Raw genomic sequence first — 60,948 nt, forward strand, 5'->3', positions numbered from 1 at the left:
TGAAATTTGTCATAGATCTCAGTTAAGGACTCATTGTCTCTTGAGTCAAAGTGCTCATATTTTTTAGTAAGTATTGTCCTCCTGTTCTTCTTGATAGCAGTTGTACCTTCATACTTTACCTCTAAAGCATCTCATATCTCTTTTTTTGTTTTACATCCAATAACTCTATTGGATATAATACTATCAAGACTGTTGTGCAAGATGTGTTTGACCTTAGCATCCTTCATAATAGTTGAAAGATCTTCATAAGTGTAGTCCTTCCTGTCTTTGTCAACCATCTTCTTTGGTTCTCCTGCAACAGAAACAACTACCTTCATTGGTTTATGAGGAACGTCATAAATCCTATTTAGATATTCAGGATATGTGGCTTCCAAACACATGGTCATCCTGACTTTCCAGATTGGATATTCATGTATCTTCAGGATTGGCACCTTGATTGATTCATACCTACACATGTTCCTGTTAATCTGTGATGTGGCTTGGGGTGGTGGTTTTGGATTCTGTGTTTCTTCTTCTTTGTTTGATATTGTTAATTGATTTTCAGATCATAAATTGTTTGTATGTTAACAGCAAGCTTTAATACCAATTGTTAGGGTTAATTATCAAGTAGGTCACTTACTACGTTGATAGGGATAAATAAATCCTGACATTACATTAATTATACAAGATTGGGCTGTGAAGCCCAATAAGAAGATGTATGATATTCAGACCTGAAAGGTTAACACGTTGATCAGGCCTGATGGACCAGATCAGGCCTGATGGAACAAAAAAGGCCCAAAGCCCTGATTATTTATTAATTTCGTAATTAATAAATAAGGGAGAAAAACAGCTATTAAGATAAGTCCTAGTGGGGATATTAATCCTTGTAGATTGGCCTCCAAGGAACCTCATGGGGTAAGGAATCAGCTTCCTACTTCCTAGGACTCCCAAGTCTATCCTAAGTCAGAGACTTGATCACCAAGTCTCCTATACCAAGTCCAATTCAAGGACTCCCACATCTATATAAGGGGCCTCACCCCACAAATCAGAACTACGTTTTTTGACTTGATCCTTGGTAATCAGCAAGGTACGTAGGCGTCTTGTTTAAGACAGATTAAGTCACGAAACACAAGAGCAGTCAAATCGAGTCTTGAAGCTCACGTTCCTTAGTACTAAATACAGCAATTATATATATTAAGTTTTTAATCCATAACATTTGGCGCCGTCTGTGGGAAAGCACAACAACAACTATGGCGAGAATACGGAGAACAATTAGAGCTCTGGAGAAAGGAACACCATCGGGGACAACCCTGGTGATTTCGTCAACCGTGGAGATTCCTCCCCACTCAACTTATGCATCTACTCAAGGGGAAGCCCAGATAGGGGCAACTCAACCTCAGCCACAAGGGACGACTCCCTCGACTATTCAAGGTACGAATCCTCAAGTTCAACAAGTACATATACCTGTGAATTCTCGACCCGTTGGGTATGAATATTCAACTGTTGTTACTATTAACCCCCCTTATGGGATGCCCCTTTACCCCGAGGTTGGAGGAAGTGGACATGCTAGGCGAAGTGAAGCACGAGGGCAATCGCCCCCTATATACGAGGTTTGGCTCCTATCCCCGAGGATCGGGAATTTTCTGGTCCTTACACTGAAAGAGACTCCGAATCTTCGGACGATGAAGTAGCCCCAAAAAGGAGGCGTGCTGGTAAAGAACCGATGGCAGATGGAGGCCAACGTCATCAAAGTACCCAAGGGGCGAATCCCCAAGAAGTGCAGGAAAGAATCAGGGCTCACGAGGCTGAGATCTAAAGGCTGAAGCGTGACTTGGAGGCGCACCAGACCACCAGACCTCAGATACCTTCTAGGGGGAGAAATCCTCCTCCTGTCATAGACCAGGATGGTCCTGTAAGGAGAAGGGCTATTGTCCCAAGAACTGATCCAAGCAATCTTCTTCCCCTTGGAGATCCTGATGATCCTACTCCGCCCTTCACTAAAGAGATAATGAATGCCCATATCTCAAGGAAGTTCAAGATGCCAACTATCAAAGCCTATGATGGCACGGGAGATCCCGCTAATCATGTTAGGACATTCTCTAATGCACTGCTGCTGCAACCCGTGAATGGCGCTATTAAGTGTCGGGCCTTCCCTCAAACCCTGTCGGGTATGGCTCAAAGGTGGTACAGTCGCTTGCCGCCAAACTCCATTGGGTCGTTCAAAGAGTTAAGTCAGGCTTTTATTAAGCAGTTCATCAGTGGGAGAGTCCATGAGAAAAGTTCAGCATCTCTTATGAGTATTGTGAAGGGAGCAAAGGAATCCTTGAGAGATTACCTAAATCGTTTCACAAAGGAGGCTTTAAAAGTCCCAGATCTTGATGATAAGGTAGCCATGATAGCACTGCAACAAGGAACTAGGGATTAGTTTTTCAAGATGTCCTTGGCCAAACGTCCCCCTGAAAGCATGTTGCAGCTCCAGGAGAGGGCAGGGAAGTATATTAAAGTTGAAGAAAGCATGAGGAAGACCGTAGTAAGTAATGAGCCCACTGGAGGCAAGAAGCGAAAAACTGATCAGGAGTATATCTCTAAGGACAAGTATCCTAGAACCGAGCAAAACCCTGATTCAACCCCCAAGAAGGGAGGACATGGGCAAAAGTTCACTGAATACACTAAGCTGAATGCTCCTAGAAGCCAGATCTTGATGGAAATCGAGAAAGATCGAGATATTCGTTAGCCTAAGCCCCTGAAGGCTGATCCTGCCAAGCTAAACAAGAGTAAGTATTGCAGATTTCACAAAGATGTTGGTCACGACACCGATGAGTGTAGGCAGCTGAAAGATGAAATTGAGTTCCTCATCCGAAAAGGAAGATTGAACAAATACACTGGAGAAGGAGGGGACAGGAATAATAATGGAAGGAAGAACTTTGAAGATCGTAGGAGGGACCAAGACGATCAAGGGCGAAACCCCCAGCCTAGAGGACCAGTTAAAAACATAATTTATGGAGGGTCGCGACCTCGAGGGCCTGTGATAAACACGATCTTTGGAGGTCCGACTGCTGCTGGATTGTCCAAAAATTCCAGAAAGGCATATACTAGAGAGGTTATGCATATTGTTGGAGAAGCCCCGAAGAGGGCCAGGACAGGAGTAACATTGGCTTTTGATGATTCTGACCTAGAGGGTGTGAAGTTTCCTCATGACGACCCGCTGGTCATAACACCGGTAATAGGAAATAGCCCGGTCAAGAGGGTCCTTATGGATAAAGGTGCTTCAGTGGATATCTTGCTCCATGACGCCTTTCTAAGGATGGGGTATAACGACTCCCAGTTGACACCAACCGATATGCCGATATATGGATTTGCAGGAGTGGAATGTCCTGTGGAAGGGATAATCAAGTTGCCAACCACCATAGGTCAGGAACCGAGGCAAGCAACGCAGATGTTGGACTTTGTAGTGGTAAAGGCTAGTTCAACTTATAATGTTATCATGGGGAGAACAGGGATACATGCCTTCAAGGCAGTCCCTTCTTCCTACCATTCAGTTATGAAGTTTCCCACCCGGAATGGGATTGGAGAGGAGAGAGGAGATCAAAAAATGGCTAGAAGCTGTTACGTGGCCTCTTTGAGGGCAGATGGAGTCGGGGGGCAGGTTCTTCCTATTGAAGATATGGATGTCCGAGAAAATGATGAGAAGAGAGGAAAGCCGGCAGAATACTTGGTTTCAATTCCTTTAGACCCCGAGAATCCTGAGAGGATGACTTTCATTGGAGCCACATTAAGGGAGCCCCTTAGAGGGAAGTTGGTGAAATTTTTGCAAGAAAATGTTGATGTGTTCGCATGGTCAGCAGCTGATATGCCAGGCATAGACCCGGAGCTGTTTACTCACAAGTTAAACGTGGATCCAAGCAGGAAGACAGTGAAACAAAAGAAAAGAAACTTTGCCCCAGAAAGACAAGAGGCTATAAAACAGGAAGTAGAAAAGCTCTTAGAGGCTGGTTTCATTGAGGAGATTCAATTTCCGGAATGGTTAGAAAACCCTGTAATGGTGAAGAAGGCTAATGGAAAGTGGAGGATGTGTATAGACTTCACTGATCTGAATGACGCATGCCCTAAAGACTGTTTTCCGTTGCCAAGGATTGATACTTTGATTGATGCCACTGTTGGGCATGAGATGCTGAGTTTCATGGATGGATTTAGCGGATACAATCAGATTAAGATGCACAAGGATGACATTCCAAAGGTATCATTCATCACTGACTTTGGTGTTTATTGTTATCTTGTTATGGTTATTGGTCTTAAGAATGCAGGAGCCACCTATCAAATGTTGGTAAATAAAATTTTTAAGGACCTTATTGGTAAGACTATGGAAGTCTATGTTGATGACATATTAGTCAAGAGTCTAGCAAAGACTGATCATATAACCCATTTGAGGAAAGCTTTTGAGGTCCTGAGGTACCACAAGATGATGTTAAATCCTACAAAATGTGCTTTCGGAATAGGATCTGGAAAATATTTGGGATTGATGGTCTCCAAGAGAGGGATAGAGGCTAACCCCGACAAAATAAAGGCAATTCTGGACAAGGAACCACCAAAAATTGTCAAGGATGTTCAGAAGCAGACAGGAAGGGTTATTGCGCTAGGACGATTCATCTCCAAGTCAGGAGACAAGTGCTTGTCATTCTTCAAGTCACTAAAGAACATCAAGGACTTTGTATGGAATGAGGAAAACCAGAAGGCATTCGAAGAGTTAAAGAAGTATATGGCCCAGGCCCCGTTGTTGGCCAATCCAGCTTTTAATGAAGTTTTATTCTTATACTTAGCCGTTTCAGAAAGTGCTTTGAGCGCTGTGTTGGTTAAGGAAGAATTGAAAATCCAGAAACCCGTATACTATGTAAGCAAAATTCTACATAACGCTGAGTTGAATTACTTAACTATTGAGAAATTTGCTCTAGCCTTGGTAATGGCTTCAAGAAAGCTGTGTCCCTACTTTCAGGCTCATCAAATTGAGGTGCTAACAAATCAGCCACTGAAAAATATCATTCACAGTCCCAAGGCAAGTGGGAGATTGATTAAGTGGGCAATAGAGCTGGGAGAGTTCGATCTCAAGTATAAGCCACAAACGGCGATAAAAGCCCAGGCGCTAGCTGACTTCGTGGTAGAGTGTACCATACCCAACCAAGAAGTCGGGGGCAGGAAGATACCATACCTCAAGACAAGGGAGTCGATAATGGGGACAAAGAGAAGGATGATAAGGAGAAAGAATATTGGGTTCTCTATTTTGATGGAGCATCAAAAACAAACTTTAGTGGAGCAGGATTGGTTTTACAAAGCCCTGATGGGTTCTTAATTGAGTATGCTATGAAGCTAGACTTCCTAACCACAAACAATGAGGCAGAATATGAAGCCCTGATAGTTGGCCTTGGCCTAGCTGGAACACTTAGAGTCAAAAACTTAAAGGTCCGTGGAGACTCGAAGCTGATCATATCCCAGGTAAAGGGAGAATTTGAGGCAAGGGATGATATGATGGCTAAGTATGTCCGCCTAGTAAGGGCTGTGATGACCCAATTTAATGAATGCCATGTTGAGCACATTCCAAGGGAAGAAAATTCTAAGGCAGATGCATTATCAAAGTTTGTTTCATCCGAGATAGAAGAAAGTTCAGGAAGTGTGTACTTCCGTGTTTTGAAGACACGAAGCATAGATGTTAAGCTTGTGGCTCCTATAGGCCTGGGGATGTCATGGATTGATCCCATTAAGGCTCACATTCAAACCGGTTGGTTGCCAAGCGATGCAACTGAAGCACGGAAGTTAGTTGTTTGGGCACTAAGGTACTCTTTGATAGATGGGATTCTGTACAAAAGATCTTTCGTGGTTCCTTATTTAAGGTGTCTCAGGCCCGATGAGGCATGCTTGGCTCTTGAAGAAGTGCATGAAGGTATTTGTGGACAACACTTGGAGGCAGGGCCTTGGCTCATAAGATAACCCGTTTAGGCTTCTATTGGCCAGAAATGATGGCTGATGCCAAAGAATATGTGAAGAAGTGTGATCGCTGTCAGAAGCATGCACCTGTTGTTAGACAACCCCCGAGATGCTGACCTCTATCAACTCTCCCATTCCCTTTGCTATGTGGGGAATGGATATTTTGGGGCCTTTCCCCATGTCCACGGCACAAAGGAAGTTTCTGATTGTAGCCATTGATTATTTCACCAAGTGGATTGAAGCCAAACCCTTGGCCAAAATCACAACTAAGCAGGTTGCACAATTCCTGTGGGAAAATATTATGTGCCGGTATGGAATTCCCCGTATCCTAGTCACCAACAACGGAAAATAATTCAACAACGAGGAACTCAAGAAGTACGGTGAAGAAAATGAAATTGAGTTACGGTTCACCTCTGTGGCTCACCCACAAGCCAATGGGCAAGCGGAGGTAGCAAATCGAATAATCCTGGATGGAATAAAGAAGAGGATCGAGAAGTCAAGAAATAATTGGGTGGATGAGATACTTCCAATATTATGGGCCTATAGGACTACCTGTAGAGTCACGACCGGAGCAACTCCCTTCATGTTGGCATATGGGGCAGAAGCAGTAGTTCCCGTGGAGATATCACATTCCTCTCCAAGGATTCAGGCTTTCAATGCTGAGGAAAGTGAGGAAGGACAAAGGTTGGCTCTGGACTTAATCGATGAAGTGCGAGATGGGGCACATGCAAAGATAGTAGAGTATCAGAAGAAGGATTCATTCTACTATAACCTAAGGGTTAAAGAAAGATTTTTCAAACAAGGTGACCTAGTCTTGAGGAAGATAGAAGCTTCTGGTGTAGGACAGAAAGGGAAGCTTGCCCCGAATTGGGAAGGGCCGTACAAAGTCAAGAGTGTTCAAGGTAGAGGAACCTACAAGCTGGAGACGATGGATGGTTTTGAAGTCCCGAGAACTTGGCATGCACAAAACCTGAAGGTTTACTATGTGTAGGGCAGTTGGATACGATTCTCACTTGTCAAGATGGCGAGTAGGTTGAAAAGCACCTTTCTGGTGTAGGACAGAAAGGGAAGCTTGCCCCGAATTGGGAAGGGTCGTACAAAGTCAAGAGTGTTCAAGGTAGAGGAACCTACAACCTGGAGACGATGGATGGTTTTGAAGTCCCGAGAACTTGGCATGCACAAAACCTGAAGGTTTACTATGTGTAGGGCAGTTGGATACGATTCTCACTTGTCAAGATGGCGAGTAGGTTGAAAAGCACCTTGAAGCTTTACTTTCTTAGGATTTATATGTTCTAGTTTTATTTTGAAGTTTATTAAGACTTGTGTAAGGGATGAATCCCAAACAATTTATGGAAATTCATGAAGTTTTCAAAATATGTTTGAATGCAAGGAAAACCAAATGTGTGAAATGCAAGCATAGAATGTGATAAATAAAGTAGATCGGATAAATATTACAAGAGTTCGATAAATAAAGTCTCGAAAATAAGATAAAGAAAATAAGCCACGCAAGGCTGAAAAAGCTCTAAGGAGCTGAGGTGCCCTCGGCATCCATATCATCATTTCCTCCGCTCTCGCTAGAAGTCTCTGTCGTCTCGGAGGAGGAGGAAGAACTGTCATCCTCAGCAGGCCTGGAAGAAGACTCGGGAGGAGGAAGGAGCGGATCCTGAGGAACATGATCCGAGACAACTACTCGGGTACGAAACCTCTGTAGCAAAGCCTCGTCATCAGGGCAGACATAATCCGCCGGGTTAGTATCAGGACAAGCTTCGTTCACGGTCCCAAGGGTCGTGTCCCAACCAGTCCTGAAAAACCCGGGAAAAACTGAGTCATCCCTAATCCTCATGGACTGGGCAAACTCCTCCGAGTCCAGGTAGTTATCTATAGCTTTGTCCTTCTCCGCCCGAAGTACCACCAGCTCGGCGTTAGACTCCCCGAGTTCTTCCTCCTTGCGTTTGAACTTCTTCTCCAGAGTAGCATACTTCTTCTATTGCCTCCTGAGGGCATTGTCGGCCTTATCGGAAGCCCGCTTCCATGACTCTGCTTGCCTCACAGCGCCTTGAAAATAGGCGTTAGACTGAAATAAAGCAATTAATATAGTATAAGGCAAGAGAATGCTACAAGAAAGAAAGATAGTGTAACACCCCAAATCGGGGGTCAAGATTTGGTGTCACTTAAACAATCATTACATAAAATAAAGAAATAAGTAAATAACCCCTTGAATCCGGATCGTTTACAGGTTATGGTATGAAACAAGAATCTAACCCTATACAACTCACAATAACTAAAATACAAGTATAGATACCTTTGAACTAATGCTCTTGTCACATTCTTCTAACACCTTCAACCTCTCGCAACGGAAACTTCTCTAACTTCTGTTGTCTATCAAAGCTATTCACTTTAATCCTTATCTGTTTCTGGCAGAAATAAGAATTTACAAAGCAAGAGTGAGCCAAAAATGCCCAGCAAGTATATATTTTGAGTTTCAACATTAATATTAAAGAAAAACTTCCGAACAAAATCTCTGAAATATTTTGAAGAGCGAAACACGAAATCATTTAAAGGATATACTTCATCTATTTAAAATCAATTTGATTTGCATTGCTATAAATCACATAGGGAATAACGACATTTTTATAAGAGCTTCAGAGATAGCGTATTTTTAAAATAGCTCCTGGTAACACTTCATACTTGAGCAACGAAGGCAATAACTAATTATAAAACGACGTTCAAGAAATTCCTAACCATTCAGTATCCATCATTATCGACTAAGTTTTCATAACTTAGCCTGCTAAGCCAGCCTGATAAGGACGGGTTGAATAATTAAGAAGATCTCAATTCATTCAAGATTCTAATTGTCACTGCGCAACTAATACTGCAGCAACAATCTGAACCTCGAATTTATTTAGAAACATTGTAATTTCCCGAAACTGAGTGTTAAGAAAGAATAACTTTAACCCATAATCATATTTTATTTCAAGAAGGAAGGCCATTGATGGCGATCAACAATAAATTAGACTGGACACTAGTTCACACTTATACCCTGCTGATCAGTCAGGATACAGTGCAGATCGATATCTACCTCTATAGATCCAGTCGGGTCCCCAGGCACTACAGCCCATCTCAAGGCACCGATTATGTTTCGGTCCTTAGGATTAAGTAAAACTTAATCCCCAAAGTATCACTATCCAACCCGTAGAGTGTTTTGATGTTAAACCATTTTGAAGTCAAAACGTCCCAATTCAGGGTTCGCAAATAACCCGAAAGAATGGGTATTTGCTCACGAGAGCAATCGAATTATAGGAACAATAATGAAAAGGAACGTGCATAATCAGAGTAATTGCAGCGAAATATAAAACAGTTAACTATTTTGAACTTAGAATAGGAGCGAATAATATTTGCAGTATTTAAAAGAAATTCAGAATACTTGCAGTATGTAAAAGAATGTTCTGGAATACTTGTCGTATTTAAAAGAAAAATCAAGAATACTTGCAGTATTTAAAAAGGAAAGTTCGGGAATACTTGCCTCAATAAGCTTTAACTGTTATTACTGGTTGATTTTGGTTCGACTTTGATCGTTCGGCTTTATTGTCCACCTACTATCCTATTCTCGATACGATCCCAACATTCAGACCCTTTGGTTGGAACTTTGTTGATCTCGACGTTTAACCACTAGATCGTTCCTAGTCCGATGTCACGTCTCGGGTCTTCCATCTAAACCTACAGGGTTAAAATACCCTAATTCAGATAACCGTTTAAGCTTAACATCAAATCGCCACCCCATTCTACCCATACGATTTCATAACCAAATTCATATTTATATGTATTATCGAAATACACATAGCAATTATGGTTCACATCTTCGAAACTCGGTTCGGTATTTATTTCAGAAAATACGTATATTTGTTACCTCGAAAATAGGGTAATCGATTATTTATAAATTATTTTGTGTCACTCGCAATTAAGTTTATACAATATAATCGTATATGGTTATTCGACGTCTCCGATAATTATAGGTTACGTTCCTGTATTTTCGGAATTATTTTCCCGAAAATCGGGCAGCGTCTCCTTTATTTATCGGCCTACCCGTCGAAACAATTCGACGTCAATCCAATCAAAACAACACATCCAGTCCACAATCCAATTACAAATCCCATTCACCAACACAATTCACTATATTAATTATTATTATTCATCTTCATTGTGCAATTTATTTTACAAACTAATTTTGTTTAATTAATAAACGTAGGACTCAGATTAAAATCATCACGGTCCACCGTCGGCTCGCCGAAGCTCATCGCCGACGGCGATAAAATTTGCGGGTTTCCGTTTATTACGGACGTCCAACACGAATTTCATAGATTAATTAATTTCGGAATAATCAGATATTTAATTTCGAAAATCAAGAATGTTTCATTCGAAATTTTCCACAATGTTACGCAATAATTTGCATCTTCAAAGAAAAAGGGTCGAATTAATCACAATAACACAGCAATAATTTGACCCAACAACACAGCCACAACAAACAGATAGCAAGCCGGAAGACCGAGCACACAAGCCGGAAACCGAACACACCCAAATCGGAAGTTGAAGCAACAAAAATCAGTAATACACATATATATACGCACACACCTGTATCTGTGTGTATATACATATACATCCCCAACATCAACTGCAAGAACAACCAGTACAGGGGTGAGTTCGCCGGAAAGCGGCGGCTTACCAGAAAATATCAGGCGGCCGGAACCGTACCGGAAAAGAAGCACAGCCAACCAGAAAAGAAGCGAACGGGAATAGGGCAAGAGGAAAGGGGAGAAAGCAAGAGAGAAAGAGGGAGATACAGTAAAGAGAGAGAGAGAGAGAGAGAGAGAGAGAGACACGAGAGATTGATTAGAGCGAGAGAGAAGAATGAGAGAGAGGGCGTGAAATCGATAGGTACAGGGGAGAAAAGAGAGACGCAAAGAGGCGGTGCCACAGGGGAGGGGAGCTCATGTGGTTTATTTATGGTTTTATTATCGTTTTCCTTTCTTATTTCATTCCCGCTAATGTCCTTGTCCGTACCAAATTTAATGATTTCAACGAGTAATTTACGGGTAACCACAACCCGAAAATTTTGCCAACATATTTGAAGATTCTCGAGATAAAATTTCCATAATTTTTTTTGAAATGTTTTGAAATTAAATAATGATTTTACGATTTACTGAAATCAGAAAATCTTTTAAAATTGAATAATTAATAAAATATTGATTTCTAAATTTTATGAACTCCTAAAAAAATAATAAATAAAATTATAAAACAACAAAAATAATTTTAAGAGCAATTTTAGCATTTATGAGAATAAATATTCAATAAAATCATTTTAAAATGAATTAAATTCATACATCTCAATAATTAATTATACAATTACCCTTTGCTTCCAACAATTCACAAACAATTAATAAAACAGCAACACATAACTGGCTGAACCATCACATATTTTTATTTATTTAATATTTCGATAATTATATTTACATATCGGATCCGAAAATAGGTTACTTAGCCGCTAAGTAACTAAAAAGACGATATGATTTTAATACCAGAATTGGATAATTATCAAAACAGAGCTTCCTATAAAATTCTTTATACGAAATTAAGGTAATAATGTCTCGCCTTTTGAGAATATGGGTTCTTATCGATATATAAAATGGTTTGCGTATCGAAAATTTCACACCGGGACTCGTACAGGTCAAACCGTACCCCGGATCGAAAAAGTCAAAACATGAAAAGTGTTCAGAATTATCAGATTAGGTTATGAAGGAGTTTTCGGAAGAGTTTCGGGTTGTAAAAATGCAAAAACGGTTGAAGTGGAACGATTTCTGATTCTAAAAATTAATTTTATAATTATGTAAAATAATCATTATAAATTCTATAAATCATTATAAAATCATATGGTAATCCAAAAATTACCAGAAAAATACCAAAATTATCTATATTTAATTCTGGATAATTAAAACTTAAAATATCTATATTTTTTATCAAAAATAAGCATCCAAATATTAATATCAATTATCAAATAATTCACCGAAATTCACATAATAATTATTTATTGATAAAGACAAGTACATAATATTTCCCAGGCGTTACAGATAGGTTCAAAAAAGAAGAGGTATACCGAAGCCAGAGACTGAGCTCCCATGAGCTTTATCCTCTCAAGATCAGGGGTGGCCACCACGTCAGTAAAATCCTTGGGAGTCACGCCATGGTAGGACTAATCCCAAGCATGCTTCGTGGATCCAACCACGGTATCCCCTCGGCGGAATCCCCATAGAGGCTGAAAGGCGCCTGTAGCAGCAGCAGGAACAGAAGCAGTGATGGGAGCGTTATGGCCCTCAGCTCCCTCAGTTGAAGCCTCTCCCATAGGCTCCTTGTGTTTTATCAAGAAGCTAGGCTCCGTGGCCTTCCCTCGGGTGTCTAGGCCTGCAAGGCGAGCTTTTTTCATCTTAGCAGTCTCTTCAACGGGAGGAACATTGTCCTCGTTGATCTCCTTAGCAGCTGCAAAACAAAGTAAAAAAACAAAATAAGTGGTGTTAATAATGCATGAAATGAAATAAAGTTGAGAAGGGAAGAAAAATACCCTGTTGAGAAACAGAGGATAGTCCCACGTGAATGAGGGAGAACTCCTCTAAGAGAGTCCAGCTGGTAGTAGTGTCGTCGTCCTGAGTAAGCCCATTATAAATAATAGTTTCCTCAGGAGTTAAGTGAATGGATTTGAGGCTACCATCACTGACCTTCCCGAAGGAAGATCGGAAGAGTGTGCCCCAGTCACCATTCTCCCAACGTAGCCCAACGAAACTATTCCTCCAATTTTGGTTGTTGTCGGGAATGGAGGCGCTGTTAAAGATATGTTTACTTTTGGGCCTTTGCTTAACATAGACCCAACCACAAATACTGGAAGAGCTATTATAGCACTGAAAGACCTTCCTAAAAACAGCTACGGAAAGGGGAAAACCTTCCCTAAGGCAGCAAACCATAAAACATAAAATGTTCCTCCAAGCGTTTGGAGGAAGCTGACACAGGTTGATTTGTAAATCAGCTAAAAGATGAGGAATAAAAGGGTGGAAAGGAAACCTAAGCCCAGCATTAAAGGCATCTGTATAAATAAAGAGAGTGTCGGGTCTCCAGTGGCAAGTACGGTCACCACCAGAGACTGGAACTAATCTAAGAGGAGGAAGGACATTATAACGTGCATTTAGTTTATCGAAATCAATATTGTGCCAAGTGTTACGATGATTAAAAGAATCGAGATGTGCAGTAGAGGGATATTCATCCCCCCTAGTGTTAATCATATCGATTAAAGACATATACGAAGAACGGATCTCGATATCCTTACCTCGTTTTGAAGCAGAGGCTATCTTGGCCGCCTTCACGGAACTCTTGTCAGCCATTAGTAAAGCTGGAAAAGCCTGGAAACTTTGAAAGGAAGAAGGCTGGAAGCTAAGGGAGGAAAGTTGAGAGAGGAGAAAGTTGGAGAATTTTAGAAATGTATGAAATAAGGAGTGAAGAGTGTGAGTGAGAACACTCCCCCCCCCCACCTTTATATAGGAGGAAAGAGGGGAAAGTGGGCCTAGAAAAGCCCATTTGGGCCCAAGTTCAGGAATCTTCTAGTTAGATCTACAGAATGTTGGAAGAATTTAGAAGATTTTCTCGAAAAATCCAGAAAATTTTGGGAAAATACCTCAAAATTCCAGAAGCTTCTTAGCTTAGAAAATAAAAGCCCAGCTCAGAAAAACCAAGGCCCAATACCAAGGCCCAAAAACAAAAAACCCCTGTATGAGGCCCACTTGATTTTTAATAAAAAAGGGGTGAAAAGAAGCCCAGCTAAAAACAATGGGCCTAAGTTCAAACCCAAAATGTTGGCCCAAATTGAAAGCCCAGAACTAGGGGCCCAATTGAAAGGCCTGTGGAAAATGGGCCCAATAAGAAAATAGGCCCGAGTTATAATCCATTAAAAGGTTGGCCCAGACGAGTCCAATTCATTGGCCCAATTTCAGGTGAAAGGAGTTTAGCCCAGATATAAGGGCCCAAATCCAAGTATATGCAAAAAAAATAATAATAATAAATTCCTGACCCATTCGACCAGAAAACATAAAGAAATCCTGGTCGAATAACTTGAGGTCGAAACCCTGTCGATCAGGGGTAAAAAAAGGCCTTAATTCAACCAGGACCAGGACCAATTCGACCAGAAAGTGTGAAGAATTCCTGGTCGAAATCCTCGAGCTCGAAATATCGTCGACCTGGGCAACCAAAAAGGGGTTAATTCGGTCAAAAATGGAAATCCTGACCGAAACGGAAGTTTCCTACCCGAAAAATTCCTGGTCGAAAAATAAAAAAAAGGGAGAGAAATCCTGGCCGAAATTCGACCAGGATTCTTGCTCGAATGGATCTCCTCGAAAAGCCTTCGACTAGGGCTGAATGAAGGTTAATTCGACCAGGATCCTGGTCGAATAGGATTCCTGGTCGAATCTGTATAAAAAAAAGAAAGAAAAAAAGGAAAAAAAAGGAAAAAAAAGGAAGAAAAAAAAAAGAAAATTCCTAGAAAATTACAGAAAAATAAGGAAATTCCTTGGAATATTTTCTGAAAAATATTAAGATTTTCAGAAATAAGGAATAAATCCAGAAAATTAAGGAAAAATCCCAGAAATTAAGGGGAAAATCCAGAAAATTAAGGATAAATCCCAGAAATTAAGGGAAAATCCAGAAAATTAAGGATAATCCCAGAAATTAAGGGAAAATCCAGGAAATTAAGGAAAAATCCCAGAATAAAGGGAAAAAATTCCTGGAAATTAAGGAAAAATCCCAGAATAAAGGGAAAAATTCCTGGAAATTAAGGAAAAATCCTAGAATTAAGGGAAAAATACCTGAAAATTAAGATAATTCCTGAATAAAAGGAATAAAAGTAAATCGTAGTAAACGTGTAGGTCGTTCCACACTTTACGCAAAAACGAAACCCTGTAAGGGAACGAATGGACTTAACTTCTGCGAAACCTAGTCAATGTTTCCCAAAAGTTGGGGGGCAAATGATAGGGATAAATAAATCCTGATATTACATTAATTATACAAGATTGGGCTGTGAAGCCCAATAAGAAGATGTATTATATTCAGACCTGAAAGGTTAACACGTTGATCAGGCCTGATGGACCAGATCAGACCTGATGGAACAAAAAAGGCCCAAAGCCCTGATTATTTATTAATTTCGTAATTAATAAATAAGGGAGAAAAACAACTATTAAGATAAGTCCTAGTGGGGATATAAATCCTTGTAGATTGGCCTCCAAGGAACCTCATGGGGTAAGGAATCAGCTTCCTACTTCCTAGGACTCCCAAGTCTATCCTAAGTCAGAGACTTGATTACCAAGTCTCCTATACCAAGTCCAATTCAAGGACTCCCACATCTATATAAGGGGCCTCACCCCACAAATCAGAACTACGTTTTTTGACTTGATCATTGGCAATCAGCAAGGTACGTAGGCATCTTGTTTAAGGCAGATTAAGTCACGAAACACAAGAGCAGTCAAATCGAGCCTTGAAGCTCACGTTCCTTAGTACTAAATACAGCAATTATATATATTAGTTTTTAATCCATAACATACGTCCAAATATATCAAGTGAGTCACTGATTACAAAACTGACTCAAATGAGTCACTCATTTGAAAATTTGTATCAAAAATATCACAATATCGTTAGTCGAAATTTTTAAAAGTATTATATATTGAGTTTCGTACATTTTTTATGTATGATTTTACATCCAAATAAAATATTATAAGTTCTAGTATTTTAGATAATATTTTTAGATTTTTAAAAATTTATCTACTATTTATTTTTATTTAAATCAAATATAACAATCAAAAAATTAAATATAAATAGTTGGTAAAATTTTAAAAATCTAACAATATTATCTAATATAGTAGAACTCCGAACCTTTTATTTGGATGTAATATTTGATAATTAACCCCAATTGTTAGGCCTGTAATTAACTGTAGAGGGAGTTGAATACAGTTGATGCAATAAATTTGACAAAGCTTCAACAGAATCAACAGTTTTTATATTAACATATAAAAACTGATTACAAATGTACTCTCTCAAAAGAATGAACAAATATCATTGAGAGCTTATAGGTTATGCGAAAGATATTACAATGTTCGCAGTGCTTATAGCATGAACCTAATATGTGCTTTATATAGAGCACAGTTACACAATGTATAAGGAATCATATTCTATCAATAACAAGGAAACCTATTAAGATGCTTCTGAGATAAAGTCATTCACCGCCTTGAATTCATGCTTTCTTTTTCCTCCTCGAATATCTACTACTAAAGTGACAAATTCTGATGACATCATCTGCTGATCATCAAGTACTGATATAAGTACTGATGACGTCACTCTTCAGTAAATACTGATATGAACTTCTGATAGTTTCTGCTGATATCATCAATTATATCTAACACCAATGTAACACTTATTTTGTGACTGATGTCAACTTCTGTTATAACTCCAATTTTTGGAAATATTTGAAACCCTGATAAATAGTAACTTTTTGCTGATGATGCTAATTAAGGGAAAATTATCAAACCACACTATATAGGAGTACTGTTATGGAAATTCTGAGATCGTATTAATATTCCATAAAGTAAATGAGTGTTTTTAAAAGGTCGTCAGAATTTGGATTCAAACACTTTGGTTTTTCCCGAAAATCCACCAGATACCGAAATGATTAAGTATAAGGTAACATAATTAAAAGGATTTTTATTTAAGGATTTAGAAGAGGATCATTTAAGGAATATAAGATATTAATAAAGGTTCAGGGAAGCCCAAGTAATAAGATCCCGGATATGATCCCTCAAACTATTAACGAGAACGAGAGTTAAGTGAACCGTAAAACAAATAAGCAACCAAGAGACAAGCTTGTACAAGAAGCCAAGAATTATGACATCATCAAACCACAAGGGATTGACACATGGCAATAAAGTGATGCATGATGGATGATGTCATAAAGGAGGAAGATATTTGTTCAAGATTAATTCCCATCCAAATGTTTTTAACACCTAAATTACCTATGCTAATTTGCAACCAAGCAATTCATTTCATTTTCAAAGACAAACAAGAAGCATTCTTCATTTCTTCAATTCTTCCCTTGCTCTCGGCCAAAACCAGAACAGTAACTTCAAACTGCCATATCTCCTTCAATACTCACTCAAATATTATGTTCTATAGCTCTTTGGAAAGGTATTGATATGGCCTACAAATCTTGTTCAAAAGTCTCGTCCAAATAAGCATGGTAAGACACTTATTGTTATGGTTCTTTCAATCATACTTTTAGAAACTTCAAAATCTAACCTTGTATTTTCTTGATTGTTTGTGAGATCCAAGTTTGTATAAGGATTAATCAAGGTTTTAAGGATTCCTAGCAACTTTCCCCTCACAAATAAAGGTATAAAACTTATGGACCTTTAAGTACTAAGTTTGTTTGCTTAAATTTTGGGATGGTTTGGATGGATGAGTAGTTGTTTGAATGATTAAGCTTGAATTGAACTTTAATTGTTAAGTAGATTAGTTGATTATGGAGATGGTATAATATTGAATTGGATCGAGGATCTTGAGCTTCTTTTGGCTAATATCAGTAGCCTAGGTTTGAATCTTGAAGTTTTGGATGGATTGTAGTTGGAAGGGATTGATTTGGAGTGGTAAAAATATTGGAAATCGCCAAGTTCTAGCCGTCATAATGCCCGAATTTCCTTAACTGTTTGTGTGCTTAACTTTAGGACCCGTGAACTCACTGTAAGATTCTGACCTTTGATATTTTTAGATAGTTAATGTTATGAGCTTCGTTTTGATATGTCGTTCTCCTAAATCCGAGTTACGAGCGATGAGAAACGACCGTTTTAAGTAACGGCGTTTCGCGAGCAAACCCCGAAACCCCGAGTAACTTTGAGACCATAATTGAGACCCTTAAATGATTAATTGAAATACAAAACAATTATTTAAGGTGGATTAGGCAGTTGTTAAAGTACTCGCAAAAGAGTCGCCTTAAAATATTTAATGGTTAATTTTATAAAAATGGTGGAGCCGAGGATACTCGAGCGACTTAAGTAAATCGTTAATTGCAAAAGCGAACGTTAGGGTCTAAGTGGATAAAGTTTAGTTTCTTAAGTGACCGTGGTTTAATTCCGGATTATGTTATTGTTCATAGGTTACCGGACCCACTCTAATCTTAAGTCTACCCCGAAACACTCAGGCAGGTTTTCTACCCGTTATACTGTTGTTGTGATGTAAATATATTGATGCATTATCTTGAGATAAGTGCATGGTTATTAATAGAAAGTATTGCGATATATTGGAGCATGTTGATATGATATATATACATGCCTGTTTCATAATCTTGATATTTCATTGTCGATTCAATTGTTACAAATTGCATAATACCTATGTTAGATATAGGCATTACTTGCGTATACCCTTAATAGAGGGGACCCAGAGTTGAACATTTTTCTAAACCGGGAGGCGATGTTTCTATATATATATATATATATATATATATATATATATATATATATATAGTTTTCAAAACTATTAATCGAATAATGTTTATTCGATAGTTTTATATTATAAGTGAATATTATTTTTTTTGAATATTCATTCGAGGACTTATGACTCCGCTTATTTTATTAAATGAATATTAGTCTGAATATTCATTCGATTACTTATGACTCCGCTTATTTTATTAAATAATATTCTTTATTTTCTTAAAGAATAATGTTTCGATATTCGCCAAGTATTCGAGAAATGATTGATTTCGTCAATCACTCTTACCTTAAATATTTTCAGAAAGTTATTTTCAAAACTTTTATTTCATTTACTCTCATAAAAGCTATTCGTTATTGAAATATTAATTATAGCGTAATATTCAAATACTCTTTGATTATCTTGGAATTGATTTATTCTATCAAATCATCCTTATTCCAAACACTTTCTCAAATATTTTTGAGTCTTCAAAATGATTTTAAAGGCTAGAGTGGATCCCAAAACTTGTTTTCAAATTTAAGATTTTCCTTTCGAAGGGGATTTAAATACTTGCTTAAAAATATGAGGGATCCGGCTCCGTGATGTATTTTTTTTATATTTACAACAAGGTTGTTGTGTTGATAAAAGAGTTTTTGATTACTTACCCAACAGTCAGGAAGTAAAATTCTTGGAATGAGTTTAATCCATTAACAGGCATCGCCTGGGAAATATCGGTGAGTTTTCCATTTCAACTAGATACGACTTCTTGGTGGAGCCGTATCAACAAGTTTCTACTTGGGAAAATGGGAAACGAGCTTTACGTTTCAGAGTCATGGATTTCATCTGAACTAGGAGTGGCATAAGTGGTCGAGTGGCGCCGGCCCAGCCTTATTATATTGGCACAAATGGCCCGGAAGTTCCGCTAAGACGGTCCATTTCTTGGGAGTCCAGCGTTCGGTCGACAAGTAAATCCGACTGTTCTCCTCTACATGTAGAAAATTGTGGGGTTGCACTACTACGACTGATCATCGTGAGTGGTCTTCCTGGCGCGACAAACTCCCGTAATGAGTTCATCATCCAGTTTGGATATTTCTGCAACACTACCCAGAGCACTTCGATAGAAAGAATACGGCTGGGCGACTGTTGAGTGTTGGCAGGGTCGAGTTTTCAAAATGATGTTTCCATCAATTAAAGTATCTCGTTACTTCATATTTTATTAATGATCAAAGATTTGAGTTTCCTTGAGCGGATAAAAGCCCTCAAGAGCATTTGCGGAAATGAGTTATATACAAGTCTTACCTTGTAAATTCATCGATATATGATGAACTTTTGAAACTGGTTATACCTTGAACGGTGGTAGTTCAAGCAGTAATCGGAAAAGATATAAGTATATTGGAGTATCTTGTAACTTCATCTTTTCAACTTATATCTAGTAAATGATTATCTTATGCATGATAAAGATTTTTAGAAAAATGTTGAGATAAGGTTAGATATATGAGATCACCTTGCAACGATATTTTTATACAGTTATAAACTGGAACTCTATGTATATTATGCATGACAGAGGATTTCAAAGATTTTGAAAAGTATATACATATATACTGAATATTTTGCGACTTCGTTGCATTAAGTTATTAAACTTGGTTCATTTATGCTTGACCAAGATGTTCATGAGTACTATGAAAATGCTCATATATTGTTAATTATTATACATGTTATTTTGGTGGGCTTGTTGCTCACCCTTGCTTAGGGCTGTCAAACGGATAATTCGGATACGGATATAGGCATATCCGTATCCGGATCCGAATCCGAAAATTCGTATCCGTATCCGAATCCGAAAATATTTAAAGAATAATATCCGAATCCGGATCTGCCGGATATTATCCGGATACGGATAATATCCGAATCCGAATCCGATTTTCCATCAGATTTTTTATTTTTATATTAAAAATTCAAAAAAATTGAAAAAATTACAGTAAAAGTTAAAATTTCATTTTTAAAAATTTAAATAAGAGTTAAAGAGATTTAATCCTATTTAATTTATTTAAAAATTAATTTTTATTTATCTTTTCAATATATTTGTTATCTTTAAATTGTTGAAATCAACTGATTTTTTTATATATGTCAATACTGTTTTTACAATTATATAAAATTTGTATAAAAATAATATTTAAATATATATGTGTGTGTGTGTGTATATTTATATACACATACACACACTATAAATTTAATATAATAAATTTTAAATTATATAAATATTTAAATATAATATATTTATTCGGATTCAGATATTATCGAATACGAATATGCCTATATCCGTATCCGTATCCGCAATCGCCGGATTCGAATACGGATAATATCCGCTTTATTTCGGATACGAATGCGAATTTTTCGGACGAATATCGGATTTTTCGAATTTTTTTGACAGCCCTACCCTTGCTTTATTCTTTCATCACACAACATCAGCTAGACAAGATGAACAGGACCAAGCTCCCAATTTGCGAGCGGATAGGAAACGTTCCGGCAGTTTCCTGTAGGCGTTGATGCCGTTGTAGCTGAGGTAGGAATTACCAATAGGCTAGGCTTTCAACTTTTTATGTACTAGACTTATGTATATTTATGAATTGTAATAATGGCAAAGAATTTGTAAATCTATTTAGAAACCCTTTTGAGGTGTAATGACTTATAATTGTGGAATAAAATGACTTGTGTTATTTTTGGTATTCATCTCTGAGACTATAACTTGTGGTGTGTGTGTATATTGTGGGGTCACAGTACGCAATAGTTGGTTGCTTATTAAGATTAAGTATTATTAAGGGAAATGGAACTCGTGACAACCCGGATCCCCGACCCCAGATTTGGGGGTGTTACAGAAATGGTATCAGAGCCAAGCGTTATAAACCTTAGAGATGATGTGTCGTTAAAATAATAAGTTCACTAAGATAATAAGAACTTTTGCCAAGTTCATAGTCGTACTACCTAACGTAGTACTGACAGTTAAAACCCTTACGGGAAACATTATGAATACCGTGATAGTAACATAGATCGTTATCGTATAAGGTAGCGGGGCTCCGAACCCTTAAGTTCAAGAGTAATAACACGATGATGTTTTACTACACATTGGGGATCAAATTGTGGATCCGATGGAGCACCCTAATGAGGGACCGGATGATGTTCATATTAAGAATGTAGTGGTTGAGGATGTTATCCCATAAGGGATTGTTGCTGAAGAGGATTCTGTGGAGGATCCTGACAAGAATGAAGAAAGGACCGATGAGGAATTGATGATCGTGGTCAGGGAAACTACTAGTGGTAGGATTTGCCGGTTATTACCGTAGGTTCATTCAAGTTTGCAAAGATAGCAGCCCCTTTAACGCGACTTACTCGTAAGACTGGGAAGTTCGAACAGACAGAGAAATGCGAGAACAACTTCCAAGAATAGCTTCCATGAGGTCTGTTGTATAATGTGTTATCAGGGACTGTAATGGAGACTGGATTAGGGCATGTAAAAGCATGATTGATTTGGTTGTGCCAATCACATCAGCTATATGGAACATTTTTATGGTCTCAAAATGGCCTTGGAGAATGAAGAGAAGTTTGTGATTGTGGAGTGTGACTATCATGAGGTCGTGCCTTTAATCTTTGATGATAATCCCACTTTTGACATGTTTGAGCTGGTGTGCATGATCAGGAACTACCATGTCAGAGGAATGGGAGCTCTATGACCTAGTTCACATTGCATCGTCTACAAATATTGTAGCAACTGCTCTTGCTAACAGTATCATCTCTGATGATGGTGGCCTTGTGGAGCTCAGTGTGCCACCATCCTACATGTTAACCCTCTTGGTTGCTGACAAGATGGTTTGAAAGCCTAGTTTGTACACTGGGTTATTTTGTGTTTTGGCCATGTATCATCTTATTAATGACTACTAAATAAATGGCCATTTTTATGTGTTGTGCTTACTTTTTAATCAGTTACATAAATCATAAAATGAAGAACAAGAACAATAAGTGCTAAAACTATTAAACATCATACATTGATATCATTAGAAATTACACATAAAGATTAAAAATTAGTACAACATTAAATTTCGATTACACAATCAAACTCTTAATATTACAAGGACCATACACAATGCTTCTCATTACAATTGGAACTACTTTCTTTGTTTACAAACATACCCAACACAAAAGGCAATAACAACATACAACCAAGTCAAACGCCTCGAAGAATCATGCTTCTTCACAATAACTTTTGAAATTCTCTCAATTTCTCCTTCAAGAACACTAATTTTTCCTAGCCACCTACAGATCACGGCTCTGCCACTCTCACAATCAGGTTGTTCAATCAATCTAAAATAGTTGCATCCAAGTCGACCTTCAACACAGATCACAAATTCCATCATTATCATTAGTACATTTCGTCCTTACAACCACCAACCGTCCACAATTACAAAATTCAGACATTTTAATTCTACCGTTAAATTTTTTAATTTGGTTAAGTTTTCAGCTTCTATGTCTATTGGGTGTGTTTTTATGCATTTATTTATAGCCATTGCAGAGGCTTTTTGCAGATAAGCCACTCAATTTTGCCCCATTTGTATCACTACTTAACGTCCTTAACGTTGCACATAACAAAAGCACACATTCTGCACTTTTCTTCTAAAATCAGGTACACATTTTTCTATTATGAAAGATCAGGTACACATCTTGCACCATTTATAAAGTTGAGGTACACAGCCTGCATTTTACTCTTATAATAATAATATATATAATGATTATAAAGATAGTTTTACTTTGTAAGGATTTTTATTGGATCAAACAATGGATTTTGAAGAGAAGTATTGAAATGTGATGCGTTAATTATTATGTAGTATCACATATCGATTAAAATAATAGTATTCATATCACTTATAAGAACGAGCTTACGCGGTCATTTGTTAAATTTGAATTATTAAAATCTGGATGGCTAAAATTTCTTAATCATTAAAATCTGAACTCTGAATGAATAAGATCATTTGATAATAAATATAAAAGATTTTGAAAGACTTTATCTTACTAATTTTTTCTTGTCATGTAATTGAAAATTTTAAATAATCAGTTGTATGTCATATCCAAAATATTTTTTATTTCTAGACACGTGATAAAATTTTACTATAAATAAAAAATCAAATATATCAACATCAAAACTAAAAATTCTGATAATGTTATTTGATGCACTATAATTTAATAATTCTTTTTAGCATTTAATTCATAATTAATATAATTAAATAACTAAATGATAAAAAAAATTAAAATAAGAACTAACGAATAATTAAAAAAAATATATGACAAGTACAAAAACAAGGCAGTAGTGCTAACAAAGCAACACCTTGCATCCTTTCTTAACCCTTGAGTCAGTAATTTGTTTCTAAAGCGCTAAATAAATTTTGAATGATTAAGAGACAAACTGTCTTAATTATTTAGAATTCATGAAGTAAACAATTTATTTCTTATTAGCACCATATGATTAGAATTCATAAAGTAAACAATTTATTTCCAGCCCACTCTTCCTTCAATCTACAAATGTAAAATATTGTCTAGACTAACTACATATTTTAGTACAATGTATAGTTTGTAAAATTGTAATCATGTAACCTGTTGCAATTCTCCTCATATATCTTTACATGATTGGCTTTGTAGCAACCATTCATTTAGTATATAGTTATTAATCTTAGGCATCATGTTCCACATAAAGTTTATTCAAAGCTGCTCAGAGTAATAATCAAGAACTTCCACCATGTCATACAATCATACATATGTCTTACCTCTTCCGGAGTTGTGTTGTCCAATGTTGTTGACAAGTTCCAATATACTTCCCATAGGTATCCCTTTTATCGACAAAACCTAACTTATCCCCTGTTTCCAGCCTTATCCAATCTCAAATCATGAGAAAAATTCTTCACTTGATCAAGAATGCATGTGTTCATAACTCTGAAATGTCCACAAGATGTAGTAATTCATGAATCAGCCAATTATTTAGCCCAAATTTAATATCAGTTTTGGAGCTCAAGTAGCTGAAATGGACCTTCAAATGTCGCGTCGATATCACTTTTTGGATCAACATTACAATTGAGGCGTGCCATCTTCTTCATCATACAATTTCCATACATGTTTTGGTTGGATGCACTCTTCTGATATATCCTTAGAAAAATGATGGAAGTCTGAGTCTAGGAATGATATTGGTATGACTAAGCCTTTTTAGAACGTTTGATGTGGAAGCGGCCTTTATTTTATTATACCGACCATTTCTTTAAGCAATAATTCATGATAGTTATTCCTTCATTTTGTATATTTTGATTACTACACTTCATATTATATTAGCACTTTATTAATTCTAAATTTGACCATCAATATAATGTTTTTGTCATCACGGTACAATTTAGGCTTTGAAATTTATACACTAATGGAGTTCTTATAATAGTCATCTTGCTTAAGACAAAAATTTTATAAACTAATATAAGACTCGAATTGATTTTATGTTTTAATGAAAACAATAGGTTCCTATAGTTTGTTTTAAAATTCCGATTAATCGTCACATTGATTTGAGATTTTTAATCCATCGATAGGTTCCTATAGGTTTCCTTGAAATTAACGATTTATGTTTTTTGTTCCATGTTTAATATTCTTTATATGGTCGTTAATATAATTAAGAGTTCACTATAGCTGAATACGATATAGCAATTAGTTTAATTTATTAAACATTTTACGTTTAAATAATTGTCGGATAACAAGTTTGCATAGCGCGGGCAAAAGTCCCTAGTTGTTTCTAAAGCGCTAAATTTATTTGAATGATTAAGAGATAAACTGTCTTAATTATTTAGAATCAGTTGTTAAGTTAAGTTGGTTAAGTTAACAAATGACTCTTACCCCTAATAACCGAATAATTCGTAATTCATGTTACAATCAAGTGCCTGTTTCGGAAATTTTAAAATTAATAATTTATGATTTAAAATAAATAAGTGTCATAAAAATAATAATTAGATAAATACTCATAAGTTATTCAAGTATTTGGATTAAATACTTGTAAGTTAGCATTTTTTTTTACTTAAATGAGTTGAAATAAATAATTTATTAGTGAAGCAAATTCAATGAAGTAACAACTGCGTACTCCCCGTCCGCCTATCTCACACTCCCAAAGCATTTAAATATAATTATATTAACTTGTGAATTTTAAATTTAGATTAACATTTTAAAATAACTATTTTAAAACTGAAGCTAATAAAAAGGTAAAAAATCAATATGAGTTGAGAAAAAAATACATAATTACTAACATACAACTTTTCAGTTTATAAATTATAAATTTAACTCATAAATTGAGTCGACAAAATAAATTTTTGAAAACTTATAAACTACAAGTAACTTATAAGTAACTTATAAGTCCGGAAACAAACATTCTTTAAATTCTAAATTTTATTACGGAGAACTCAAAGCTCCACCTATGAGTTTTGTGATAATTAATTTTTGATTCCACTAAATTTTTTATATGTTCTTGTTAGTGTTAGATATTCACCGATAGTCCCATGTTCAACCAGGGCATACAATCATTACAAGGTAGCTTGTACGTATAACGTAAGTTCCACCGGCTGATTTTGTATTATACACCAAGCAAGGTTTTTATTTTTATTTTTATTTTTGAAACAAAGCAAGGTTTTTATTATAGTTAGCCTTAGAACAATACTCGTTCGACCTGGCCAGATTTCATAAGTATTCGTGTTTGCGTAAATTCCATTACAAAATCTAATGGAATTATACTTTTATACTAGATGATTCGATACTTACTAAAACCAAATTTTAAATATATTATTTTATGAAAAAATAACAAATATTTGAGATTAAAATTACATTAATCATACAGTAAATTATAATATAAAATTTTAGATTTCAAATTAGTGAAATTTTAAATATCAAGTCATAAAGATTTGTGTTTTACCCAGATAAAAGTCGGTACGTTTAAAATGTTACTTTTAAACGTTGTTTATGTAAAATTAACCAAACAATAAAAGGTTTTAAAAAAGTTATAAACAATTAAACATTAATTTCAGGGGGGGGAGCGTTATGTATTATTGTTAGGAGGGAAAAATAGGAGGAATATATTACTAGGCACAAAGGGAAGGAGGGGCATATCCCTAGGCACAATGCGATATACAGGGGTAAGAGCATCAAGTCCATTCAACCAGTGGGAGGCCCAAATCAGAATCAAATGGATTAGATAATAGATATCAATTTATTTCCAGGCCACTTATCATCTTTCCATTCATTTTTACCTTTACTAGTAGTAATTCTTTAACTTTCACATTTTGTCGGTGATCTTCTTCTTTCTTTTTTTACCTTGTTTAACCCATTTTCAAGTCCGGGTTAGACACGGACACCGTCTTATTTGGTTTATAATCATTTTTCCATGACTTGTGATGGAACTTATTTAGATCCATTAAATTTATTTTAATAATACATGCATTCACACCAACTTTATTGATAAAAATAACCAAAACTCATAACAATTTGTGTTTGTTGCACAAAACTCTTTACCTAATATGTCTATTAAATATTCTAAGTAAATTTTTGGGATGAATTAAAGTTGAAGTGATAAATTATTTACTATCTGATATCTCATCGCGTGCTAATTTGCTTTAGATAAATAGATTACCAACAAAAGTTGCATAATTTTATTTATTTTTATATATTTGGAACCAGTTGCGTGGATTTAAAACAAAAAAATAATTATCGCTGAGATTATAGGAGTATTTTGGACGGTGGTTAACTTTTGTATGCAGTATTCTAGTCCCGGATTAGATACGGATTAAGAGCGTAATTAATGGAAATGAGACAGCTATCCTCCACGTAATTAAGTTAACACCAGGCAGGCAGCCTAACAAAATTCGATCCTAAAAGAATCTTCTTCTGATTCCATCCAATTATCCGGCGTCGTTTCACTTTAGTAATTTAATTCCCCGAGACAGACAGAGAGAGAGAGAGACGGGGAGAGGAGAGAGACGAGATATTATTAATAATAATTGTGTGTGTACTGGTCATATATATTCCTTGAATAAGGAAAAAAGTTAGCAGAGCGGGAACGCGTGTATCTTCAGCTTCCTACCCCTTCCCCCTTTTTACCGCCTATATATACACACACTCGAAACTGTATCTACACATATACTAGATCTGAGAGCTCTGCTTCATTTCCTCTCCAGGTACCGTTTTAATTTACGTTTTTTTTAAAGTTTTTATAGATATTTTTTCTGTTTGTTTTTCTCATATGTATGTATCGATTTTGTTTTAGTTAGATCTGAATTTGAAATATATGTAAATTGAAATGGAAGAGACTCGTATTATTTTGTTGTTTATAGTTTGATTATTTGATTGTGTGCTTGTGAGTTAGTTGAGCAATTCGAATGTGTAGTGATTGTAGTTTGTATGTGTAGGATTGCAACTATGACGCCACCTGCTATTGAAACTAAGACTACTGATTCGCTTAAAACTGCACATCCGCCTCTGAATGAGAGGATTCTTTCGTCTATGACTAGGCGATCTGTTGCTGCACACCCTTGGCATGATCTCGAGATAGGTGTGTAGCCTTCCATTACCCTATTGGAGTATTTCGTAGTCTCGTATGATATGTCCTGTATGCTTTAACCAAGTAACTTTCATTTTGACTCATTGTAGGACCTGGAACTCCAGTCATTTTCAATGCTGTAAGTTTCCCAATCACAGTTTTGTACTTTGTTTCGGAGTTTGTGGTGCAATTATTTTGTGAACTTCACATGTTGACTGCAAACTAGATTTATATGATTGTAGAGCTATTCATTGGGACTTTAAGTTTAAATACCTTTGTTCTCTCATTTCAAGTCTTTTATTTAATTATTCAACACATGTTGTTACAATAGGCCGATATAGGATTTTACATTTTTAATTACAAAGATAAACATAAGCTGAACAGATACTGAAAATAATTTACAGTATTTTGGTCATCTGTCGTACCTACTGATGTAGATAAATGTAAATAAGAAAAAATTTGTGTTCGCTTCGCTAGTATGAATATGAGATTTAATAATCTAATCGAGAAAAGTCAGAAAATATATGTTTGTTTTAATTTATCAAACTGCTTCTGAACTGTAGATGAGTTTTTATGATTTGTCCTGGGTAAATTCTGCAGGTGATTGAGATTAGCAAGGGAAGTAAGGTGAAGTATGAGCTTGACAAAAAAACTGGACTCATCAAGGTGATTAAGATTGTGGTGATCTAAATTGGAGAGAACATACATACCAAATCCTTTTCCCTAGAAATGTATGCTGACTTTTTAGATGTGCATATGCAGGTTGATCGTGTTCTGTACTCATCGGTTGTGTACCCCCATAACTATGGTTTTGTTCCTCGAACTCTCTGCGAGGACAATGATCCCATAGATGTTTTAGTTATTATGCAGGTAATCTATTTAACTTACACTGTATGTATGATAAATTTTGCAACCAAATGCTTTAGAACAATTTTGGAGGCTGCAATCCAACAATCAAGATTGGGTATGTATAAGTTTAACAAACCACGGATGTGCTTAGGTTGTTTCTTCTGAATTTTAGGTGTTCATAAGCTCGGCTAGTTGTGAGATTTAGTTAAAAGGTTTCTATAACGTGATGGAATCATGACTGTTATATTCACTATTCAGTGATGTGAAATGGTATTATAATGGTAGTAATACTGGTTCTTCAAGGTGTTAGCCTCTTCTAGATCTACAGATGGATGTCACTGAACCCTTGAAACAATTAGAAGAACCTACAAAATGGATTATTATGCTGCTAAACAGATTATAACTTCATCATTCACATAACCCTTGAAACCATTGGAAGAACGTACAATATGTATTATTACGTCGCTTAAACTGATTAAACTGATTGTAACTTCATCATTCACATATTTTATCAGAACTTCATCATTCACAAACCCCACTTTTGTAGCCACAATCTGTGAGAGCCTTTAAAGTTCCTGGTTTGAATAAAACAGATGATTCTACCTGGAATCGTCCCTATGAATCAAAGATACTTTAGAGATGGGATTGTAGTTGCAGACAATTTTAGTAGGCCACTTGCAAATACCACTGCAGCAAAAGACGAAGAGTTATTTTAACATCAAATTTTGTACTTGTAAATTTCATACCATTTTTAACTAGTGAAATTATAGCTCGTTCACACTTTTTCTGCTACTATTTTTGAGGATTTCTTCTCTGCATTTAGGAACCAATTCTTCCAGGCTGCTTTTTAAGAGCTAAAGCAATTGGCCTCATGCCTATGATTGATCAGGTAACAATTTCTTGACATAAGAGTGTGCTTTATTTTTCTTCAAGTGGCTTCTGACTGGTTTTAAAACAGGGAGAAAAAGATGATAAGATAATTGCAGTCTGTGCTGATGATCCTGAGTATCGTGACTATAATGACATAAAGGATCTTCCTCCACATCGTTTGGCTGAGATTCGTCGATTCTTTGAAGACTGTATCCTTTTTAACTGCATTTTGTAAAAATATACTATTTATTCTCTGTCTCGTTATACTGGCAAAGGAACTAACAAAAAAATTTCTTTAACAAATTGTAAGACAAGAAAAATGAGAACAAAGAAGTTGCAGTTGATGATTTTCTCCCTGCCACAAAAGCCTATGAAGCAATCCAGCATTCCATGTAAGTGGGAATGTGTGCCATCTTTTGGTTTATTACAGTTTTAGTTACTCTTAAATGACACAAACAATATCAAAAATCTCATGTGAGGGGCCTACTTGTTTTAGCAGCCCAATGACTAATGTTGACTTGATATCATAATTAATTGGCAGGGTTCTCCCTGGAAACTTAATTATGAAAGTGCTACTGAATAGTTATCTGGTTTTGTATTGTTAAAAGTTGTACTATTACAATTAATATATCCTATATTTTCTTCCTAATTACCAGCATTAATATTCCCAGAATCACTAGTAGTGTTCTTTCTGCCAACTTAAATACTTCATAAAAGTGTTGTGAATATTTTGGCCTGACACTGTTGAAAATTACTTTTGCTATGTATGAATATTCTATATGCTCTTTTTGGAACTTGAAATAGAGATCATATAATAATCAACCTCCTTGCTTGTAAATGCTTCAACCTTGACTATGTCAATGCTTACCTAATGTTTCTACTACTAATTAACTTGTGGGGAATTGGTTGATATATATTATAACCGGAATCACAAGGTTCATCATTATGTGCAGGAATCTCTATGCCGATTATATAGTGGAGGGCTTAAGGCGTTAAATTCTTGAACACATTGAAATGACAACTTTAGGGGGGGGAGATGCTGCCAGTACATTTTGAAGATTTGTGCTTATCTTACTATCTACTACTGTTTAATATGGTTTGGATATGGTTTTGATAATGATGAAAATCCTCTGAACATCTATTCTTATGCACAACATATTATAGTAATGAAATTAGTTAAGGTGATTTCTTGACAGTTTTCATTTAAGGTTTTGTATTTTTCAAATACATAGATCGGTGGCATAATCTCTGTTTTTTAATTGTGGAGGCTTTATTTCATTCTGAGACTGCTATGCTTTATTTCATTCTGAGACTGCTATGCTTTTTTCTTACACAAATTGTTCACAGATTATACAAACTCTCAGCTATAATTAAATAAACTAGAAGTCGACAACTATGAACACATGTTTTTTTTTAAAACCAAACAAACAAACAAAGATACAGAGATCAAGGAATAGGTGCTTCTGCAGAAACTGCAGCATGCGCAACAGAGGGTAGAACCCTATTCCAAACAGCATTCATTTGCTTTTGTATCCAAAGCATTTTAAGCTAAAAGGTGAGCAACTAGATTGGTACTTGTAGGAGAGAAATTAAAGCTACCAAAATTTAATCCATCTATCTCTTTGAAAATTCTTTTAACAAGACCATCGCATCCCAACAGGCAACAGAACTAGAAGTCTTGTTTAAAATCAGAATCAATAGAGAAAGATTACACTTGCATTTCCCCAGCCATTTTAACACCTTCAAGAAAAAACTCTTAATGTTCGTAAAAAGAAAAAACTTTTACATTCAAGAACACCAAAGGCTACTTTTCCAAAAGCACAGCCACCTATTATTAAACCGGCATCGACATTAATTTTGACATCACAGTGAAATGGAGGCGGCCAACTCTTAGTCTGAGCAACTTTGTTTCCATTAAAATCATCATGCACGAGACAAAAGCATTTCCTATTTTGCAATTTATAGTCAGCTAAATAACTAATAGCACCAGTCAAGAGAATCAGAGGAAATAAGAACCCTTATACCATGCATCTCACTGTTTCTAGTAAACCATACATGCCAAGATATGACGCAAAATTATTCAAAATCATCTTGGAAACTGATCGAGACAGATTAAAGAGAAAAGATGAAACATACCCGGGAATCAATCGGGATCCCATCTAATCCATCTCCAAAAAATCAGTCCTTTTTTCAAATTTGAAAAGCAAATTTACACTTCCGTATAGCATGGTTGATATTTTTCCACTACTTGATTACAACACCACTATTTGATCGGAATTCCTCTATCCGATAAAGCACTATTTGTAGGTTACCATGAATGACAAGTCATCCAAATAAAAAAATTTATCTATGGAGGAATATTTAGATTTCATAAGAATTTCCACCATGATTCAGATTTTTGCATATTCGATGTAACAGAATATTCACCATTTTTTGAATAGTGCCAAAGAAATTTATCTCCACGCCCGCCATTACAAATAATTGGAAGACTAAGAATAAAATTTGCATCCTCGTCTAAAAAAATATCTCGTATTTAATTCATTCCATTGTCCATCTATCATTTTTAGATGTTTAACGTAGATATCTTGAGGAAGAAAAGGCTTTTAAAGTTGTTCGGCCTTGAAAGCCCATGGATCTTTAAAAACTTTAACACTATTCCCATTTCCTATTCTCCATTTGTAGCCCTTCTCAATCACTTCTCTACCCCCCAAATAATACTCCTCCACGCAAAGGAAGCGGAAGAACCCTTACGAGCTTTTAATATATCACAATCCGGAAATAACTAGCTTTCAAAACTCGCGTACACAAAGTATTGAGAAATCGAACACACCTCCAAATTTGTTTGCCTACAGCCTACAAGAGCTCTATTAAACAACTCAAGATTACGAAATCCCAACCTTCTCTTTCCTTGGATAAACACAAATAACTCCATTTATACCAGTGAATTTTGAAGACCCCCGCCAAAACCTGACTACTAATCTGTGCAGATGATTGATTAATTTTTTAGGAAGTCTAAAGCAGCTCATTGTGAAAGAAGGAATTGCTTGAATAATGGCCTTTATAAGAACTTCTTTCCCCGGAAAAGAGAGAACCTTTTCCAACACTTGAGCTTATTCCAAATCCGATTCTTAATTGAAGCAAAAAAATCACATTTTTTCCCATTGGAAGACCTACATATCTCTCCAAATTATCCACCATCTTAACTCCCATATAATCAGCCAATTGTTTCCTTACCAGGACCTGAACCAGCTTTACAAAACATATTTCAGATTTGTTAAAGTTCACCATTTGCCCAGAAGCTCTCGTATAAAGATCAAGAACATTTTTGATAGCTTTACATTGAGCGCTATGTGCCTCCATAAAAATGAGACCATCATCAGCGACGGTGCAAATTTAGTATGGCCTAGGGCTGCAATCTGCATCCAAAAACTCTGGCTACAAGTATCATGTGAGAATAAATTCCAGTGTTTGGTTTTCATACTTGTGTACTTGGCTATATTAGTCTGATATTAAGACTAGTGTTTTAAGAACTTCATTGGTGGATAACAAGCCTAAATGCTAGTACAATGTTATTTACTTATTCGGTTTGTTCATGACCACATGGTAAGAAAGTTGATTAATGAGTTGTAAAAAAAATTATTGGTGAAGATTTTTGTGTATACAGAATTTATCATTATTAACGAGCTTTCTGCAAAAGAATCTATAAAACAATATGATAAATTTAAAATAACATGAATGTACCCCTATCATAAGGATACGAAAAAAGTGATTCAGTCACTCAAAATCAAAATCAGTGTTCTAAAAATCGGCCCATTAATCGATTAATCGGAGTTCGGACGGGTTCTGTCTTGATTAATCAGAAATCGGGTCAAAGTGCGTTTTTTTAAAAGTCGGTCAAAAGTGAGTTGATTCGGTGAAAAGTCGGTCAGTTCGGTCAAATGGTGAAAATAAATAAAAAATATATTATTTTAAGAAAAATTGGAATTTAAAATAATAACTAATACTTAATAATAATATATTAACTTAAATTAACGATAATATGCCCCTAAATCCTACTCCATCAGTCTCGGTAGGTTCTTAACATTTGAAATGCAGAGTTCGACACGCATTTTAAGGCTATTACCTAATAAGATTTTCTTTTATCTGGTTTTTATTCCAACAAAACATGTTTTTAAAATAATTTATGTAATTATAGTCGAACACTCTATTTCAAATGTTAAGAATTCGTTGGGACGGAGGGAGTAATATTTAATAATGAACAAGTATTTTCAATTTAATTACTCTTATTCATCATTCACAAACTCGCGATTGATTTTCTATGTAACTAATTTTAGCAAATTACAAAGTTATATTTAATTTATATATAGTAACTTTCGAACAACTAAATAATTAGTATTAATTATTATGCATAAATAAACTATCAAAAAAATGTATAAAACACTTAAATACCAAAAATGAAATAATGATATGTGATATTATTTTTGTAAAATTTATGAAAGGTTAATGAAATTCAAATAGAATTATATTATTATTTATTGAATTAAATTATTTTTTATTAATACTTCGAATAATTGATCTGATTAATCACCGATTATCCAATTAATCACCAAAAAGTACCTCTATAATGCCGATTTCCAACGGGTCATAATCAAAGATATTAAGATACAAAGTACGACCGAAACACATTGAACTAGCCCCAAATCCTCTTTTTAGAAAAAAAAAAATTACGCTTGAATATAAAGATCCAATTTTGGTGTCAGGCTAATATTTTCCACTAAATATACCTCTAAAACATTATAAACTACCAAATTGTTTTTAAATTTTCTAAATTTTTAACATATTTCCAGTACCAAGTGGTAGCCTTATAACAACAATCCAGATCTTAGTTTCTTTAAATATTTTCCTACCAAATTATCTCACCGGAAAAACATTAAAATATAGTCCTAATTAATCTTAATTTTACCTCTTAAGTAAGAGGTGCGTAGAAAGAAAAATTAACAAATTGAAAAAGGACAGGGTTGCACTAGGATATTAATCCACCTACTAATATTTCAATTCCTCTGACAAGTGATTTAGTCACAAAAGCCTTTTCAAACAAACATTTCCACGCCCTGGGGCCATCAGCCATGGCTATTGGCCAGAGAAATGTAACTTCTCAAATATCATCTCTCTTGGGAGGGGGCAGGGTATGATGGCAAAACAAAACAAGTACGAAATATAGTTCTAGGTAACAAAATCCATAAATGTGAAAACGCCTCTGTTACAGGAGCACAGCTTAGTAGAAAAAGCCAAGAACTTTGCCACCAACATTTTTCCTTCTGGCCTCCTCATGATCCATAATGCCTGCTGACGTGGTTAGCACAATGAAGCCAAACTGCATTTGTATCAAGTATGAAAGAAGCATGTTAGGGATATAAAAACAGATTTAATCACTATCTTCCAATGGTCATTAGATTATAAACTTGATTAAAAAAACTGCAAATTAACCTGTCTCGATGGAAGCAGCCTTGCAGTCCACGGTTCAATTTCCTTTACGCCAACATCAAAGCGAGGGCTGATGACACCACACTTGTTCAATCTCCCATTAAGTTCGACCACAATCTTTCCAGATCTATGATCATCGACAAATTCAAATTCACCAATGTAACCTGCACCAAGATAAAAATGAAGACAAACATAAAAACACATTAAATTTCACTTAATAGTTGACACACACAATTAATACTAATATATATTAACAAATTATCAGAAAGATGGAAACCAACCGTGCTTCTGCATGACCATAAGAAATTTAATGACCACCTTTGAGGAAGGCCTTATCATAACCTGTCGTTTTCCACGCTTCTCTGCATTAAACATGCTCTTTAGGGCGTCATTCAGGACACTAACTCTCACCATCTTTCAAACTGAGATTCTGCAAGGAATTAAACAAAATTGAAGAAATCTGATACATACTTTGCAAATGTCAAGAAAGCATTCGTAGTAGGCATAAAATATGCTTCCTCCATCAAAAATTGTGCATTAGAATTCTTTTTTATCGTTGTTATCCACAGTTATAGTTAACCCCCATACGGCTATCTAAAAGCACTAAATTAGCACTATACAGTCCTACGTTGTCTGGACTTGTCAAAGAACTGGTAAAATATAGCACTTGAAATTTGAATAGTTAAAATCCTCAAGAAAGCCACATTCCAAACTCGTGTAGATATTTTCAGAGTAACATGGAGACACAAGGCATAAAGTAGCAATATTTGCATATACGAACAAATTAGGACATATAAATGATATTTGCATATAAATGTTCTCCAATTATGTAACTCTGCTTAGTCAATAATAAGCTTTCGAAAGTATCACATTTCAGAATTTTAGCTGCTAATCAGCTAAACAAATAAATCGCGAGGACTGAAACATAAACCGCAAGGAATATGACCTTCTTTCGCATTATCGAATCTAGGGGCAGCTTAAGCACCTAAGTGGCTAACTCCTAAATATACCTAACTTCCAAATGCTTAAATGCTTTGAACACTAAAAATGAATTGACATAAACTTCAGTAAATCTAAATAGAAAACATATAAATAATTGTTTGTGATTCGTATACAGTCTATCAATTTATGTCCAAAAGCTTATTAAGTGAAACAAGAACAGATGAATCGTATAAATCAATACAAACATACATGTGGGAAAATGTGTAAAGGGCTTATATACATACATGTGAGTGAATCCTATATAATCTGTCGATTAATGTTGTCTAAAACTGACCTTAAGCTTATTGTCGACAATGGCCGGCCGCGTCTTCAGTCACGTCTGAATAACGAAAACGAAGCAGCTAGGGTTTTGTTTATGGAATATTGATTTGGGCCGTGAGCTTTACTTATGTGAGCTGTGGTGCTTTGTATCTGGGCTTAATTCTTTTTAGTTTGTTTGCTGTCTACACGGGCTTCATTTCATACCCACTTCGTATCCAAAAACTTTGTCCGCCCATTTTTCAGCGACCATTTTTGGCAAATCCCCGTTGGTAACCTGATTCAATTAAAATGGTTTAAAATTTTCAATTTTAGTCTACAAAATATATTTAAAAAAATTATAAAATATAAAATTTGTACCCAACCTACCGGTTGTACTTCATTCTTTTTTTTGTTTAATTTGAAACAGTCAAATGATTTTTAGCAATGTTAAAAAGCATAGTTCCGTCTTGTCTTGTGACAAGTTTTTCTGTCTTGTCTTGTGACAAGTTTATTCATTATAACTATTTCGTTTACGAATATTTGTGGGTGCATAGTAAATCAAATGGCAAACACAACAACGAATCTGGAAGAACTATATGCGAGGCTTGCACTGGAGGAGGAAGAAAACGGTGGAGTTGTAGTGGGAGAGGAGGAGGTAAGGCCTAATAGGAAAACTTTTGTGTTGGTGGGTCGTTTTCTAACGGAGAAGAACGTAAACTTCAACGCCATGCAAAACGTTCTTGCTTCTTTATGGAGACCAAAAGAGGGAGTGGAAATACATGATTTGGGGGGACAACGATATTCGTTTGTGTTTCACCACAAACTTGATCTACAAAAGGTTTTGGATGGTGGACCGTGGACCTTTGAGCAGAGCCTGTTGGTGTCTCGGTGCTTACAGGAGAATGAGGAGCCGCATGGGGTAAATCTGAATAGGGTGGATATATGGGTTCAGATCTATGACCTTCCAAATGGGTTCATTTCTGAGAAGATTCTTCAGAGTATAGGGCAGTATATTGGTGTTTTTGTTAAAACAGACCCTGCAAGCACAAACGGAATGTGGAAAACATACGTTCGTATCAGAGTGTCTATAGACACTACACCATATATGGGCTATTGCAACACCAAAAAAGTGTAGTATAAGACCCCGAATATGTTACAATAGAAGCTTTTGCAACGTTTTTGCTAAAATTCAGCGTTGCATTTGCTGCCGTTGCAATAGACCCATGTAGCAACATTTTTTGGAGTTATTGCAACATTTTGAAAGTATTACAATAATCATTTTGTTGCAACACTTTTCCCTATTTTAATAACACATTTATGATATTGCAATAGACATCTGCAACATTTTTTTGTAATATTTATTGAGGTAAAAGTGTTGCAAGAAAAATTTATTGCAACACATAGCTGCAACATTTTTTTGCCTATTGTAATGCTTTTTAATTTTTAGCAACAGTAATCTGCAATACATGGTTTCCAATTGTAATATTTTCACATTATATTAAAAACACATATGTGTTAACACTTTTATTAGTCCAGATTTTACTATCATGTTTTATTTTTCATATAATATCACAAAATTATACCAAAAAAACATCCACATTCCAAATTTTTCTTAGTATCGAATCCAACAAAACAAATGTTAATACATCCCTAACAAAATCGGCTTATATCACTACATCATCTTACATCTAGTACATGAGTCTAAAGTCCAAACATATAATGGCAAATAATCAATAACTTTCACTATTGGCTACAGCTCCTGTGTGAAATTTTAATACAGCCTGAATTGCATTTCAACATAGGAACTTGTATGATGTTCCCATTCACTTGGCTTCTGTTTCCTTTTCCCAAAAATACCTGTACATGTTTATAGTGAAATTTTGAATCCTTTATGTACAAGACGCTCAGCTGGTCTTACAAGTCCTTTCCATGGGAGCCTTCCATATTGTTCCCAAGCTTTGTGCAGGCCTGCAAGTTCTCGTGGGACAGCTACGGAGAGTGCACCACTAGCTTTTAGAGCAGCATTTCCACCATACATATTCTACAGGAAGGACATAAACTCGAAAAACATAAGTCCATTTTATATAAATTTGAAATACCAAGACTCAGTCTAAATTCCCAAAGTTACATCCTCTGTAAAGTAGTGTCATAAAAGCCTTTCTTTTAAGGTAACATTTGTAATATGTAAAATTGGGGTAATGTTGCCTACAGTGATCTTTCCTGCTAATGTGGGAATATTCTTGTGTGCTTTGATCGTGTGTACCGTATATGGTTACCTGATCATAATTAACTTGAAGCTGTAATAAGCAAAACCACAGCTTCTGACTGGTGAGAAGTATTCTTCCGATCTCACTAGTCTCTGCATCAATCTCATACAGTTTTGTATCTTATAATTAGTGAGGTTGAACCATTAATAGATTGCAGGTGCTGGTGTGTAATGAACAGATGTTTCTGATGCATTATAGAATATAAGTACTGGGCTGGTCCATAGATTTAGTCCTGCAACACCATTTCAAAATCTTCGCCCAAGTATTCAATCCTGCAAGTTAAAATCAAACTAGTTATACCGGAAGGACTGACAACAGTTGTACATACGTAATGGAAAGTTCTTTAGGAATAAATAATAAGATTATTGTTACTAACAATCTGTGTATCTATGAACCATATCACAAAAGCTGAAGACTAGCAGCAAGAAGAAAATTGTCACATGATTACTTGTGATGTCAAAGGTTGCAAGGGAGCTACAAGAAGAAGTTCTACAACATACTAAAAAGATGTTCCATAGAGTACATACTAGATTTGCCCAACGAATTCATTCATCTGATGTAACAACTGTACTAAAATAAATTCAGGGGCTGCCGAGCAGCCAAGGCGTCCAATACACAGCCAAATAAAAGCAATTAATGAAACAATATAATAAGGTACTGATATTGTAGAATGAGTATTCAATCGCCAAAAGTAAGAAGCTTGTTCTAGAAACTAGTACCATATTTTCCAAGTAAAAGGGCTCTTAGTCAGACTATCATTGACAACAGAAGCAACGAAATACGGTACATGAGTTTGAAAAGGATAGACAGAGTTCACAGAAAAAGAAAGTATAATCGCATATTCAATAATTTATTAGGGCCTAGATAAACATGATATGTATGAAGGCAAGACTGGACTTAACTCACAACGTTTTGTAACACAGGTATGCTTAAAAATGTCGTGCCCTTAAGCTTTTCAATCGATCTTTTCTTGATTATTGCTTTACAGGAGACTGGGAGTCTAGTTTATTATTGTAATGGACCAGCCCATGACTAAATCTGTTCACATTCATCATCAATTGCTAACATCATTATCAAGTAATTATACTTGCTTATACTCATGCATTATAGAATATAAGTACTGTAAAATTTACGACACTCGAACTTGTAGGAAATTACCAGTAGAACAAACAACCATGATTTTGTGTTCAACAGCTTGAAATCCATCAATGGCGACCGGGTCAGCCCATATATTCAGGTCAGACATATATTTCTCCACAAAAAGTGAAACAAAAACAAGAATTACCAATATCTTATCGAATACTGTTGAACTTCTAATACAGTCTACAATTTGGTTTAAAACAAAGAAAATAGGATGATTGACAATATAAAGTCTACAATTAACTGTGATGCATTAGTACGTACACATACTTAAAACCATAAACAAACACAAGCATACACATTTTCTATCTTCGAATTTAAGTTGGTAAGTGGTATATTTAAGCCAACATCATAAAACAGAACCAGTAAAAATGCAGAATATTAGCAGGATGTGACAACTAGTATGATCCTGATATGATTAGATAATAACAATGATCCTCTAATATAAACTTTTATGTTATATGGTGAAGGCATAAACTAGCTCGAACCAAAAATATATTAAATTCTCTAATTGTGTTAATAATCAAAACTGTAACTCTAGTAAAACTAGTTACACATCTTCTTATTATGTGAAGTCTAGATCTTTGGTGTCTCAAAATTAAGGAGTATCTATCGTGTTTCACAGCTATAGGGGTTTAAAAGAAACCCAAGGTACAGATGCAGAGAGATGGAAAGAGAGGGGGGGGGGGTCATGGGGTTTACCTGTTGCAATTTGAAGCAGGGAAATCCTCTGTTGCTTCACAAGTTCCCTTCCACCTCTTTTGAACTGGACCCATACCTTGATCATTAAAGCTCTTGGATTTATGCCAAACACCTGATAACCAAACAAATTTCTAAAAATTAATTATCTGAAAATTCTGAAAATCGTAAAAACACAACAAACAAATGAATGCACCTGAATCTACGGCCCCAATTATAACATCCACTCCTTTATCAGTGGAATCCCTGAATATAGAAGTAGCAAGCAGCTCCTGATTCACGATAAAAGACCACGACCTGGTGGTTTGGAGTTTCAACATTCTGTCTTGAAACACGGATAATACGCCTGGTACTTGAGCTAACAGGTCAGCTTCAGTTTCAGACATGTGAACAGCAAATCCTGAGAATCCATATCAAAATTTTGTATTGTCTTTGACCAAAACCATATCTTAATTCCACTAATTCAAAATTTCTACTGATCTAACCTAACACATGAGCTTTAATCAAACAAAAATTAAGAATACATAATCCAATATATAATCAAAAACTTTCACTTGTATATATATACACATAATAATCATATATAATCAAAAAAAGATGGGTAATCTACCTCTAATCGAAACTTGAATTGAATATTTACCCTAATCTTGGCTCAAATCAGTTCTGGGTTTTGGGGTTTTACTCTAATCGACTTTATGGAACAAGGAAAAATATATAAGGGATGAGTGACATAGATGATTGATTCAGCTGGGTTAGAGATGGCTGAGACAAATGAGCGAGAGAGATTGGGGAGAAAGAGATGATTCAGGTAAAGATGAGCGGCTGAGAGAGATGTGCGAGACAGAGATGTGTGGTTTTCTGAAATAAAATTTATTTTGAGTAAAAAAATATTTGGTGCCAATTGTTATCTGGCTCATTGAAAATTTCAACTCCCGCCTACAAATTTCAGTCAATTGGATTAAAATGTAGCATGTATTGTAACACTTTTCTAAAAACATTGCAATTGTTTAAAATTGTGAAAATAAACTTTTTGTTTGTAACACTTTCATATTTTTTGTAGCACTTTTTAAAAATGTTGCAATATACTAGCAACTTTTATGGCTATAGTAACACTTTATGCAACACAAATGCATATTGGGCTTGCAATAGGTCATATATGGTGTAGTGAGATGTTGGCACGCCACTAAAAAGGAGAATGAAAATCAAGCGTACAGGAGGTGACTGGAGTTGGGTAAATTTTAAGTATGAGAGGCTAAGCACATTTTGTTTTGTATGTGGATTGCTTGGGCATTCTGAGAGGGACTGTGGCATTGTATACGCAAATCCTGATAAAGAGATTGATAGAGCTTACGGGACCTGGCTGAGGGCTCCAAATAAGAATGTGAGGAACCAAAATATTGGTGCTAAATGGCTACGAAGTGGAAATGAGGATGACAATGCCTGGGGAACATCGGAGAACAAAGCAAACTCGGCACATACGAATCACGACGGCGATGGTAGGGGGGTGGCGAAGTTCATGGAAGTTGATGGGATTGTACGCGAGATATCAGGAGAGAATGGGGGGATTTTGGTTACTACGCGAGATAATAGGAAAGATATGATAGATGCTGCAAATCAGGAGGAGGAAAATAAGGGAGCAAAGGAGGTTGACAATATTACGACTATTTTTGAATCCAAACGAAGGCGGGTAGAAAATGTACAAAATAAGGAAGGGCATATACAAGATGTATGCAGTGAACAGATTTTGATTGATGGGCCAAAAAACGGACAAATGGTGGGACCTGTTGTACAGGCCCACCTAGAGCAATGAGTTTAATAGCTTGGAACTGTCGTGGGCTGGGCTCCCCACGTACAGTTCGTTTCCTGCGGGAAATAACACAACAAATAAAGCCCAGCTTTATTTTCCTTTCTGAAACTTTAGCTAAGAAAAGTAGAGTAATTGAGGTTTGTAAAACAATAAATTATGCTGGATGTTGGGTTGTGGAATCACAGGGACGGAGTGGGGGTTTGGCATTGATATGGAAGAATGAAGGAAGCTGTACATTGAGGGAGAGCAACACTCACTTTATTGACTTTGAAGTGGAAAATGAGCAAGTTGGTCGTTGGAGGTACACTGGGTTCTATGGGTGTCCTGAATGGGGGAGAAAAAGGGAGTCGTGGAACGTACTTCGAACCCTAGCTGAGAAGTCAAATCTCCCATGGTGTGTTATTGGAGACTTCAATAATTTGATGTATGCTAATGAGAAACGTGGAGGGCCAGAGTACCCGAGAAGTATGTTAACAGGTTTTGTGGAAACGTTAATGGAGTGTAACTTGATGGACTTGGGCTTTACTGGAGAAAGGTACACATGGGAAAAGTCTAGAGGGACAAGTCACTGGGTTCAAGAACGGTTAGATCGGGGTGTTGCAACTCAGGCATGGAGTGATTTGTTTCCAGATGCTGAAATAAAAGTGTTGGAAGTGGCTCCGTCGGATCATTTACCGTTGAACTTGCAATTGAATAGACAAGTATACATGCCAAAAGCTAAACGTTTTCGATTTGAAAACGTTTGGATTAAGGAAAAGGACTGTTTGCAGTTGATAAAGAATAGTTGGGCTAGTACAGAGGGTGAGACAATAATGAGTCGAATTCAGTTGTGCTGTATTAAATTGGAGGAGTGGGGTGGAGGAGTGAAACAGGAGTTTAGAGATAAGCTGGCGAATTGCAAGAAGAGATTACGGCAACTGAGAACCAGAAGAGACATGCAGGGGGCTATTATGTATAAAACAGCGAGATGGGAGTATTTGAATCTCTTGGAAAAACAGGAAATTTACTGGAAGCAGCGTGCAAAACAGTTCTGGCTGCGTGAGGGTGATCAAAACACCCGTTTTTTCCATAAATATGCAGCTACTCGGAAAAGAGCTAATACAATTCAGCGAATTCAGAATAGTGAGGGGGAATGGAAAGAAACAACAGGTGAAATCCAGGATGTGATCACGGAATATTTCTCAGGTTTATTCCAGAGCGAAGGTAATGATGGGGACCTGTCCCAAGGGGAAAAGGTGAAGGAAGTAACAGATGAGGAAAACGAGGGACTAATTGCTGAAGTAACAGAGGAGGAGGTTAAGAGTGCTGTGTCATCGATGCATCCGGATAAATCTCCTGGGCCTGATGGCCTAAATCCGGCATTTTTTCAAGTATTCTGGAATGTCGTGGGGAATGATGTCGTTGAGTTTTGTAAGTGTTTTCTGCAAACAGGATACATTCCTATTGATGTAAATAAGACGCTGGTGTGTTTGATCCCGAAAGTTAAGGTGCCTACTAAAATGCAAGAACTACGTCCTATTTCTCTATGGAATGTCTTGGTCCGAATCTTGTTTAAGGTACTATCAAACAGACTGAAAACATGCTTGGGAAGGATAATTTCTGACAAACAAAGTGCATTCATTGAGGGGCGTTTGTTGACGGATAATGCATTGGTTGCGTTCGAAGTTAATCACTACATGAAACGCAAAACTCAAGGGAAGCATGGAATATCAGGCCTCAAGATTGACATATCGAAAGCGTATGATCGATTGGAATGGCGTTTTATTGAGAGCATGATGAGAAAATTCGGGTTTAATGCAGTTTGGATTGATCGAATAATGTCTTATATTCGTTCAGTTTCATATAGCTTTTTACATAATGGGAGTGAATTTGGAGCTGTTACACCTAGGAGGGGAATAAGGCAGGGCGACCCGATTTCGCCATATATTTACATTATGTGCGCAGAAGGGTTGAGCGCGATTATCCGGCGAAATGAGGAGGTAGGTCTCCTGCATGGATGTTCTATTGCTAGGGGAGCACCTACGATCTCTCACTTGCTTTTCGCGGACGACTGTTATTTTTTCTTTCGAGCAAATGCTCAGGAAGTCACTGTTATGAAGCGCATCTTGAGTAGATATGAGGAGCTCTCAGGACAGGTGGTGAACTATAATAAATCAACGGTTATTTTCTCACCAAATACAAGTGAGTCTGATAGAAGTGATGTTTGTACACAATTACAAGTTGGTGAAGTCAGTGATCCTGGAACGTACCTTGGGATGCCTATGAGAATTGGTCGAGATAAAACTGCAAAGTTCAAATTTCTGGTGGACAGGGTTGAGCAGAAGCTCCAGACGTGGACAAATCGAACAATTTCTAAGGCGGGTAAAATCACATTACTGAAAACTGCAGCACAGGTTATTCCTAATTTTTGGATGGGGTTGTTGCTGATTCCGGGAGAAATATGTGATGCAATAGAAAAGAAGATGAATGCTTACTGGTGGTCAAATGGTAGGTCAGGTGGTGGCATAAAATGGATGGCGTGGGATAAGTTGTGTGAGGCAAAAGAAGGAGGGGGTTTGGGTTTTAAAAAGCTGAAGGAGTTTAATGTGGCGATGCTGGCCAAGCAAGGGTGGAGGCTGCTAAATAATACAAATCCTTTGGTTACAGAATTAATGCGAGCTAAATATTACCCGCAAGGAGATTTCTTGAGTGCTAAAGTTGGGCAAAATCCGAGTTTTGTGTGGAGGAGTATTATGGAAGCACAGAGCGTGATTAAACAAGGGTGTCGTCGGAGGATTGGAGACGGTAAACGTACTCGAGTGTGGGAAATTCCATGGTTGCCATGCTTGACAAATGGGTACATGACGACTGATATGCCTGCTGAGCTGAAAGATATTAAAGTTAGTGGTTTGATGGAGGATAGTCAGAAGGCGTGGGATGAGGATGTAATTAATGATATATGTAATACTAGAGATAGTGATCTTATTCGCAAAATTCCTATACCAAGTTTCGCTAAGAGTGACTCATGGTTTTGGATACTTGAGGACAAAGGAGACTTCACTGTGCGTAGCTGCTACAGACGAATTAGGGGAGAGAAGGAATATAATGAGAAAGGATTTTGGAAGAAGCTATGGGCGCTGAGGTTACCAGGAAATGTTACAAATTTTCTCTGGCGTGCGTGTTGCAATACTCTTCCTACAGCGGAGGCATTGCACAGTAAACGTGTTCCTGTTGATATGATATGTACTTGGTGCCAAAATCATGTTGAAAGTGCTATTCATGTATTGTTTGAATGTGAATTTGCACAGGAGATATGGATGACTACGGGGCTAAATAATATGACTGCAGTGTTACCACAAGATACTGTCAAGACGATTTTGCAGAGAGTCTTTGATACGTATAATAAAGATAAATGTGCTCAAGTGGGGATCTTATGTTGGGGTTTGTGGTATCGTCGTAATCAGTGGGTCTGGGAAAGAGTAACACAGTCAGCTTTTGGTATGAAATCCATGGTGTTTAACACGTTGGCTGAATGGAAGAAGGCGAGAGAGGAGGGGGAGACAAGCCGAGCACAACAGCAACTGGGTGACAGGGTATGGAGTAAACCGCCAGTGGGATGGACTAAAATAAATGTCGATGCTGCATGTAAACATGGTGCAGGATTTATTGGGGTGGGATGTGTGGCTCGAGATACAACAGGTGCGTTTATACGAGCACGAAGCAATGTCATACGAGGAGATATGAGTCCACAAATGGCTGAAGCTGTAAGTCTGCAGGAGGCTTTGTTATGGGAAAAAGCATGGGGAGGCAATAGGTGTGTTTTCGAGTCTGACTCCAAGCTGCTGGTTGAGGCAGTGAATGGCAGCATGGGAAGATCTTATTTTCACACAATTGTTAGTGAATGTCGTGAAATAATTAAACACTTTGAGGAGGTGTTAGTAGTTTTCGTGCATAGATCTGCGAATATGATTGCTCATACGCTAGCAAGGGCAACGTATTCTACGTCAGGTCTGCAGGAGTGGGTGCATACCCCTCCGGAGTATATTACCTGTAATATCTTTTCTGAGCAGTTTTAATATATGCAAGTGCTTATTTTCAAAAAAAAAAAAAAATGATTTTTAGCATCATTATTTATTTCAAAAATGTATTTAATATAATAATAGTACATCGATATAATAGTACAAATATAATAATTGTTCTAAGATTTGCATTTAATTAATAATAATATATATTATATCGTAAATCATATACACACAAGAGTTACCATATATCTATAAATGAAAGTATATTATATACAGGATCGGCCCTCACACATTACAAATAATACGATTATACTAGACTTATCGAGATGAAGGGTCCAAAATTATAATTATGTATATATACATCTCACTATATATTCACGTATGTATCGTATCAAATGATTTGATTTTAGTATAGGAATAATATATTAAAATTTATTGATATTGAGCATATTAATGATTAATTTGCTTTTAAAAATGTAAGAAAAAGTCATTTCAAATGATATTTGTGTTTGCAAGTGCTACTTCAGTTTTGACTTGATTTTCAAAATTAAGGTCATTAGTGTTATAAATTTTTCTTTTAAATTATATTTTAATTTATGTAAAATGTTTACTTTCAATTTTTCATTTTAGCTTTTTTAGGGCCCAAAATAAATCCTCACATTAGGGCTACAAAGTTTCAGAACCAGTCACGTATATAATATAATAATTGTATATAACATATATATATATATATATCTTATATTCTTTATCTATTGTATATACTATCTTAAAATATGTGTGATAGCACATACTATCTTTAATAATATATATTTTAAATTTGAATTGAATTGAAAATTTAAAAAAAAATATTATATGATTTGATAATAATCTTAAATATACACACACACACGTAAGTTAATGATATTTTGGAAATAAGTATTATTTAAAAAAAATATCATTAATTAAAATATATAACTTTATATAGGAGTATTTCCAAAAGATGATTATGTTAAATTAAAAGGTCAATTTTAGCTCAAGTCAATAGTTTACAATATATTTTAATTTGATTCTAGTCTTTTTTTAGTCTAGATTAATTGTATACATTAATTTTTATTAGTCTATGACCAATTACAAGGATCAAATCCAACTAATAATAATAAGATTTCTTTTAGTTTAATTTATTTAATCCCGGATCAATGTTAAAAAGTTTATGCTACCCCGGATTAAAATACATATTATTAAGTGACATATGGGTGTTTCTAAAAGATAATAATGTTTTAATTAAAAGGTAAATTTTAGCTTAGATATATAGGATACAAATTATTTTAGTTTGTTTATAGTCTTTTTTAGACCATATCAATTGTGTACGTTATTTTATAAAAATATGTATTATAAAATTCTAATTGGTCTAATTATTTTCATATTTCAATTTTGCTTTATCTTGGATCAGTTGTATAAATTTTGTTATCTCGGATGAATATTATATATTTATTTATTTTAGTTCGACGTTATTATCCTAATAAACGGATTATCTCTAGTCTCTTTTTAATAAATAGTATGGATACTGTATAAATTTAAAAAACATAATTATATAAACCTAAACATTTTACAGATAGACCGACTATCATATTTTTAATATTTCAGCTACTAGGGGCGTATCCCGTTATCCCACTCATTTTTAAGCCTATAATACATCCAACAACCAATATGTAGACTTTTTTTTTAATTTAGCCCAAAGTAATAATATAAGAATTATCCAAAGTGCCCGCAAGGGTTGGCTCAGTTGATTTAAGAGGGGATAATTATCCTCTTGATCAAAGGTTCAAATCCCACGGGAGGATAATTTATGATTATGTCTCCTGTCGTTTAAATGTGGTTTACCTTGGTTCACGTGTTTTGCAGGCTATTGCGTGAGCCCGTAGGGTTTACCCAATGCGCACCCAAGGGATACCGGCTGCGGGTTACCTACGATAAAAAAAAAATGATCCAAAATTTGATTTTCAATTTTGATTTTAACGCATATCAGTATTATACATTCTTTTGTTTTGGCCTCGTGTCCGTTATATTGTTATATTAACTAGATCCAACTAATTATATTTGGTTTGTTTTTTATTTATTTTAGCCCAGGTGAATGTTATTTTGTTTTAGACCGAATGAATAATATATATTAATTTATTTTAGCTTGATCATATAATATCGACAAACATATTACTTTTCAAATTTTTACTTTGTTTTAACCTGATTCAATAGTATATTTTCTTTAGCCGGATCAGTAGTATTTATTAATTTTTTAATCCATAAATAGCAAATCTAAATGACAATATTTAGTTTACTTATATGTTTTTATAAGATTGGGTCAATAAAATAATTTTTTTAGCCCGGATGAATAATATATATTATTTTATTTTATCGTGAGACCATTTGTCATATTATAATTCTATTTATATTTATATAATTATGTTGTGAATATTAATCTGTTTATGATAGCTTTATATTCTATATATTATTATAATTACAGTTGACCAGACCGACTACCAACCAAATTATTATTGTTTCGTCTTTAATATAATACTATAGATTAAACTTCAACATGGGTTACCGATCAACAAATTTATTAATGAGCCAATTTGTTCACGTGAAATGACAGATTTACCCATGGTTACCGATTTTGCAAATCAGAACTATTCGTTTGAGATACTGATTTATGTTTTATCGAGCAATTTTAAAAAATCGGATAATTTATCAGCGATTCATCGAAAATTGATCAAATCGGACAAATTTTTTTGACCGTTTTTTGAGCGATTTATCGACTATTTTTAAAAAATCGACCGAAATCTATAAACATGAATTTACCAGTACGTTTATTGAATTTTAAAAACACATTATTAGTAGAAACTGAACCCGGGTCTAGCCATTAACAAGCATAACTCACTACTACTATGTCATTTTTCCGTATTATTTTTAAACCATGCACTTAATATGTATATACGTGAGTCGTGGGCCATTTTATTCATGTGACATGATAAATTTACTCATGTTTTTATTATATATATATATATGTGGGGGGGGTGCATTCGGTTCGGTTAACCGAAAACCGAACCGAATAACCAAAATAATTTCGGTTCTGTTTGTTAGATATATTTGATAATGTCATGTCTAATATGATTTATGTTTAGTTTTCAGATCTTACTTAAACAGGACAAATCAGTACTCAACTGAAATCAGCACTTATACTGAAGTCATAACTTAAGTGATTAGTACTTAAGGTTCAGGAGATATTTATCAGGAGATAATATCAGGATTTAAATGAAACTTTTAGATAAGGAAGGCGGTTGATTGAAAGAAAAGAAGATCAAGACAAACGTAAGAAGAGATATGCATGAAGAAGGAATTCTATGAAGAATGTAATACTTGGAAAATAAGATAACTGATTGATATATTTTAGCAAGCAGAATTATATTCCATATCAATTAGCGATTATCTTGTAACCGTGTGATATATAAACACAGACATAGGATTTACACTATAAGTGTTATCATTATCGAGAATATTATTCATTGTAACCCCAGCAGCTCTCGTGATATTTTTTCATCACTGAGAGAGGACAGTTCCATATTGTAACAGAGTTTATTGCATTGAATAAAGTCTGTTTTCTGTTACTTGTGTTATTTGAATTCGATTTGATTGTGCTATACACCGTATTCAACCCCCTTCTACAGTGTGTATGACCTAACAAGTGGTCTCAGAGCCCATCTGTTAACACACAAACAGTTTAAGATCCAAAAATAATCATGTCTGAAGCAGAAACTCCAACCAAGCCCACAAAAACTGAAGAACCACCAAAGACTAAAATCCATAGTCGATATGAGGCTATTAGAGTTCTCATACTGAAGCCATCTGAATATCCCATATGGAAGGTGAGGATGACTATGTTTCTGGAAGCTACTGATCCTGAATATCTTGACAGAATCCATGAAGGACCTCACAAGCCAACAAAACTCGTTGTTGCAGTTGTAGGTGAAGCAACAAAGTTTGTACCAAAGGAGAAGGGTGATTACACTGTTGAAGATATCGCATCAATTGCTAAGGATGCTAAGGTACGACACTTGCTGCATAGTGTCATTGATAATGTAATGTCAAACAGGGTAATCAACTGCAAGACTGCAAAGGAGATATGGGATGCCTTGGAGACAAGGTGCCAGGGAACTGATTCGATGAAGAAGAACAGGAAGACAATACTCACTCAAGAGTATGAACCCTTTGACTCAAAGCCTAATGAGTCATTGACTTATTTATATGACAAATTTGTCAAACTCTTGAATGATTTGTCACTGTTTGACAAGGAATATGATCTTGAAGATTCAAACCTTAAATTCCTGTTAGCTCTTCCTGAAAGTTGGGATTTGAAGGCAACACTTATAAGAGACAACTACAATCTTGAAGAAACAACTCTTGATGAAATTTATGGGATGTTCAAAACTCATGAACTTGAGATGGAACAAAGAAGTAAGAGGAAATGAGGAAAGTCAAGGACAGTTGCTCTTAAGGCTGAAGAAGAATTCCCCAAAGCAGCTACCTCAAGGAAAGACAAAGGAAAAGCGCTCTTCACAAAGTCTGATACTGAGTCATCAAGTTATGATAATGATGATGACTCAGAAACTGAAAGATTACCTGAGATAGATGCTAATGAAGAGATGATGAAGCTATGTGCTCTTATGGTGAAAGGAATCACAAGGATTGCATATAGAAAGTTCAGGAAAGGAAAGAGGTTTTCCAGGAAAGGTGCAAGTTCTGATAAAAAGAATTTCAGAAAATCTGAAGGCAAATGAGGGAAGTCTGATGGAGGAGATTACACAAATGTCAAATGCTACAACCGTGGTGAGAAATGCCACATATCTCCTGATTGCAGAAAGTGAAGAGTGACAAAGGCAAAACTCTTATCACAAAGAAGAAAAGCTGGACAGACACTTCAGATTCTGAAAGTGAGGAGAAATATGCCTTGATGGCAAATGCTGATATGACAAATGCTGATAGCAGTCCTGAAGCTGCTGAGTTAAATGTACCTCAAACTACTTATGCCTTTCATACTGATGATATTAATGAGTTGAAAATATATCTTAAAATCATGTTCATTAGTTATAGATATCAGACTTTAACATGTGAAAGATTAACTTTTGAAAATATTGCTTGTAAAAAGAGGAATGATTATTTAGAAAAAGAGTTAGTCATGTTTCATCAAACTCAGAAAGATAGAGATGATTGCTTTCTATGTTACAGATGAAGTACTTAAAATGAATGAATCTCTAAAAACTGAGCTAGAAAAGGAAAGAGACATTATCAGGACTTGGACTAACTCTGGCAGAACAACTCATAATTTGTTAAGTAGTGGAAACTGGAAAGAGGGCTTAGGTTATGGAGATGATAAGAATGATAAAGGAACTGTAGATATTAAGCCTATAGTTGTTAAACAAAAGTCAAAACTAAAATCTGTTAAGTTTGCAGAGAGAAAGAGAATTTTTCTTTGAGGAAGAAGAGAGCAGTTAATTATAATAGAGTAAGATAAAAGCTAAAATAAACTTAAATTAAGGCTTTTATATATTCTCAGATAAAATGGGATAAAAATTAAAGGTAAAAATTAAAGACCCAATGAAAATTGCCCAAAATAGCCGTTTAAAAGTAAAATAAATTGTTAAAATTCTGTCAATAAAAAGATCCAAATTAACGAATAACTCGCTTTAATTTCAATCAAAACCGTATATCAAACCATTTTTAATGATAAAAGGACTGATTAAGGTAATTGCGCTTGCAAGCTAGTTGGACTAAATTAAGCCCATAAAAAGCACTCTCACACGTGTGTATTTTCGATAGGGTAATACCAGAGCACACGGATCGTCAAGCAGCAAAAAGCAGAACCGTTGATTAAAATCTCATCCAACGGTGAAAAACAGAAAACAAAATAATTATCCAAATGACGGGTGGTTGGACCCTCATATAAAACCGACAGTTTGAGGCATTCATTTTCAACGCTTCATTCATACCATCCTCCTCCTATACACACAATCATTTGTATCTATACATAATCTCTCTAGATTCCGGCAATGGAAACTGGTTCAAAGGTTAAGAAAGGTGCCGCCGGCAGAAAAGGCGACGGTCCTAGGAAGAAGTCTGTCACTCGCTCCGTCAAAGCCGGCCTTCAATTTCCGGTCGGAAGAATCGGCCGATATCTTAAGAAAGGCCGTTATGCTCAGCGTGTCGGTACCGGAGCTCCGGTCTATCTCGCCGCCGTTCTCGAGTATCTCGCTGCTGAGGTATTTCCCATTTTCACGTTGTTGAATATATTATGTACATTTAGGTCTTTAATGCTGAGATTAATCATTTATTATTAATTAATTGATGTTATAATTAGCGTTTGTTGAATTTGATTTGATATCGCTTAATTGAAGTTTTGTGCCTTAGATATGATGTAGTTTGTCGAAAACTCGAATATAATTAAATTTGGGGGAAAGTGGAAATGTAGATTGATTTGTGACCTAAAAAATAAATTGAAATGATGTGTGGTTAGGTTTTGGAGTTGGCTGGGAATGCAGCAAGAGATAACAAGAAGTCGAGGATAATTCCGAGACATTTGCTTCTGGCTATAAGGAATGATGAGGAGCTCGGGAAGCTTCTAGCTGGTATTACAATTGCTCATGGTGGAGTTCTTCCAAACATCAACCCGGTGCTGTTACCTAAAAAATCTGAGAAGGCTGCAACTGCAGCCAAGGAGGCTACCAAGTCTCCCGCTAAGGCTAAGAAATCGCCAAAGAAAGCTTGATTGATTGACCTGTTTTAGTTTAAGGAAGCATAGATTGTTTCTTTGCTTCATCTTTTGTATGTAATTTTCTGTTATCGGGATCTTACAATGGTAGGTTTATTGTAATTTCTTAAGTGCTCAGGAAGAATTGTTGACATCTTTACTTTTGGATGAAATTGAATCTGAACTATTCTGATGATTAATCATTGCCCAACCAATTTTGTTATTTTTCTTTTTATGCCTTTCTAATTAACAAATTCATAGCATTTCTTATATTCTTTTGTTCCATGGCAAACTGTGTTTGACCTTTAATTAAAATATTGTTGTCTTTATATAAAATTTGGTATTGTGAATTGTGATGATGCTTTTAGAAATCGTTCCTATTTGCTTGTGTGATGTTTCACAATTTCCTTGGCACTATATTGTGTTTTCTTTGAGTAATGTCTTCTAAAAATTAACAGTAAAATCATTTGCTCTTTGGTAGAGGAGCAATTGTTCCTTGTATCTTGAAGTTTTGTCAGGAGGAAAGAAAAACCTCTGCACAAGAATGATATTTGTTCTTTGAATCCATATGAGCACACACTAGAAAAACCCTTTTGTGTATCAATGTGAATATGTGATCTTAAGATTGATCAATGTCTATGCTGTTCAAGTCCTTTGTAAGCCAGATATGTTAATTAATCATGTGAAAGACTTGTAGATATGCCAAGAGAGCAAAATGTGACATTCTTGGCAGCACAGAAGTAATGTGTTTTGTATATTAATTATTAACTAAATCAATGATATTTTGTATATTTATTATTACAATAAATGTGTTTTTCGTGAATTAAGTGCACAATTTTAATATTTTTATGTGTATTAATTTTTTTTTGATTTAATTAATTTATGAAATGTTATATAAATTGTTAATAATGATTAAATGATAAATTTAAGATAAAATCGTTTAATATAATATTTATGTATTATTATATGTAAAAAGTAATTTGAATCAGAAATTTGGATCACATTATTCGAGTTGGTCAGAAATTTGGATCAGTATTTGTATCGGTTGATGATCCAAATTTGAATTTTTGGATCACTAACTATTAGAGATGCCTAGTTTCTGAGAGTTAAGGCCAACTCATACCGAGGCATGTTGACATTCCTGTCAGTCTGACCACCCAAATAAACATATAATAAATTTGTAACCCAGAATATAGATTCTCGATCTGCCTAGGGTGTGAATCATATATCTTGCGACAATGGTAACATCATAACATGTCTTCCATAATGTACCAAATTAATTTTACTAGGTATTGCAAAGTTGTTTTCTAACTGCAGAAGACGCCACTTTCGATTTCACAAACTTGAGCTTAAACCTCACTCAGGTGTACACACACAGTTAATACTTGATTTTGCATAGTAAACCTGTTTTACCTTATTTTCTCAATTTCTTCCTCAAACGAACTTGTTTATTTCTTTTAATAACAACCGATGATTCATATTATGTTTGTTATAATTAATAATTTAAGTGGGTGGAACTATTTAGTATTTACTTTAGTTTCCATACCTCTTCTCCGGCGAACTGGTTTGTGAAGAATTATATTTTAGCATTTCACCGGACATGAAAACCTGGTGTGCACAAATGTAGTCCCCTCACAGCTGCGTTTATGACCATGCAAAACCAGGTCAACAGTAATTAGCAGAGAAGAAACTAAACTCCAAGAAAATAGTGGTTGGCCACAACAGCTGGTCTGAGAGTCACATTAAAGAAGACGAAGAATACAATACGTACAAGAAAAAAAACATGTTTAAAGTGTTGAATCAAGTTTATCTTTATAGTAATAATCAAGCAAAGCCCTGATATATCCCAGAAACTTATTTAGGTATTATTTTGTGTAGCTCTGTACAACAAATATTGAGCATCACATTGCGTGATATCCAGATTGTCGTTAAGCTTGGTTTGGCTAAAGAGTTGGATGATCTCTAAGGTACCAGGCAATCAACAAATATATTTAATCAAACTATCTGTCTATTTGCGATGCCGTTCAATACCAAATGGTGTTTTTGCACTGCCCTTAAATATCAGGACTCCAGTGTCAATTTATTAAGATAGGGGTACCAAGGCAATCACCAAATATATTGAATCAAACTATCTCTCTATTTGCGATGACATTCAATACCAGTTGTGTTTTTGCACTGCCCTTGAATAACAGGGACTCCAATGTCAATTTATTAAGATGGCCGTTATATGACAACACATGTGTCTTGACCAAAGATTTAGTTATAAATTTTTCAAATGAAGTACAAAGAACAAGATCAAAGTCTATCACTGCTTAGTGAAAAGCACTGCTACAATTTCTCATATTATACAAGCCCCAGTGTGCTGCCTTATATTTCAAAGGATATTAAGAAACTGTAAAGATGTGCTGTTTTCTAACAGATTGTACTGATAGCAGCAACCGAAAGATTAAACAACAAACCCCATCTCTGCAGGAGGCTGAACTACTAATTGCAGATTTGAGCTTTTCTCTGTCTTCAGAAAACGGTCTCCTTGTGCTAACTGTGCGTAAAGCTTGTGATTAGAACCTACAAGTAAGAGAGAGAAACATATATAGATGTCATAATACTAAAATCGTATAATCTGTAATGCAAATTCGAAAAGGAAATTATCCACTAAATCTGCGAGAGGTTACAGATATAAATTCGCTGCTCTAACATTATTATACTTGTACTACTCGATCTAAAAGATATCAGGGTATCCAGGGGTCACTATAATTAAAGTATCTTTTCTATTTTATTCTTAAGCGGAGTATCTGGAATGCAAGCTATTCCACTCGCACAACAAATACGGCTTAAGAACAGTCTAACAACTCCTCTACATCCCTGATAGGAGCTGGATGCCGTGGCCAAAGATATATCAATCACAACTGGTAACAAACAGTGGATTAAATTATGCTCACAGAGAACCAAACATACTTTGTGTCCAAAAAGAGAATAGTCTATTTGCACATTCTGACATTAATCTAACTAATAATCAGATTTCAATTGGCATTATACCTAAACTTAAAGGAATGTAAAAACAATGACAAAATTTCCTTGTGAGTGATTGAAGAAATCCTGTGCTCGCTGTAGTTAAATTTAGTTACATATTTTCAAAAATCTGTGCCAAGTGATGGTCCTGAGCCTCAAAATTTAATCTCTGAATGAATCTAAAACACACTGCTAGTGAATCTGGAGAAATCATTTAAAAGCAGGCAAATTTATTGGACCTCAAACCATTTCCACTATGAAAAGCAAAAAAGTATAGAACCCTCAAAAGTCTCGAAACATTTTTGACCAGCTATTGCAATTCCATACTACCCACTCTCAAATCAGATTGAACACCGGAATATCTCAATTGATATACAATATACTTTGACAATAATTAAGAAAAAGAACAGAGTCAAAACAATACATAAATCCTTCAAAAAATCCAAAATTTAGATTAAAAACAAACAATATTCAACCTAAGGCTCCGTTTGTTTGCCCAATAATTACTTGATTTTGGAAATAATTTCCCGGGATATGAATTCTGCGAAAATATTTTAACAATCATGAAAAAGGTATGAATTTTTTAGAAAATGTTTTCCTTTCGGGAAGAGGAAGTTAATATCCAGAAATTTATAACATTTGTTAAAAAGTATTTTTCCTCTTTCTGAAAATATTATACTTCCCGAGACCAAACAAATGCAGATCCCCCCCCCCACAAAATCTGATTTCCATGCATTTGTTTGACATCTGGAAAATATTTTCCTGAAGCTTAAAAAACACTGGAAAATCTAGAAAACATTTTCCTTGAAAATATTTTTGGTAAAACAAACGAAGCCTAAGTAACACATAATAATTCAGATACTTGTGCCTGTATATGACGACAATATAATCCCTAGCCGTTCCTATTGCACTTAGATCGTGCTAATTAAAACCTACAGGTCATGTTAAATGACAAAAGACAACACAATAAGAAAACTCTGCTGTACACATCTGATGCAGGTGACATGTTACCCTAAAAAAACAACATTATAAAAAACTCTACTATAAACATGTGATATAAATGACCTAAAGAAAATTGATGTCTTATAGCATCACTACCAACTGATCAATCCAGTCTACGCGTATTGAGATAAATAATTTTCCGCTCGTGACCACTGAAACAGCTTCCAACATTTACGAAGTGTTAATGAACAAATGTAAAAGGTATGTGTTAAACATTTAAACCAGTTTAGGGATGAAACATAAAAAGAAGGTTTATACATAGTATACATAAAGATCCATAAACTTGCAACAAACAATCTAATAGTATATATCAATATATATTTCCTGACAACTTGTTTGGAATACTGGTACTGTCGACGGACAATTCTGCACATACGTTATGTCTCTGATCGACAGACACCTTAAGCCTAGTGCAACATATTTCTGCTTCGTAGTGGATCAAAATATGTATAAGCAAGAACAAAATACTAGACATGAAGAATACACGTACATTATTCTTATCCTACACCTATAAGCTCCATATCATATATTATCAAGAACCTAAATTCTATATTTACACAACATCAGTACAATCAGCCTAACTCCAAAATCCGAACACAACAACGATTTCAGAACCTGAAGATTTCATCTAACAACTATCGACCACTAGTAACACAGTTACACAAATATAAAAACCAAAGCAGGTAACAAATACAGTCACACTTATTACTGATCATCAAGTAAAAGTAATAAAACATTGCATTTTATATAAACCTTGGAGACCCGGCAGTTATACTCCGATGAAGAATGCGCCTAGAACTCGAATCAGTCTGATCAATAAGCTCCTTCAACCCACCCAAAATAACCACTTTATCCTCCTTATCCCCATCACCTTTTTCTTCCTCTTTCGCAACATCGGCCTTCTTCCCAATCATCCTCTCGAAGTAATTCCCATAAATATACTCAGGAGTATACCCATTTTCCTCATCAAACAACATAATATGACCATGCCACTCCCAAACCCGATAATCGGAACCCGTCTCCTCATGAAACCCCACACAAATATGATGCTCACCAATTGTAACCGCCTGACCCGAATTAGGCTTCAAACTCTCAGTCTTATTACCCAAAATGGTCTTAATTATGTCCTTCTCCAGCTTAGATTCTTCTTTTGCCAGCTGGGTTTTGTTAGAATTATCGGAATCATCGTCTTCGTCATCAGACAGATTGAGAGAATCGAGGAGGAGATCTTCAAGGGTTTGATTAAGGAAAGGTAAAGGTTGTTGAAGTGGATTATGTGGTCGGGTTTGGACACGGCCCATTAAGGTTTGGAGAAGGAGATTGTCGAAATTAGGGGTGGTGTTTGAGGAACTCATCGGATTGAGTTGACTGGGAGATTGGGGGGGTTTAGATTGAAACAAGAACAAGAAGAGGACTCTTTTAGGGTTTTAGAGATAGGGGGATAAAAAAGGTGAGGAAGGGTTTATGTTTTACAACAAATTACTTGTTTGCTTTTTTACTGTGGGTTGAGGTGATTTTACCAGGGGCTGGGTAAAATTTATACACAGGTCATGGAGTCGTGGTAGGTAAGTGATAATTTATCATTTCTGATACTTTGATGTGACTCGAGCCAGTTGCTGCGAGGGAATGTCTAAAAATAATAAATATATAATATAATGTTTTAATTGTAATTTAATATTTTTTCTATAAATTAAATAAATATTAATATTAATGTTTTAATATTCAAAATTATGAAAAGAGGCATCTTATTGTTAATATTTTTTTTTGACAAATGCAGAAAGTTATCATTAAATTGAATATAGTACAGTCGGGACAAACCCCCAACTGTTGATACAACCAGGTGATAAAACAAATAACATACTAAAAACAATTAGATGATTTGTTTCCTGATCGTTTAACACATAGAATTTAAAAATTCTTGAAATTAAAAATGAAATCAAATACATCCCAAGTGATCCAAATTGCAGCAGCATCTCTGAAAATAGCAACATCGCAATTGACCATATCACATAAAAACTATGGTTAGCCCAATGTTCAGAAACACCAATCGCATAAAATGAGATTGGAGAAGCGGCACCCCAGCTATCTACATGCCGGACACCAGCTATAGACATGCCGAAGGGACCCCAACTATCTACATGCCGAATACCAGCTATAGACATGCCGAAAGTATAAACCCATGAAAGATGAACAATCTTTAGTTGTGAAAGGTGAGCTCTTTCAATAATCACCATCGTCCCAGATCCGATGCAGGGTTTGTAGATCACCAAAAATATCAAGAAATTCGTCCTCAACAGATCCATCACCATATAAACCCAAGCATGACTAAATAAAAACATAACAAACACTCCAAAAGGAGAGACAAAACACACACTACAAGAGGAGAGACACACAAACACCCAAAAAAATTGGGTTTTATTGAAAGGAAATAAACGAGAATAACAGAGAATGAAGGGGTTGGGGCTTTCCACCGAAGAAAACCCGTGGAAGCCCCTCGATTTACTTGAAAATAGACAAATCCTAAGAGAGAGGATGAAAGAAAGGAGGCGGCTATTTTGCAACTTATTGTTAATATTTATTAAGTAAATAAGTATTGTTTAAGATTTCTTTTATTTAGCCAACATCTTAATTTTCCGAGGATTGATATTTGTTTTTGAATAATTAGGCTGAATATATATTTTTATAAATACCGAATTAAGTAAAAATTGAATCCGAGTTGTTATCACTTGAATTATATAATCACACTCATGATTATTTATAGTTTATTTTGGTAGAGCAATATAAGATAAACTAGCATAAAAGTCTGTACGAGACACGTGCTGCATATATATTAAATTATTATCTCGAACAAATTTACATCTATACAGTAATAATTTTTGAATGCGATAAATTATTATTTTAACTTTTTACTTGATTGTCTTACTTCTTTTTATTTTCATACATATTATTAGAGCGGTATTAAATAACTTAAATTGTGAGAGTTTATTTTTAATCGTAGAAAATCAAAAGAAACATAATGAATATATATAGAACATGGTCAACACTAGTGAAGAATTAGATGTTGTCCGTATAAGTCAGATAGCTGAGTTAGAATCTAAATTGAAAAACTATTAGAATTTTGTTATTATTGCAAAAAAATATATTATATATTGACTAACTAATTAGGGGAGCTATAACTGACCGTATTTAAATTGTGATATTCAGGATTAGTTAATTCTCACAATGGGTGTGGGTTAGGACTGAGAAAAAACCGGAAAATCTGAAATCGAAACCGAATACGCGGGAAATCGATGAAAATCGACTCATCTAGATTCGATCCAACACCGAAACCAAAAAATTATAAACCGAAATCAAACCGATTTTCGGTTTCATTAATACTTTAAAACTGAACTGAAAAAACTCAAAAGCGATTCGATTATTAAAATAAATATTATTTATATTATAAATTCTTAATATATATATTATAATTTTTAAGTAAATAAATTTGAAGTCTTGTACATTAGTGGACCTTCCGTAAAATGGTAAATGGTATAAACTCCAAGCTGTAATTTTTAATAAGCATTAGGAAATGGCAGTTCTGCTAGCACATGGTGTCTGCGCAGAGGTGAAATTGCTCCAATATTCAACACAAATTAAATCAATGTTTTGTTAAGTTTGTGGTATGCAAGTTGAGAAGGTTCAAGTGTAGGCTAAGGACATGGGACTTGGTGTTGGGGTTAAAC

At 35.5% G+C, this 60,948-nt stretch overlaps 5 protein-coding genes across 5 annotated transcripts; 3 read left to right on the forward strand and 2 right to left on the reverse strand.

The window, feature by feature from the left end:
- Positions 1–27,450: 27,450 nt before the first annotated feature.
- Positions 27,451–31,059, forward strand: LOC141712492 (soluble inorganic pyrophosphatase 4-like). The gene is made up of 9 exons (XM_074515463.1): positions 27,451–27,719; positions 27,951–28,093; positions 28,192–28,220; positions 28,682–28,747; positions 28,844–28,951; positions 29,754–29,819; positions 29,889–30,009; positions 30,111–30,192; positions 30,754–31,059. The coding sequence occupies exons 2-9, from the start codon at positions 27,961–27,963 to the stop codon at positions 30,794–30,796; spliced, it is 648 nt and encodes a 215-aa protein (XP_074371564.1). The 5' UTR covers positions 27,451–27,719; positions 27,951–27,960; the 3' UTR covers positions 30,797–31,059.
- A 3,735-nt stretch (positions 31,060–34,794) lies between these two features.
- Positions 34,795–36,715, reverse strand: LOC141712493 (small ribosomal subunit protein uS8-like). Its single transcript, XM_074515464.1, has 4 exons — positions 36,561–36,715; positions 35,566–35,714; positions 35,288–35,448; positions 34,795–35,174 (listed from the first exon to the last, which is right to left on the reverse strand). The coding sequence occupies exons 2-4, from the start codon at positions 35,696–35,698 to the stop codon at positions 35,076–35,078; spliced, it is 393 nt and encodes a 130-aa protein (XP_074371565.1). The 5' UTR covers positions 35,699–35,714; positions 36,561–36,715; the 3' UTR covers positions 34,795–35,075.
- Positions 36,716–37,088: 373 nt separating this feature from the next.
- Positions 37,089–37,661, forward strand: LOC141714381 (uncharacterized). The gene has a single exon (XM_074517902.1). It carries the CDS (start codon positions 37,089–37,091, stop codon positions 37,659–37,661), a length of 573 nt encoding a protein of 190 aa, XP_074374003.1.
- A 14,770-nt stretch (positions 37,662–52,431) lies between these two features.
- On the forward strand, positions 52,432–53,415 carry LOC141712495 (histone H2A). The gene is made up of 2 exons (XM_074515465.1): positions 52,432–52,727; positions 52,982–53,415. Exons 1-2 carry the CDS (start codon positions 52,518–52,520, stop codon positions 53,231–53,233), a joined length of 462 nt encoding a protein of 153 aa, XP_074371566.1. The 5' UTR covers positions 52,432–52,517; the 3' UTR covers positions 53,234–53,415.
- A 2,007-nt stretch (positions 53,416–55,422) lies between these two features.
- Positions 55,423–58,696, reverse strand: LOC141712496 (uncharacterized). Its single transcript, XM_074515466.1, has 2 exons — positions 57,980–58,696; positions 55,423–55,780 (listed from the first exon to the last, which is right to left on the reverse strand). The coding sequence occupies exons 1-2, from the start codon at positions 58,579–58,581 to the stop codon at positions 55,774–55,776; spliced, it is 609 nt and encodes a 202-aa protein (XP_074371567.1). The 5' UTR covers positions 58,582–58,696; the 3' UTR covers positions 55,423–55,773.
- Positions 58,697–60,948: the final 2,252 nt, after the last annotated feature.

The sequence above is a fragment of the Apium graveolens genome, chromosome 3 (assembly GCF_009905375.1).
Source record: "Apium graveolens cultivar Ventura chromosome 3, ASM990537v1, whole genome shotgun sequence".
NCBI classification, from domain to species: domain Eukaryota; kingdom Viridiplantae; phylum Streptophyta; class Magnoliopsida; order Apiales; family Apiaceae; genus Apium; species Apium graveolens.

What these genes read in the sequence shown, in the direction of transcription:
- LOC141712492 (XM_074515463.1), top strand. Translation starts at nt 27,961, where the DNA reads ATGACGCCACCTGCTATTGAAACTAAGACTACTGATTCGCTTAAAACT. An exon ending in AAAAAACTGGACTCATCAAG is followed by an intron (nt 28,748 to 28,843) that starts GTGATTAAGATT and finishes GTGCATATGCAG; the next exon opens with GTTGATCGTGTTCTGTACTC. An exon ending in GAAGCAATCCAGCATTCCAT is followed by an intron (nt 30,193 to 30,753) that starts GTAAGTGGGAAT and finishes CATTATGTGCAG; the next exon opens with GAATCTCTATGCCGATTATA.
- LOC141712493 (XM_074515464.1), bottom strand. Translation starts at nt 35,698, where the DNA reads ATGGTGAGAGTTAGTGTCCTGAATGACGCCCTAAAGAGCATGTTTAAT. An exon ending in TATGGTCATGCAGAAGCACG is followed by an intron (nt 35,449 to 35,565) that starts GTTGGTTTCCAT and finishes ATCTTGGTGCAG; the next exon opens with GTTACATTGGTGAATTTGAA. An exon ending in GGCTGCTTCCATCGAGACAG is followed by an intron (nt 35,175 to 35,287) that starts GTTAATTTGCAG and finishes ATACAAATGCAG; the next exon opens with TTTGGCTTCATTGTGCTAAC.
- LOC141714381 (XM_074517902.1), top strand. Translation starts at nt 37,089, where the DNA reads ATGGCAAACACAACAACGAATCTGGAAGAACTATATGCGAGGCTTGCA.
- LOC141712495 (XM_074515465.1), top strand. Translation starts at nt 52,518, where the DNA reads ATGGAAACTGGTTCAAAGGTTAAGAAAGGTGCCGCCGGCAGAAAAGGC. An exon ending in TCGAGTATCTCGCTGCTGAG is followed by an intron (nt 52,728 to 52,981) that starts GTATTTCCCATT and finishes ATGTGTGGTTAG; the next exon opens with GTTTTGGAGTTGGCTGGGAA.
- LOC141712496 (XM_074515466.1), bottom strand. Translation starts at nt 58,581, where the DNA reads ATGAGTTCCTCAAACACCACCCCTAATTTCGACAATCTCCTTCTCCAA.